Source organism: Salvelinus namaycush, chromosome 36 (assembly GCF_016432855.1).
Source record: "Salvelinus namaycush isolate Seneca chromosome 36, SaNama_1.0, whole genome shotgun sequence".
Classification (NCBI taxonomy): Eukaryota; Metazoa; Chordata; class Actinopteri; order Salmoniformes; family Salmonidae; genus Salvelinus; species Salvelinus namaycush.
The window spans coordinates 8,190,842-8,251,789 of record NC_052342.1 but is presented as its reverse complement, the minus strand read 5'-3'; the positions used below and the strand labels follow the sequence as shown (position 1 = coordinate 8,251,789).

Here is a 60,948-nt window from a genome sequence, read left to right as displayed (position 1 = left end):
CTGACTTGATACCCTCCCCAAGCCCAAATATTAAAAATGATGCTATTAAAAAAAGTGTGCAGCGCATCAACTCTTCGTTTAACGGATTACAGTTTGAATCGGACAGCAGCCAATCAAAATGTGCATGGCAGTGCAGAGGAACGTCGGCGGGTGAATTGAGATGGAGCCCTTGGAAAGATGATACCCCAAATTATTATTTTCGGATATAAAGATGACGCTGTATCAACAAAAAAACGGATTGCAACTTGCAAAACATGCGGGAAGAAAATTACAGATGGAGGCGCAACAATTTCCAACTTTATTCGACATTTGAAGCTGCACAAAGAACGGTAAGTCGTGACTAATATAGCCGACAGCTATCCATCACACGAGGTTGTGTGTTTATGAGTGAGAGTTTATTTTTGCTGGCTTGTGATGTCTGGAGCCTGTATTGTTATGTGCGCTCCTCACTGCTTGCCTAGATTAGACTTGCAGATTGACTCGCCACCACGCTGTTTGGAGCTGGAAAAGATCAAATGAGCACATTTGTGGCAGAGTGCCTCCTAGAATGGTTGTGTACTCTTCCTAACCTGCTGATTATGGCGAGTGCTTGAACCTCTGATTGTGTTTATGCGTCACACAAATCCCACCATTCCCCTCTCTGCTGTCCTCCGCAGTTTTGAGCTTTCTACATTGATAATGAATGAAGAACGGCGGCTTATTTCATCTGAGGCAACTTATTCAGATACAGTTTCAGATAGAAATGCAATATATAGATCTGAACTCAATTCTCTATTCTACACGGCAAAGGCTGTTGTAGGTGATGTATTTCTATGCAACCACCCCACACGACCCGACCCAGCCTAACACGCCTCTCCCGCTGTCACAGAGAGAGAGAAGGGGGGGGTCTTTCTCATGGCTACCCATGTATTTCCATGGAAATATAACGTTTATTTGGAAAGTAATAAATATATAGATATTTTTTAAAGCATTCATGATTTGCGTAAATGTAATATACTAACTATTACTCTTGTTAAAAATATGAAATGCTATTACATTTGGTGAGGAGCACATTATGACTTGTTTAGGACTCGAAACTCAAAGTTTAGGACTTGACACTTGACGGTCTTGACTTGAGTCTTGACTCTGACTTGCCTGTCTTGACTTGGGAATTGACTTGGGACTTGAGTGCTAAGACTTGAGACTTACTTGTGACTTGTAAAACAAGGACTTGGTCCCACCTCTGCTTCACAGCTATTTTCAGGTCTCTCCAGAGTTGTTAGATTGGGTTCAAGTACGGGCTCAGGCTTGTCCACTCAAGGACATTCAGAGACTTGTTCCGAAGCCATTCCTGCGTTGTCTTAGATGTGTGCTTAGGGTCGCTGTCCTGTTGGAAGGTGACCCTTTACCCCAGTCTGAGGTCCTGAGCGCTCTGGAGCAGGTTTTCATCAAGGTTCACTCTTTTCTTTGCTCCATTCATCTTTTCATTGATTCTGACTAGTCTCCCAGTCCCTGCTGCTGAAAAACATCCCCACATTATGATGCTGCCACCACCATGGCTCATTTTAGGGATGGTGCCAGGTTTCCTCCAAACGTTACGCATTCAGGCCAAAGAGTTCAGTCTTGGTTTTATCAGACCAGTGAATCTTGTTTCTCATGGTGTGAGAGTCTTTAGGTGCCTTTTGGCAAACTCCAAGCAGGCTGTCATGTGCCTTTTACTGAGGAGTGGCTTCTGTCTGGCCAATCTACCATAAAGGCCCAATTAGTGGAGTGCTGCAGAGATGGTTGTCCTTCTGGAAGGTTCTCCCATCTCCACAGAGGAACTCTCAAACTTTTTCAGAGTGACCATTGGGTTCTTGGTCACCTCCCCGACCAAGGACCTTTTCCACAGATTGCTCAGTTTGGCCGTGCGGCCAACTCTAGGAAGAGTCTTGGTGACAAACTTCTTCCATTTAAGAATGATGGAGGCCACTGTGTTCTTGGGGACCTTCAATGCTGCAGAAATGTTTTGGTACCCTTCCCCAGATCTGTGCCTCGACACAATCCTGTCTCGGAGAGCTACAAACTATTCCTTCGACCTCATGGCTTGGTTTTTGATCTGACATGCACTGTTAACTGTGGGACCTTATATAGACAGTTGTGTGCCTTTCCAAATCATGTCCAATCAATTGAATTTACCACAGGTGGCCCATCAAGTTGTAGAAACATCTCAAGGATGATCAATGGAAACAGGATGCACCTGAGCTCAATTTCGAGTCTCATAGCAACGGGTCTGAATACATAATAATGTAAATACATTTCAATCAATCAATCAAGTATATTTTATATAGCCCTTCGTACATCAGCTAATATCTCGAAGTGCTGTACAGAAACCCAGCCTAAAACCCCAAACAGCTAGTAATGCAGGTGTAGAAGCACGGTGGCTAGGAAAAACTCCCTAGAAAGGCCAAAACCTAGGAAGAAACCTAGAGAGGAACCAGGCTATGAGGGGTGGCCAGTCCTCTTCTGGCTGTGCCGGGTGGAGATTATAACAGAACTATGCCAAGATGTTCAAAAATGTTCATAAGTGACAAGCATGGTCAAATAATAATCATGAATAATTTTCAGTTGGCTTTTCATAGCCGATCATTAAGAGTTGAAAAACAACAGGTCTGGGACAGGTGGCGGTTCCATAACCGCAGGCAGAACAGTTGAAACTGGAATAGCAGCAAGGCCAGGCGGACTGGGGACAGCAAGGAGTCACCACGCCCGGTAGTCCCGACGTATGGTCCTAGGGCTCAGGTCCTCCGAGAGAAAGAAAGAGAGAAGGAGAAAATTAGAGAGAGCCAAGATTTTCAAAATGTTCATAAATGACAAGCATGGTCAAATAATAATCAGGAATAAATCTCAGTTGGCTTTTCATAGCCGATCATTAAGAGTTGAAAACAGCAGGTCTGGGACAGGTAGGGGTTCCGTAACCGCAGGCAGAACAGTTGAAACTGGAATAGCAGCAAGGCCAGGCGGACTGGGGACAGCAAGGAGTCATCATGCCCGGTAGTCCTGACGTATGGTCCTAGGGCTCAGGTTCTCCGAGAGAGAGAGAGAACGAGAGAATTAGAGAGAGCATACTTAAATTCACACAGGACACTGGATAAGACAGGAGAAGTACTCCAGGTATAACCAACTGACCCTAGCCCCCGACACATAAACTACTGCAGCATAAATACTGGAGGCTGAGACAGGAGCGGTCAGGAGACACTGTGGCCCCATCCGAAGATACCCCCGGACAGGGCCAAACAGGAAGGATATAACCCCACCCACTTTGCCAAAGCACAGCCCCCGCACCACTAGAGGGATATCTTCAACCACCAACTTACAATCCTGAGACAAGGCCGAGTATAGCCCACAAAGATCTCCACCACAGCACAAACCAAGGGGGGGCGCCAACCCAGACAGGAAGATCACGTCAGTAACTCAACCCACTCAAGTGACGCACCCCTCCTAGGGACGGCATGAAAGAGCACCAGTAAGCCAGTGACTCAGCCCCTGTAATAGGGTTAGAGGCAGAGAATCCCAGTGGAGAGAGGGGAACCGGCCAGGCAGAGACAGCAAGGGCGGTTCGTTGCTCCAGAGCCTTTCCGTTCACCTTCACACTCCTGGGCCAGACTACACTCAATCATATGACCTACTGAAGAGATAAGTCTTCAGTAAAGACTTAAAGGTTGAGACCGAGTCTGCGTCTCTCACATGGGTAGGCAGACTGTTCCATAAAAATGGAGATCTATAGGAGAAAGCCCTGCCTCCCGCTGTTTGCTTAGAAATTCTAGGGACAATTAGGAGGCCTGCGTCTTGTGACCGTAGCGTACGTATTGGTATGTACGGCAGGACCAACTCGGAAAGATAGGTAGGAGCAAGCCCATGTAACGCTTTATAGGTTAACAGTAAAACCTTGAAATCAGCCCTTGCCTTAACAGGAAGCCAGTGTAGGGAAGCTAGCACTGGAGTAATATGATCAAATTTCTTGGTTCTAGTCAGGATTCTAGCAGCCGTATTTAGCACTAACTGAAGTTTATTTAGTGCTTTATCCGGGTAGCCGGAAAGTAGAACATTGCAGTAGTCTAACCTAGAAGTAACAAATGCATGGATTAATTTTTCTGCATCATTTTTGGACAGAAAATTTCTGATTTTTGCAATGTTACGTAGATGGAAAAAAGCTGTCCTTGAAACAGTCTTGATATGTTCGTCAAAAGAGAGATCAGGGTCAAGAGTAACGCCGAGGTCCTTCACAGTTTTATTTGAGACGACTTTACAACCATCAAGATGAATTGTCAGATTTAACAGAAGATCTCTTTGTTTCTTGGGACCTAGAACAAGCATCTCTGTTTTGTCCGAGTTTAAAAGTAGAAAGTTTTCTGTTTTTGGTTTTTAATAAATGTGCAAAACTTTTGAAAAACCTGTTTTCACTTTGTAATTATGGAGTATTGTGTGTAGATTGATGAGGAAAATGTTTTATTTCCTCCATTGTAGAATAAGGCTGTAACGTAACAAAATGTGGAAAAAGTCAAGGGGTCTGAATACTTTCCGAAGGCACTGTATATGGCAAAAGTGGATGGTGTTCAGAGATGGAGGGGTTGAGTAGAGCTGAAGGATGGGACTAAAAACAAACAAAGATAACTATTCTAACATATACGCTGTCCGTAAAATGTATATAGGCTTCTACTTCCAGCTTATACTATGTGCTGTCCATTAGTTTACTCCAATTAGGGGAGGGATGGTAGGATTAGGGGAAAATAATAAAGGAAAATATATTTTAAAATATGTAAATTTACAAAAAAATATATCAGGGGGGTGGTTAGAAATGACGCAGACAATTACACTGATGAAAGCCACAATCTATTCCCTTAAAAAAAAAATATATACAGTACCAGTACCAAAAGTTTGGACACACCTACTCATTCAAGGGTTTTTCTTTATTTTTACTATTTTCTACATTGTAGAATAATAGTGAAGACATCAACACTATGAAATAACATGTGTAATCATGTAGTAACCAAAGAAGTGTTAAACAAATTAAACTATATTTTTTTATATATTTTTTTAGATTCTTTAAAGTAGTTACCCTTTGCCTTGATGACAGCTTTGCACACTCTTGGCATTCTCTCAACCAGCTTCACCTGGAATGCTTTTCCAACAGTCTTGAAGGAGTTCCCACATGTGCTGAGCACTTGTTGGCTGCTTTTCCTTCACTCTGCGGTCCAACTCATCCCAAACCATCCCAATTGGGTTGAGGTCGGGTGATTGTGGAAGCCAGGTCATCTGATGCAGCACTCCATCACTCTCCTTGGTCAAATAGCCCTACACAGCCTGGAGGTGTGTTCGGTCATTGTCCTGTTGAAAAACAAATGATAGTCCCATTAAGCGCAAACCAGATGGGATGGTGTATCGCTGCAGAATGCTGTGGTAGGCTTGCTGGTTAAGTGTGCCTTGAATTCTAAATATATCACCAACAGTGTCACCAGCAAAGCACCCCCACACCACGCAGTCTCTTCTGAACAGTTGATGTTGAGATGTGTATGTTAGTTGATCTCTGTAAAGCATTTATTTGGGCTGCAATTTCTGAGGATGGTAACTCCAATGAATTTATCCTCTGCAGCAGAGGTAACTCTGAGTCTTCCTTTCCTGTGGCGGTCCTCATGAGAGCCAGTTTCATCATAGCGCTTGATGCTTTTTGCGACTGCACATGAAGAAACTTTGAAAGTTCTTGATATTTACCGGATTGACTGACTGTCATGTCTTAAAGTAATGATGGACTGTTGTTTCTCTTTGCTTATTTGAGCGGTTCTTGCCATGGTATGGACTTGGTCTTTTACCAAATAGGGCTACCTTTTGTATACCACCCCTACCTTGTCACAACCCAACTGATTGGCTCAAACGCATTAAGAAGGAAAGAAATTCCACAAATTAACTTTTAACAAGGCACACTTGTTCATTGAAATGCATTCCAGGTGACTACCTCATGAAGCTGGTTGAGAGAATGCCAAGAGTGTGCAAAGCTGTCATCATGTCATGTGTTTCTATGTTGGTGCTCTTGGCATGGTTCCCAATTAGAGGCAGCTGATGTTCGTTGTCTCTAATTGGGGATCATACTTAAGGGTTCCCTTTTCCTACCTGCTTTGTGGGATATTGTTTTGAGTTAGTGCATATAGCACCACTGATGTCACGGTTCATTGTTTGTGTCTTGTTTCTTGTTTCGCTTTATTAAAAGATGTGGAACTTTAATCACGCTGCGCCTTGGTCATTAATCCACACGTCTTACAGAATATCCCACCAACCAAGGACCAAGCAGCGTGCTACAATGGGAAAAATAAGTTGGACCTGGGAAGAAATCATGGAAGGACAGGAGACCCTTCCTTGGCAGGAGTCGCAGAGGACGCAAGAAGGACGGCGACGACTCCAGGGACCGCGGCCACAGAAACCCCAAGATTTTTTTTTGTTGGGGGGTGGGCACATGGAGCTGACAACTGAGCAGAGGGAAGAGCCAGAGACAACCTGGGAGGAGATAGAGAGGTGGCCGGTCGACTCAAGGAGAGTACCAGAGCCCTCCTGGGATTCGATGGAACAGTGTGAGGAGGGATACTGGAGAATGGAGTTGGCTAGGAGTATGCGGCAACGTAGGCGTTTGGAGGAGCGTGTCATCAGTCCGGTGAAATCTGGGCCGGCTCCACGCATCTGGCCTCCAGTGCACCTCCCCAGTACGGTACGTATGTCTCCTCCACGCACTCGCCCTGAAGAGCGTGTCACCAGTCCGGGGCAACCTGTGCCGGCCCGACGCATCAGGCCTCCAGTGCGCCTCCCCAGTCCGGTACGTCCTGTGTCTCTTCCTCGCACTCGCCCTGAAGTGCGTGTCCCCAGTCCGGTACGTCCTGTGCCTGTTCCTCGCACTCGCCCTGAAGAGCGTGTCACCAGTCCGGTGCAACCTGTGCCGGCCCCACGCATCAGGCCTCCAGTGCGCCTCCCCAGTCCTGTACGTCCTGTGCCTGTTCCTGGCACTCGCCCTGAAGAGCGTGTCACCAGTCCGGTGCAACCTGTGCCGGTTGCACGCATCATGCCTCCAGTGCGCCTCCCCAGTCCGTTACGTCCTGTGCCTGCTCCCCACACTCGTCCTGAAGTGCGAGTCACCAGTCCGGTGCCCCCTGTACCGGCTCCACGCACTAGGCCTCCAGTGCGCATTCACAGTCCAGAGCTTCCGGCGACGGTCCCCAGTCCAGAGCTTCCGGCGACGGTCCCCTGTCCGGAGCTCCGGCGACGGTCCCCAGTCCAGAGCTTCCGGCGACGGTCCACAGTCCGGAACCTCCTGCGGCGGTCCACAGTCCGGAACCTCCTACGATGGTCCACAGTCCGGAACCTCCTGCGACGGTCCACAGTCCGGAAACTCCTGCGACGGTCCACAGTCCGGAACCTCCTGCGACGGTTCACAGTTCGGAACCTCCTGCGACGGTCCACAGTCCGGAACCTCCTGCGACGGTCCACAGTCCGGAACCTCCTGCGACGGTCCACAGTCCGGAACCTCCTGCGACGGTCAATGGTCCGGAACCTCCAGCGAGGGTTCACAGTTCGGAACCTCCTGCGACGGTCCACAGTCCGGAACCTCCTGCGACAGTTAATGGTCCGGAACCTCCAGCGAGGGTCAACGGTCCGGAGCTTCCAGGCAAGGCGTCCAGTCTAGCTCCAGGGCAGGAGCCTTCCTCTGCGCCGATGCCCAGTCCAGGTACGGCGTCCAGTCCAGCTCCAGGGCAGGAGCCTTTCTCTGCGCCGGTGGCCAGTCCAGGCACGGCGTCCAACCCAGCTCCATGGCCGAAGCCCTCCTTTGCGCCGGTGCCCAGTCCAGGCACGGCGTTCAGTCCTGCTCCATGGCGGGAGGCTTCTTCTGCACTGGTGCCCAGTCCAGGTACGGCTCCAACCCAGCTCCATGGCCGGAGCCTTCTTCAGCGCCGGTTTCCAGTCCAGGCACAGCGTTCAGCCCGGCGCCATGGCCAGATCCGGGGTCTGGGCGGGGGTTACGACCTGCACCGGAGCCGCCACCGACACTAATCACCCCCCCTACCCTCCCCATTTGGGTTCAGGTTTTGCGGCTGAAGTCCGCATCTTTGGGGGGGGGGGGGGGGGGGCTGTCACACCCTGACCATAGAGAGCCCTTGGTTCTCTGTGGTGTAGTAGGTCAGGGCGTGACTAGGGGGTGTTCTAGGTTATATGTTTCTATGTTGATGCTCTTGGTATGGTTCCCAATTAGAGGCAGCTGATGTTTGTTGTCTCTAACTGGGGATCATACTTAAGGGTTCCCTGTTCTCACCTGCTTTGTGGGATATTGTTTTGAGGTAGTGCATGTAGCACCACTGATGTCACGGTTCGTTGTTTGTTTCTTGTTTTGTTTGAAAGTTTCGCTTTATTAAAAGATGTGGAACTTTAATCACCCTGCGCCTTGGTCCGTCTCTCCACACGTCCGTGACACATCAATACAAAGGGTGGCTACTTTAACACTTCTAAAACCAAAGTTGCGCCCCTGGAGAATTTATAAGTGTTCCCCCACAGTTTCAATTAGAAGAACCCCTAAAGCCCTCAAACTCAACTTTGGACCTTGAAGCCAGTACCACTGCATTTTTTCATTGTTCCCCTCTAATCACGGACTGATTTAGACCTGGAACACCAGGTAGGTGCAATTAACTATTCGGTAGAACAGAAAACCAGCAGGCTCCGGGACCTCATGGCGTAAGAGTTGAATACCCCTGCCTTAAAGGATCCTCCAGGAATCTTTTAATTTTTTAGATTGAATAGAAAATGCGATGGAAACTCAATAAACTTGTCTTTTTTATTCAGTACATGGGAAAAATAATAACCGCAAAAGGTATTTTTATGTGCACTTTGTCATCACACACAGCCTTTAATCTGAGACAAGTCAATTTGATGGAAACATCCTGGTGAGAAAATGCTCATATTGGTTTTAATGCAGATTTTAGAATATTCGCATGAAAATCTGTCCAATTGGGTGGAAACCTGGCTAGTGACACTGTTTCCCTCCTTCCTGCATTTCAGTCAGTATAATTTCCGCACGATCCTCAAAGACAGTACAGTATGGTTTAGAAACTTTGCGCTGTCACGATGTAAATATATCCAGTTATGATTTTATTTGGAACATTTCGCGCTATTTCATACAAAAAAAACACACCTCGATGGGCGCACCTCTGATTGGAGGCCTGTGAACTCTGCGTGGCCCTCCCTTCCTCCAGTCTGGTTTTCTGGAAATCCCCGAAACGCACGCTTTTCACTGGAAAACATATTGCTTTCTAGCTGCTACAGAGTTGCTGTTTCTTTGACATCTTTGCATTGACAGAGAACCGAGGTGCGGCAAGAAAATATTCATCACCGGGAGGCGAGGTATACAATTACATTATTTAAGACAGCGTAGGATAATATTTTTTAGTGAATAAAAGTTTGCACGTCGTCAATCGCCTCCGGGATTCCGACGAAGCCAGCCAAGCTCACTGTTGAGCTAGCTAGGTAACGTTAAATTTAGCAAGTTGGTGGCTAAAGTTTGCATCTTGTATTGGTGTATAAATATGTAACTACTACATATTGTAGGTAGTTATGACATGGAATTTAGATGTTCACGAGTCGCTTACTTTTTCGACTGTTTTGAGTGGCTACTGTAACGCTAACGTTTAACTTACCTAACTAACGTTAACTAATTTAGGGCAACATGCTAGACCGACACTTGACTTGTACAATATTTTATTTAACTTGTTAGTCCCTCGTAAAATATTTAAGACGACTAGGTAGCAGGCTGTTGATTCACTTATGCAACTTTTAATTCAGAATTGAATGTTATTCGTTCAGCAACCAACTTGCTATCTAGGTGATGCAATGTTGCAATATAAGGTTAGCTAGCTAACGTTAGCTATACAACGTCAAATTTGTTTTTGAAACCCCAACTAGTCAACATTTTGTAAAGCCAGCACTAGTCGAGGAGGGTAGGGTTAGCTTGTTAAATATGCCAAAACGTCGATTAACTTTGAGTTAGATTTTAGAGGAATTATTTATTGATGGAACATAGGGTAGTTATCTAGGCACTTGATAAACAAAATTAGCCAAATACCGTGACACCATTTCTCACCTAGCTAACTACTAGCCTACACAACTCATAATGAAATACTGTATCTTATATAATTGCCAACCTTGTCAAAGTCATTACCAGAGCAGTCTGACCCAATTCTTGTCTATGTGAACCAGACCCTCCCGCTGCATTCTATGTTCTGATTTCTCCTCCACATCTTCTGGGCTGCATTCCAGCTGCACATGTCTGCTTTCCTTTCAAAGCCACTGGTCGCCCTTTCACCACACTTTCCCCATGGTCCCCCTTTTGTCATCCCATTGACTAATTGTTTTGAAGACATAGCTACAACAATTAGTATTATTTGGTTTAATCACGTGGGTGTTCTCTCTCCTAGATCGGATCGCCTTTCTTCATCTCCTGCCTAGAGTCCCTGTGTCCAGTCCTCTCCTCCCATCGGTCCAGTGAGCAGTCGAGAGAATGAACGGATACAGGATGGAAGAGCAGGAGTTGAGCTTCCCCATGAGCCAGGGGTCCTTCCAGCAGCTTTGGGAGACCAAGTAAGTTTTGAACAACCTTTAGAACCCACAGACATATATCATTATGTTTAGGACTACCAATGTAGCTACTTCTAGACTTAAGACTGGACAGAGATGGTTGCGTGTGAGTGGAAGCCCAGAGACTTCATATAATGTATTACAGTACCTCTTCTACTTTTAGCTAATACTTACTTGTACTGTGATTTGTATCTCCTTTCTTTAGCATGATTACTCAGGGGTCCAATATTCCACCGTTTGGGACTGGAAACTGGTCTGACCTGGATGTCTCGGTAAGTTTGTCTACATCCTGATATAAAGGAAATATTTTTATGATACCACACCTTTTAGAATGGACTTGACGCTTTCTCCCCCTTAGTAGTGCAGTGATTGTTTGGCTTTGACTAGATCTTTTTGGTTGTGCTTTTGTCAGACAATTTGATATCCATACATGGTTAGCCTGGACACTCATCTTTTTAAGTATTCAGACAGAAATCCAAAAAGCAACTGCTAACTTCATAAATGGCATGCGTATACATCCCTTACAGCTCGCTCCCGTACTTCCCGAGGCCACCTTCCACGAGGACTTTGACGAGGGGCTGTTTGAGCTGCCTGAGCCTCTGGCCGTGGAGCCCTCGATGTCGCCCCTGGACATCGTGCCTCCCCCCGCCGCCACCGTCCCCTCCACCATCGACTACCCGGGGGAGCACGGCTTCCAGCTGCGCTTCCACAAGTCTGGCACCGCCAAGTCTGTCACCTCCACCGTGAGTGTCATGCATATGGCTTACTGCACATGCCTAAATACACAGGCGTTAAAAGCACTAATATTGTATGCTACAAGTAGGCTACTTGTAAGCCGTAAGCAAAGTCTTGAGCTGTCAAGTGACTACTAGTAGGCCTTACTGAGGTATTGGAGCCACATTTCACTTCCCCCCCAAGTCATGCTTTTTTAGAATTACTTTTCTTTTTGTTTGTTTTCTATGTTGCTGTTGATCTCCTGTAACCCACCTAAAGCATAAGAGAATGTGTTTTCAATGTAATTTTCATTTGACCCTCAAGATGAACAGGACCTGTTTCCTGTTACAGCTGAGTCTTAACCCTTTACACTAGTACCCATATATCGATGGAAAATTCTGGCACTAATAAACACCTAAAATGGAGTGCTGTGGCTGTACAGTAACGGCGCTGTATGGGTTTTGACTGACAGACGTTCTGAACTTGAGCACCGCATGCGACAAGACGTTGCCCCCATCCCTCCCACTAATTGGTCATTTTTTTTTGTCTGAGGGAAATTTTGTAAATTAAGAGGACTCGATGTATTTTGAAAGCTGAGACGTTGAGGATTATTATAAATGACCCTTTGATGTCATACAAGCAAGTAAAACACCTGCGAGTCCAAATGTGCACTTCACATTTACGTGTCATAAAACTCCGGTCATATACAGTGTCAACATTTATGATCACCGTTTGATATAGTTACAAGATGACATGGCGTCATACCCTGGGTTGTTCTGAAGTTGGTCTATTTTGAATTAAATTCACAGCGGAACACGCTGAAATTACGATCTGTTTCTACGAATGTCCTTGTGAAAGCTTAACATATTTTAACTTTTCTTCTGTAGGAAACGTTTCAATGTAGCCCAATCCATTTAGAGCAGTTCCCTCGAGTGTAAAGGATTAAACAGCACTGCAATAGGAATGAGACACAACCTACCCTTAGAAGCCCAGGCTCACTGTACATTCACTGATATATATTCTCCTTCAATTTGATGAACATAACTTTTAGAATTACTATTAAATGTTTTATGCTGCCTTTTCGCCTGGATGAAGAAATATTTTATGAATGGCTTTATCACAACGATAATTAATATTAAGATTATGTAAAACCTGTTTAAATTAATGGTCTCCAATCAATTACAGTAAATTGTGTTTACCATACCTCAGACGGAGACAAGTTATTCCATTCATTCTGATTCTCCGTGGTTGCATTCAAGTGGAATCCAGTTCGTGACAATTTGCTAAAACTCAAGGTTTTGGTTAAAGTATTTGGATTAAAACAGCCAATAGCACAATGGTTTCCACTGGGACTCACATGCCAGCGTGCTATGATAGGTCTATTAGTCTTGTGGTTAGGCTACTCTGCCTTCAAATGAACGCCCCCTGCAACTCATTCATTGGAACCATCGACTTAGATATCACATCATTGTTGGCCGGGGTAGGCCGTCGTTGTAAATAAGAATTTGTTCTTAACTGACTTGCCTTGTTAAATAAAAAATATAATTTTTATTAATTTGATCTGTCCCATTTTTGCGCCTGTGAGAGCACGGACAGTGCCATTGAGGCCATCTCCATTTTTAAAGTAGTACATTTTCTTCTACTTCTATTTGGCAAACTAACTGAAAGACTGCACACTGCCACCTAGAGTGTGTTGTTAGGACGGGTATAAAGCCAAGGTTGGCGGTTTACTGCCACCTGCCGTTATGGAATGTTTCCTCACAAGTATAAATAATTCAGTTGCTATCACTCCTGGTGACCTGGATGGAATTATATGATCCTTCCTTAACCCATAGGACAGGGGTCAACTAGATTCAGCTGCGGGCTAATATATATATATATATATATATTTTTCCCTCTTCAGCAGATGGTCGGTGGGCTGTAACATTGTTAAATTAATTTGTAGGCTGAAAATTGACTGCAAGAAGCCCAAACTAGATATTTGACTAAAACATAATTATTTCAAACCTTGCTTACATTTGTATACGATCACGTGTCTCTTATGCATGGGAATATAGTTTTTTGGCTCAAAGCTTGGGGGTCAAATAAAACCATTTGACCCGCGGCCTGCCAGTTGGGGAAACCTGCCATAGGAAGTCCCACCCAGTTGTCTGTTGAAATGCTGAAAATCCTCAATGGTACTGCCCATGCTAAAATGGGCTTTTGGCACTCAAGTCCTCTCTATGATTGTAACAGAGGAGTTGCAGGCTGGTTGCAATAAAGCATGGGTCTGACATGACCGGGCATGTTACAAACAAGGGTTAAAATGCATTTTTTCCGTAAAGGTATTTATGATTTATTTAGAATATAATTGTAAAGCAATATATTGTTCCTATTAATTCCTACGGGTGTTTTTCCACACTTGTATTTGTATGAACTTTGATAGTGACTACCTGTGAGAAGTAATTAAGCAAGTGTCAATTTCTTTTCTTCATAAATTCAATTCACATCTTTTATTCTTTCACAAAGTTAAATTCCTCTGGGACAAAATACTGATTGCTCAATGTTTCCCTCCCTCCCCAGTATTCTGTGCAGCTGATCAAGCTGTACTGCCAGCGGGCTAAGACCTGCCCGGTGGAGGTGCTGACGATCAAGGAGCCCCCGCCAGGAGCCATCCTCCGTGCCACTGCCATCTACAAGAAGTCAGAGCACGTGTCCGAAGTGGTCAGCCGCTGCCCCCACCACCAGAGCACGTCTGACAGCTATGAAGGTGTGTGTTTTAGTCTTGAGGTAAAAATTCTAAAGTGAGTTAGTAAGTCATTTGCCCATGTTGAGAGTTAAGCAGACTGATACAATTTCTCACTAGGTTCATTAGGTTGTAATGAATGAACATGCAGTATTCAGCTGGAATCTGGTAGAGTCACCTGATTTGTCTAACTGTATGATGAACCTTATTTTGCCCAAACCGATTGTGAACCCAAATGTGTAACTGATTCTAGTTTGAGATCAATACATTGAAAGATCGTTTTGGGTTAGGTGTAGGGGCAGATTTAGGCCATGTCATCTTGTTTTCAGGAGATTGTATTATCTGTTTAATTAATTTTGTCTTTCACAATAGCTAATGTAAGTAATTAGAACAATTCCCATCCCCTACAATGGGCTAAAATATAGACTAATTAGTGTGCTTATCTCAGCAAGAACACTAGTGTTATTCCCCATACTTTTATTATTTCACTTCTTACCAATTCTTCTGGTGTAATTAGGCTATTTGAAATCTGATATGTCAACTTGTCTTTGATTATAAAAAAATTGAGGGCTATGCGTTTATGGACCGTGTTGAGTATAGGCTAAATCATAAAATGAGAATAGGCTCTCTTGAAATGCCCCTTGCCTCAAATATTCTGTTTTGTCATTTTAGTATTGTGCAGAAATGGTAGGCATGTATTAACAGATATTGCCTTTTTAGAGTAAGATGGCAAGGTTTTGCAAATCAGTCTCAACCACCTGAAGATGGGTGTTCATTTTGATTTGTCTTGAATGTGGGATAATTTGTACAAATCAAATGTCATATGAGCATATTCAAACTCCCAGTATTTGGGAAACGTAGATCAGGGGTGGCCAACCATCTTGGTGAGCTACCTCTAGGTCCTATTTTAAAGGGATAGTTCACCCAAACGGATTACATATTTACGTTATGGACGCACGGTATATCGATGAACATATCGGAATCGGCCAATATAGCTAAAAATGTCAACCTTGGTATCGGCCGGTCTAGTTTAACGTCAATATGCAAAACTGATGTCAAAGCTGACGTGCATACCTATATAACGAAGGTACATGACGTAATTACGCCACCTAAAATTTTGCGCTGTACGTGCAACATAGCATTCCTAAACTAGCCCACAATGTCTGCTGTGTGGATCGAGCAATCAAGTCAAGCAGTCATTTGAAAGGGTAACAAAATTTCAGCGAGACAACTCAAATGTGAAATCCATTAATGCCAAGATAATGGAATTCATTGCCCTTGACAATCAACCAATCTCTGTCGCGGGTGGTCGAGCACCGGTTAACATTACCAAGTGAGCTATTTTTCACGTTGCCCTACTGGAGTTACACAGTAATAGCGTCACTGCTATTAGCTTCACGACATGCATACTATGGAACGCCGTTTGGGTCTTTACGTGTCAAAAAAGGTACAGTAGCACTGTCAAAGCTGTACAAAACACTGGCCACAAATGATGCAAACACCGGCCACGAATGATGTGTTTACAATACTGTGTTGGTAATAAAGCATAATTTGTTCGACCGCAACTTCTGGGGTAGCTATCTTTTAGCTTGGTACCTAGCTAGCACCAATACAACCAGCCTGAAACAATGACGAGTAAAAACTGCAGTCATTTTCATTATACTTACTTACAAGGATTCCTAAATCATTGGTATTAGCTAGGTAGCCACTTGTTGTTCGCCTATTGAAATTGAACTTCAGTTCATGAAAATAAATAGCTAGCAAGCTACTTAACCCTGTTGCCCAAAGCTAATGTTATAAGCAGCCAGCTATTTTCATCTGGCTATTGAGGCTCGACCCGACCGGACCGGATTATGTGTTGTGAAGCTAGCCACAATAAGGATTAGGCACAATAGTGGAATTTGCGGTTAGCCTTCAATAGCCTTCAATGTCATTGACAGTGATGTAAATTAATACAAATAGTAGAATTATGCCATACTTGTATTTTGAAGGTTAACCGCAAAGTCCACTATTGTGGCTAATCCTTATTGTGGCTAGCTTCACATAGATGGGTCCGACCACCATTAATCAAATAAGAACTGTCTTATAAATTAGGGTTATTTTAGATGACACCTAGCTATATAGTTAGCTAACTATAGCTACTGAAACAGATTGTCGTTTTGCTATGTTTTTGGGAAAGAACATTGTTTGCATCCATGAGCTAGCAAGCTTATTTTTTTATGACCAACATTGTAGGTGCGTGAGACAACTTCACCAGCATCATAGCATACGTATCGATGAATCGTTGTGACATGAAATACGAGTGATAGTGTAATCAATGTGTAATAACTATGTAAAAAATGTATCAACGCCTTACATTATTGTGACGTGCAGTCACGTTCAGGTCCTGATTGGTCAACAAGGTTATTTGACACGTTAAATAGTATATTTTTTTCACTTACTTGCTGTTTCGTTGTTAATTTGTTCAGTCGTTTCATTCTCAACCAGAATTTCTATTAACAACGAAACAGCACAGCAAGTAAGTGAAAGAAATAGGTTTTGATTATGTTTTACTGGTAATGGGGACATGCATAAATGCCAACAAAATACATTTTTTGATGTGTGTGTAACCTTAACTAGTCAAGTCAGTTAAGAACAAATGCTTATTTACAATGACGGCCTACCCCAGGCTAAACTCGGACGATGCTGGGCCAATTGTGTGCCGCACTATGGGACTCCCAATCACGGCCGGATGTGATACAGCCTGGATTTGAACCAGGGACTGTAGTGACGCTTCTTGCACTGAGATGCAGTGCCTTAGACCGCTGCGTCATTGTGTGTGTTAACTATTTAACTGCACTAGAATGCTTAAAAGGCCTCTAAAATGTTATATATCTGTTATTGGCATCGTTTTTTTTTTTGCAAGGAAAATATTGGGTATCGGTCCCCTAAGACACGCTGGCGCCAATGATATTCACAATAGGAAATCTCATTGCAAGCTGTCTCCTAAAGTTGGCAGCCCTGCAAGGCATAACTTCCCCCTCGTGTAAAAGATGGTCCCAGGAAGTTCTGAGAGGACTCTTTACCCCCCTCACTTCCTGTTTACTTCCTGTTTCCTGTCAGGTGTGACCCACCGCAGTCACCTGATCAGGGTGGAGGGGAGCCAGCGGGCTCAGTACCTGGAGGATGGCAACACCAAGCGTCAGAGCGTGCTGCTGCCTTATGAGCCTCCTCAGGTATACCCCCCTTCCTCTGGTCTCCTGTATTAGTTTTAATATAAAAGATGAATCGTCAGTTTTCTTGACACTTTCATCAGTCTATAATTAATTGCACTTAAACATACATGCATATTTTCATCTTCACTTTGTATAGCTAGGCTCTGAGGCAACTACTGTTCTCCTGAACTTCATGTGCAACTCCAGTTGCATGGGTGGTATGAACCGACGGCCCATCCTCACCATCCTGACGCTGGAGACCCAGGAGTAAGTGTCTCTCCTTACCCCTTCTCACTGTGTTTGTTCATACTGGAAAATCTTTGTCTGAGTCTCGTCCTTATTTGTGTGCGTATATATGTCAAGCGCTCCCTTTTCTGTGGGAGTAAAAGTCTGAATTCGCTTTACATCTGTGATAATGTGTTTGGGTCCCCTCGTTTGTTCCCCCTAACTCTCACTTCTCTACCCCTCTCCTCGCTCTAGTGGTCAGGTTTTGGGTCGTCGTTGTTTTGAGGTCCGAGTCTGTGCCTGCCCCGGCCGGGACCGCAAGACCGAGGAAGAGAACGCTAACAAAGCTCTGAACGGGACCAAGAACACCAACGGCACCAAGAGAAGTACGACTGGGGCCATGTTCCAACAATATTAACTGGCCTCCTTTCCTTGTCTCCTATGTCACTGTTGACCTTGTCTCCTTTCCCCTCAGAGTCCCAACAGGCCCTGCCGCCTCCGGGAACCAGTAAGAAGATCAAGAGCGGCTCCAGCACTGAGGATGAAGACAAGGACAATGTATTCTTGTTGCAGGTAGGGGGGACCTCACACACGCAGGCCAACACACTTTTGGGTGGGAGAATTTGTATATCTCTATTTTTCATGGTTGTGATAAGGTGTGACGTGACTACCATTAATGTGATGACTGCTATTCATTGAATAATTACCTTCTACGTTGAATTATTACTCAATTAAATTAATCATGTAACAATTGATTAATTAGTCATTTGGGCCCCCAGGGGAGAAGTTTATTTGATGAGTTACCGTTTCCCGAAATAACTCAAGAATATATTGATATCATACCAGTCATCAATCAATCACTTCCTCATATCAGTCTCATTCTGAACTCTAGCCTAAGTGATGAATCAGTGACACACACATTGGCTTAATTATTTATTAACTAACTAAATAATCACACAGAATTACATAAACACACGCAGTATAGCTTATATTGATTACTAACGTAATGCAATGAAAAGTCCCTAGTGGACTAACCCGACATGACGGCTTGTTACACATCGGAAAGGGGGTGGGGAAAGAGAGCGGGAGAGACAGAGTGGACTTAATTATACATACATGTGGAAGCTATGCTCATGGGAATATGAATACTTTGCACATGAACGACCGCTCATTCAAAAAGAATTGCAATGTATACATCTACACGTGGAGGTCTTTGTCGTCTCTGTTGAACTCGATCCGTCTATGGGAAGTGGTTCGATGTAAGTCTCTGGTTGTGTAAGTCTCTGGTTGTCCACCAGAGGTCACAATGTCCTTAGTTGTAGGCATCTTTGTCTGGGAGTGTTCGTTAGGATAGATACCTCAGAGGTACCTATGATGGTGAGGAATTTGTCCTTCCCTCTCGTCTTGGTCAGTTGTCCTAGACTACATTACATGCAGAGCTGCAGGCTGTGCATGTCTTAGTCTAATCTTTACCTTCGTCAATTGTCGAGAGTTTCAGAGGGTCTTACTATTTTATGGTCTTGTAGTTTTAACCATTTCCAGTAGAGGTCGACCGATTAATCGGAATGGCCAATTAATTAGGGCCGATTTCAAGTTTTCATAACAATCGGAAATCGGTATTTTTGGACACTGATTTGGCCGATTAATATTATTATTATTTATTTTTTTCACCTTTATTTAATCTTTATTTAACTAAGCAAGTCAGTTAAGAACACATTCCTATTTTCAATGACGGCCTAGGAACGGTGGGTTAACTGCCTCGTTCAGGGGCAGAACGACAGATTTTTACCTTGTCAGCTCGGGGGATTCAATCTCGCAACCTTAGTTAACTAATAATAATCACTAGTTAACTACACATGGTTGATGATATTACTAGTTTATCTAGCGTGTCCTGCGTTGCATATATTCGATGCGGTGCGTATCGTTGCTCCAATGTGTACCTAACCATAAACATCTATGCCTTTCTTAAAATCAATACACAGAAGTATATATTTTTAAAACTGCATATTTTGCTAAAAGAAATCCAGGTTAGCAGGCAATATTAACCAGGTGAAATTGTCACTTCTCTTGCGTTCATTGCACGCAGAGTCAGTGTATATGCAACAGTTTGGGCCGCCTAATTTGCCAGAATTTTACGTAATTATGACATAACATTGAAGGTTGTGCAATGTAACAGGAATATTTAGACTTATGAATGCCACCCATTAGATAAAATACGGAACGGTTCCGTATTTCACTGAAAGAATAAACGTCTTGTTTTCGAGATGATAATTTCCGGATTCGGTCATATTAATGACCTAAGGCTCATATTTCTGTGTGTTATCATGTTATAACTAAGTCTATGATTTGATAGAGCAGTCTGACTGAGCGATGGTAGGCAGCAGCAGGCTCGTAAGCATTCATTCAAACAGCACTTTCGTGTGTTTGCCAGCAGCTGTTTATGACTTCAAGCCTATCAACTCCCAAGATTAGGCTGGTGTAACCGATGTGAAATGGCTAGCTAGTTAGCAGGGTGCGCGCTAATAGCGTTTCAAACGTCACTCGCTCTGAGACTTGGAGTGGTTGTTCCCCTTGCTCTGCATGGGTAACACTGCTTCGAGGGTGGCTGTTGTCGTTGTGTTCCTGGTTCGAGCCCAGGTAGGAGCGAGGAGAGGGACGGAAGCTATACTGTTACACTGGCAATACTAAAGTGCCTATAAGAACATCCAATAGTCAAAGGTTAATGAAATACAAATGGTATGGAGAGAAATAGTCCTATAATAACTACAACCTAAAACTTCTTACCTGGGAATATTGAAGACTCTTGTTAAAAGGAACCACCAGCTTTCATATGTTCTGAGCAAGGAACTTAAACGTTAGCTTTCTTACATGGCACATATTGCACTTTTACTTTCTTCACCAATTTGTTTTTGCATTATTTAAACCAAATTTAACATGTTTCATTATTTATTTGAGGCTAAATTGATTTTATTGATGTATTATATTAAGGTAAAATAAGTGTTCATTCAGTATTGTTGTAATTGTCATTATTAAAATAAAAAATTGGCCGATTTAATCGTATCGGCTTTTTTTGGTCCACCAATAATCGGTATCAGCGTTGAAAAATCATAATCGGTCGACCTCTAATTTCCAGCCGTGTAGCCACCACTCCACGCTGTCTGGTCTAATATGTTAATTCTTCAGCGAGTCCTTTTTAAGGACACTGGTCTGAAAGGTGGTTCCATCTTGTTGACACCGACTGTGCTCGCGTGGTTACTGACTTGGACAAGGTTTATATGAAAAGCCATTATCTCATTTAGAAGGCTAAAATCACATTTCTGATTTCAAAAGTATTCTTATACTTAAAATAAATTATACAACATTTAGATGCAAACCTGATCACTAGGTGTACACTTACAGAATTATAGTTCTTGTTATAGTCTTACTAATTATTTTAATGACATCACAAAATATACATACATTTTCCATATTACATCTGTCACAATTCCCAACATTTGGAGATTGAAATATATTGTCCCAATGTTCATTGCCAAAACATCAAACAAAGTCTCTCTGTTGTAGCTAAGGGATTTTTAACTTCTCCATACTGCAGTGCAAGAGAAAGTTTACGACCGGTCGTTACGTCATAAAACCCGGCCAACTCCCCCTCTGGTAGAGAGGGGGTTTGGGCTATCTGTCATCCTGTAATCCTCACCAAGGAGAGAGTCATGACAGGTGCCCATTTTTAAAAACTCTTTCTCTCAGGTTCGTGGAAGACAGCGCTATGAGTGGCTCAAGAAGATCAACGACAGTCTGGAGCTGGTGGACCGCATTCCTCCCGCTGAGCAGGAGAAATACAAGAAGAAAGGGTAAGCTACCAACAGCAGACATTTTGATGACGGGAACTTCTCCCTAAAATGCCCCTGTCCCACTTGTGTATTAATCCCTCATTTCCTCCATCTATCCTCTTAATTCTAAAACTGTCTCACCTTCGATGTTTGTCCTGTATTTTCTTTCTCAGTTTTGCAAAGAGCCGCAAGCAAGAAGCGTTGGCTCCAAAGAGCGGAAAACGGATGCTTACAAAGGAGGAGAGGAGCGACTCGGACTAAGGCCAGGACACCTCAGCCCTTCCCTACTGTCTATTCCAGATCAACATTAAATTGTGACTCCAAAGTAAATGCCCAATACCAAACCCTAGGCAATACATGTAGTCACTTCTTACAAGTCTGAAAGGATAGGTATTAGCAAGATGGTAATAGCTCCACCTAGGCAGCCATACTCAACAGGCTGACCGCGGTCTGAAACCCGGACCAGAACGTTGTCAATACGGACTTCGGGTCCCGCCCCAAAAATTATAATATCCTTTGGTATCATATGAACACACAAGGCATGGCAAAATGTGTAGAATTGTGGGAAATGAGCTTTAACACTACAAAAAATGTCTATGCCAACAAGAGGGGTGTGAATAGTTTGGGGTTACATGGGTTGCAAGGTGAGGTTCGTTACTACACTGATAAATGACAATATCCATCCGGACCTTTACCATCTAGGAAATTTGTGTTACCAGACCTTCTCATAGTACTTGAGTACAATTGTAGAATTTTAACCATATTTCAGATGCCAGTCACTTACGGTACAATACAAAGTGCATAAATGTAGGATCTAGGGTTTGGATTGGGTAAATAGGCTGACCACCACCATGCCAGTCACTTTCGGTACAACACAAAGTGCCTAAGTGTAGGACCTAGGGTTTGGATTCGGTAAATAGGCTGACCACCACCACCATGCCAGTCACTTTCGGTACAACACAAAGTGCCTAAGTGTAGGACCTAGGGTTTGGATTCGGTAAATAGGCTGACCACCACCACCATGCCAGTCACTTACGGTACAATACAAAGTGCCTAAGTGTAGGCCCCCCCCACTGCCTTAACCATCTGGTGTGACTTCCTCCTCACCTGCCCCAAAAGAGCACTTTAGCTTGTGCTTTTATGATTTGGACCAATTAAAACTAGTCATATCTTGACCTGCCAAGAAACTATGCTTTGTTACCAGTTAATTGGCCAGTTAGTATTTTTGATACCTGCTAAACATAACCACTGCCTTCATTCCTCCCCCTGAACCCTTGACCTGGTTCCCTGTTAATCATGGTCCTATTGAGGCATTGGTCTTTTTTTTCCCCCCATTTTTGTACTGCTGATCTAGAAACTATTTTTGTAAGTTCTTTTAGGAACTGTTAAACGATTTTGTCTTCTCAGAATGTTTTTTTTCTTTGTTTTTAATAAATGTTTTTTCTTTTCTTTTTTTACTAATTACAGCGTTTTGTCCAATGTCTTTTCTCTCCTATGCAGAGTTCTGATACTGTGCTTATCATATACTTGATTAAGCACAATTTATATTGGTTTACTTTATGGTTTTCTGATGGAAACTCTTTTTGCTGGTGTCATTTGGTGCTGAGACATGATGCTCTATTTTGTTTAGGGAAAAAGGAAACATTTCAGGGATCTTAAAAAAATTAAAATAAAAGCAATTTCCTAAATAGTACTGTAATCCTCAGTCTTTTGTGTTGAGTTTTATTTTATTTTTTTAACAAGGTAACATGGGTGAGTGACGAGAGACCCATTTACATCTCGGAACCAGAACCAAATCTTGCTTGTCCTGGCTAGCTACTCTATTAGTTAAGGCTCTGTAACAAGACTATTTTTATACCATCATATGGACCCGAACTGTGCTGGGCCCAAATATATTATTTTTCACATTGCTTCCATCATGGTTCCAGCAACTATGGTGGATGTGTAACCAGGCCAGCACAGTACTGCTCGGCTTGGCTTGATCACAAAGGCAAATTTCAAGCGTCATTTGTACTGTCGTAAACTAGCTTTGCATTTCAGATGTACTTGACCCTTGTCCATTCCTTGTATCTACTGCTGTGTGTACACATCAGCCAAGCATACATTGTCCATGCTTTGCATGTCTGGAGGAATAATGCAAAACCAAGTATCTGTCTTGCATCCATGAAACTAATACGTCTTTGTACTTCCATTTTATTTGCTTATTGGAGCCATTCTTAAATGGGAGGGATATACACTGTGGCAAGACCCCCCTCCTGCCTCCAGAACCGCCTGAATTCTTCAGGTCATGACATTTTTGCTCAATTGGTATTAAGAGACCTAACATGTCCAAGGAACACATTCCCCACACCAGTACACCACTGCCACCAGCCTGTACCATTGACACCAGGCAGGATGGGGCCATGGACTCATGCTTACTCCAAATCATGACTACCATCAGCATGATGGAACAGGAACCGAGATTTGTCGGACCAGGCAACGTTTTTCCACTCCTCAATTGTCCAGTGTTGGTGATCGCGTGCCCACTGGAGCCGTTTCTTGGTTTTAGCTCACAAGAGTGGAACCCGGTGTGGTCGTCAACTGCAATAGCCCATTTGTGACAAGGACTGACGACTTGTGTGTTCTGAGGTGCTGTTCTGCACACCCGTGTTGAACTGCGCAGTTATTTTCCTGTTTGCGGCCCGCCTGTTAGCTTGCACGATGCTTTCCATTCTCCTTCGACCTCTCAACGAGCTGTCGCACCAAAGCCCAGGAGGCCGGCTATTTCTGAGATACTACAACCGGCACACCAGGCACCGACGATCATACCACGCTCAAAGTCGCTTAGGTCACTCGTTTTGCCCATTTTAACGTTCAATCGAACACTAACTGAATGCCTGTCTGCCTGCTTCATATAGCAAGTCATGACTATGTGACACTGCCTGTAGGAGCGAACCATTTTTGTGAACGGGGCGGTGTACCAAATAAACTGGCAACCGAGTGTAGTTTTCACCGGTATTCTATCTAGATCAGTTTTTCTTAATCCTGGTCTTTGGTACCCAAAGGTGTGCAAATAATTTTTTGCCTGTTGCTCTACACACCTAATTCCACTAATTGGACCTTTGATTAGTGTAATCGGGTGTGAAGTGCTAGTGCGAAAAAATGTGCTGGACCAGCATTAAGAAACACTGATCTAGATTATTGACATCTGTATTGGAGTGGTTGTTGATTCGAGAGAAGCTGTGGTGATGGCACCATAGCTTGTTGTGACACGATCATAGGCGTATTCATTACCGATTCTGTTGTAAAAAATGTTTATTTAACGGAACGCGGAGGGACCTACCTGAATTTATTCAATAGAAACTCTTGTTTTATTTGCAAATGTTCTGCTTGGCAACTTGTTTGGACTAATGATTACATCCCATGTTGGAACAGTAGTTTAACCTGACCAGTTATAGCCATAGACAATAACTAGGGCACAACGTTTTTCCAGGTTAGGTCTCTGGAAAAACTCCTGGCCCTAATCCCATGTAATTTGTTTCTCTTGAGCTCTTCATATGTTTTTCGATAATACTCCCTGTGAGTCTTCTCCCTCCACCCTCCCATTCTGAATGCAGTCTGTTTACCCATATTTAAATTCCCATTTCCCTTAAATGACCTAACCTAACCATCACAATAGGTGAATTTATGTTCGGGAGGAGTGAGGAAGAAGGTTCCTGCACATTTCAGTAGGTCAAACGCTGCGCCCGCAGTTGGTTTGATTTTGTTCCTCTTGATAGGGTTTGTGATACTGAATTAAATCTGTATGTTGGATACTTTTTGTGGATTTCAACAACTACTTGTCTGATTAAATGTATTCAAGTGTGAATATCCAAATAGGTACCCAGAACGAAGAAGTCTAAATCCCATCAGTTGAAGAATGGACAGGATTCAACATCTGTTATTATGGGGTGAGCTCAAGTCCTGCTTTTGACAAATGCATTAATTCTCATGTGTAAATTAACGTTTTAAAGGTGAACCTTGTAGGGTGTAAAGAAACAAGCAGTACGTCAATTGTAGATAAGAGTACTATCTATGAAACAAATATTGTATTTGGCAGCTTAAACCACAAAGAATGCTGCAAGAATGAGAGAATTGCTAAATTATTTTCTATTTCAAGTGACATTTATAAGGGATAATCTGTTTGGGAATAATGTATCCAAAACTTCCTTGAGTAGCTCTCCGTCATATGAAAATATAATTTAAAGACATCCCATAAATAAAACAAAGCCAATGTGTTGTGTTGATTTGTGTTGTGTTGTGTTGATGTGAAATACCAGTGGCGTGAGTTTACTAACCTTTCTAATCATAAACCCGTATTCATAAAGCGTCTATGATCTAAAAGGCAAAAATGATCATCGATCAGCACTCCTATTTTGAGATGTTTTATGAATACATGCCTGAATGATAGGAGCTAAAATAAATAACATTTTAACATGTTATTCAACCATACATCAGTATCAACCATACATCATTAAGTTGGCTGAATAGGGTCGTTGATCAGCATACTGAAGAGGAAAATGCCTGTTAGCTGACTGATCTTGAGTTTTCGCTCTCCCTCCTCCCAGCTGTGTTGGTGGTGTGCTGTTTAGCTGAGCGGCAGTACTTCCTCCAGTCCAACTCATCCACCTGGGAACAGGCCAGACTCCACTGCCAGGTAGAACACAAAGATATAGAGTAGAGGTCGACCGATTTATGATTTTTCAACACCGATACCGATTATTGGAGGACCAAAAAAAGCAGATACCGATTTTATATATATATATTTGTAATAATGACAATTACAACAATACTGAATGAACAATGAACACTTTTATTTGAACTTAATATAATACATAAATAAAATCTATTTAGTCTCAAATAAATAATGAAACATGTTCAATTTAAATAATGCAAAAACACAGTTTGGGTAAGAAAGTAAAAGTGCAATATGTGCCGTGTAAAAAAAGCTAATGTTTAAGTTCCTTGCTCAGAACATGAGAACATATGAAAGCTGGTGGTTCAATATTCCCAGTTCTTCAATATTCCCAGTTAAGAAGTTTTAGGTTGTAGTTATATGAATTATGATGTCGACTATTTCTCTCTATACCATTTGTATTTCATATACCTTTGACTATTGGATGTTCTTATCGGCACTTTAGTATTGCCAGCCTAATCTCGGGAGTTGATAGGCTTGAAGTCATAAACAGCTCTGTGCTTCAAGCATTGTTGTTTGAATGAATGCTTACGAGCCTGCTGCTGCTGCCTACCAACGCTCAGTCAGACTGCTCAAATATTAAATCAGACACAGAAATACGAGCCTTTGTTCATTAATATGGTCAAATCCGGAAATTATCATTTAGAAAACAAAACCTTTATTCTTTCAGTGAAATATGGAACCGTTACGTATTTTATCGAACGGGTGGCAACCCTAAGTCTAAATATTGCTGTTACATTGCACAACCTTCAATGTTATGTCATAATTAGGTCAAATTCTGGCAAATTAATTACGGTCTTCACACAGTTCGCAACGAGCCAGGCGGCCCAAACTGTTGCATATACCCTGACTCTGCTTGCACTGAACACAAGAGAAGTGACACAATTTCCCTAGTTTATGTTGCCTGCTAACATGAATTTCTTTTAACTAAATATGCAGGTTTAAAAAAAGATACTTTGTGTATTGATTTTAAGAAAGGCATTGATGTTTATGGTTAGGTACATTTGTGCAACGATTGTGCTTTTTTCACGAATGCGCTTGTTAAATCATCACCTGTTTGGCGAAGTAGGCTGTGATTCGATGACAAATTAACAGGCACCGCATTGATTATTTGCAACGCAGGACAAGCTAATTAACCTAGTAATATCATCCATGTGTAGTTAACTAGTGATTATGTGAAGATTGATTGTTTTTTATAAGTTAAGTTTAATGCTAGCTAGCAACTTACCTTGGCTCCTTGCAGCCACAAGGTCCTTTTGACGCTGCACTCACGTAACAGGTGGTCAGCCTGCCATGCAGTTTCCTTGTGGATTGCAATGTAATCGGCCATAATCGACGTCCAAAAAGGCTGATTACCGATTATGAAAACGTGAAATCGGCCATGCCTCGGTCAACCTCTAATAGAGAGTTTTTCTCCCAGGAGACACTTTTCCTGGACACACAGACCTGTTGGAATATAACAATTATAAAACAGCAGTGGCCTATTTTGGTCCTGGGGGCTCCCTAAGTGTGTGCAGGTTTTTCTCCAACCTAGCTTTAAAACGCCTGGTTAAACCAGTGACTAGGTTGAGGACAATGATTAGATGATGATATCAAATATTAGTGCTGGACTGGAACAAAAGCCTGCACCCGTTCTGGCCCTCCAGGACCCAGTAATAGCCACCCCTGATATAACTCATAATAACTTTGTCATGTTAGGTGTGCTATAAAGAGCTGGTGAGCCTCACCCCTGACAACACCCGGCAACTTGTCCAGAACCTAAACTCTAGTTACTGGATCGGGCTCCGCAAGACCCTCAGCAATGACTCCTACCCCTGGTCCCACTGGTCCAACGGAGACCCCATCACCTTCCAGAACTGGTACCCTGGCCACCCCGTACCCTCCAAGCCCAAGGCCCATGTGATGAACGTCATTAACTACTGCTCCAGCCTCCCCAATGAATGTGGGTGTTGTAGCACCAATGAGAGCAAGCCTACCAATGTTACCCCGGCACCTACTGCTACCGGTAGCTACAATGATACTGGCTACAGTAATGATACAGATGACCCTTTCCCAGAGGATGAAAACATGACAACGTTATCAACGATGGAAGCCATGGCAAAGATGAAATCAATAGAGACAACAGAGAGGACAACAATGGCAACAGAGGTGACAACGATGACATCTGACATGACTATGGGACCAACGTTCTTTACGGGAGTTACTGGTGGCATCAATGGGACGACTGAGACTGACACAGATGAGAACCCGTGCATAGCCCTATACAGTTTTGGACTTTGGTTTGATCAAATCTGCTCAAAGCCTACCCCCTATATCTGCTATGAAGGTATAATTTAATTAATTTGTTTTCTTTAAAAAAAAAATGAATTTAGTGTTATGTTTGCTTTCTGGGAAGTAGATTGAGATGCTGATATTGGGGGGTGTAATACGTACTGGTAATCATATTGATATGTTTTCTATTTGACTCGCACCCTTTTCCCCGTCACCTTCTCTTTCCCCCTCACCTAACACACCCCGATCAACAACCGCATCTCACCTGTGTATGTAGACCGTTTCTACGGGAATGCCACCATGACCAACAAGACCCTACACAACGGGACTCTGCACTGGACCCGCGGGCCTGGTGACATCAGCGGCTACAGGGTGGAGGTCAACTCCTCTGACTACAACCTGACCCTAAACCACAGCAACTTGAACCGGACTGACTTGACCTACAACCTTTCCAACCTCACCGCCGGCACCCAGTACAAAGTCCAGGTGTTCCCCATTAAGTGTGGAAGGGACCTCAACCCACAGAACGTCTCCTTCTACACCAGTGAGTATGGGGAATAGCACTAGTATCAAATGTCACTGTTGAATAGGGCCACTACAACTGTTGTTACTGCGACTGCTACAACCACTATTACTGATACTACTGCTACTGTACAACTACAACTAAAACTTGTAGTCGTGTAGATGCTAGATAGATAGAAATTACATGTACAGTGCCTTCAGAAAGTATTCATACCCCTTGACTAATTTCACATTTTGTTGTTACATACAGCCTGAATTCTAAATGGTTGAAAAAAATATATATTTAATCCTCCACCCACAATATCCCATAATGACAAAGTGAAAACATGTTTTTAGACATTTTTGCACATTTATTGAAAATGAAATACAGAAATATCTTATTTACATAAGTATTCACACCCCTGAGTTAATACTTTGTAGAAGCATCTTTGGCGGTGATTAAAGCATTGACCAGTCTTGTGTAGGTCTGTATCAGCTTTGCACATCTGGATTTGGGGATTTTCTCCCATTCTTCCTTGTAGATTTTCTCAAGATCTTAGATGGGGAGTGGCGGTGAACAGCAATCTTCAAGTCTTTCTACAGATTTTCAATGGGATTCAAGTCTGGGCATTGGCTGGGCCACTCAAGGACTTTCCCATTCTTGTTCTGGAGCCATTCCCACATTGCTTTGGCTGTATGCTTGGGGTCATTGCAATGTTGGAATGTAAATCGTTGCCCCCAGCCTAGGGTTGTTTGCACTCTGAAGCAGGTTCTCATCAAGGATTTGTCTGTATTTGGCACCATTCATTGTTCCCTCTATCCTTACCAGTCTCCCAGGCCCTGCTGCTGAAAAGCACCCTCATAGCATGACGTTGCCACCACCATGCTTCACTGTAGGGATGGTGTTAGAATGGTTTTCTCCAGACATAGCGCTTTACATTCAGGCCAAATAGTTACATTTAGACTCATCAGACCACAGAATATTTTGCCTTAGGCTCGGAGTCTTTCAAGTGTCTTTTTGCAAACTCCATGCATGCTGTCATGTGCCTTTTATCTAAGGCAGAGGTGGGCAACTCCAGTCCTTGAGGGCCTGATTGGTGTCACACTTTTTCTCCATCCCTAGCAAACACAGCTGATTAATCAAATTGCATTCTAAACTGAAGATCATAATTTGGTGATTATTGGAGTCAGGTGTGTTAGCTGGGGTTGGGGCAAAACTGTGACACCAATCAGGCCCTCGAGGACTGGAACTGCCCACCTCTGATCTAAGGAGTAGCTTCTGTTCTTGCCACCCAACCATAAAGCCCAGATTGGTGAAGTACTGTAGAGACTGTTGTCCTTCTGGCAGGGTCTCCCATCTCAGCCAAGGAACTCTGTAGTTCTGTCAGAGTGGTCATTGGGTTCTTGGTCACCTCCATGACCAAGGTCCTTCTTGCCCGGTTGCTCAGTTTGGTTGGACAGCCAGCTCTAGGCAGAGTCTGGGTACTTCCATATTTTTTCAATTTCCCAATGATGGAGACCATGTGCTCTTGGAAACTTTCAACACTCTAGAAATTGTTTTATGCTCTTCCCCAGATACAGTGCATTCGTACACCTTGACTTTTTCCAAATTTTGTTACGTTACATCCTTAAATAGTTTTTTCCCCTCATCAATCTACATACAATACCCCATAATGACAAAGCAAAACATTTTTTTGTTTTTGTATAAAAAAAAACCTGATATCACATTTAAATAAGTATTTAGATCCTTTACTCAGTACTTTGTTGAATCTCCTTTGGCAGTGATTACAGCCTTGAGTCTTCTTGGGTGTGACACTACTAGCTTGGCACACCTGTATTTGGGGAGTTTCTCCCATTCTTCTCTGCAGATCCTCTCAAGCTCTGTCAGGTTGGACGGGGAGCGTTGCTGCACTATTTTCTGCTCTCTCCAGAGATGTTCGATTGGATTCAAGTCCAGGCTCTGGCTAAGCCACTCAAGGACATTGAGAGACTTGTCCCGAAGCCACTCCTGCGTTGTCTTGACTGTGTGCTTAGGGTCGTTGTCCTGTTGGAAGGTGAACCTTCGATCCAGTCTGAGGTCCTGAGCGCTCTGGAGCAGGTTTTCATCAAGGATCTCTGTACGCTCCGTTAATCTTTGCCTAGTCTCCTAGTCCCTGTTGCTGAAAAACATCCCCACAGCCTGGTGCTGCCACCACCAGGCTTCACCGTAAGGATGGTGCTAGGTTTCCACCAGACGTGACGCCTGGCATTCTGTCCAAAAAATTCAATCTTGGTTTCATCAGACCAGAGAAACTTGTTTCTCATGGTCTGAACGTTCTTTTGGTGCCTTTTGGCAAACTCCAAGTGGGCTGTCATGTGCCTTTAACTGAGGAGTGGCTTCCATCTGGCCACTCTGCCATAAAGGCCTGACGGGTGGAGTGCTGTGGAGATGTTTGTCTTTCTGGAAGGTTCTCCCATCTCCACAGAAGAACATTAGAGCTCTGTCCATCGGGTTCTTGGTCATCTCCCTGACCAAGGCCCTTTGTCATTATGGGGTGTTGTGTGTAGATTGATGATGATTTTTATTTTATTTTATCCATTTTAGAATAAGGCTGTAAGGTAACAAAATGTGGAAAAAGGGAAGGGGTCTAAATACTTTCTGAATGCACTGTATATGCCTCATCACAATTCTTTCTCGGAGATCTACGGACAGTTCCTTGGACTTCATGGTATAGTTACTACTCTGACATGCACTGTCAACTGTGGGACCTTATATACACTCACCGGCGAGTTTGAGGCACACCCATGTAGAACCGGGTTGTTCCCCCACTTGGCTTCCAGAACAGCCTGAATTCTTTAGGGCATGGATTCTACAAGGTGTCAGAAATGTTCCACAGGGATTTTGGTCCATTCTGACGCAATGGCATTCCGCAGTTGCTGCAGGTTGGATGGCAGTACATTCATGCTGCGAACAGTCCATCTCATCTGAAAGATCCTCTATTGGGTTTGGTCAGCAACAATGTTCAGATACACTGTGGCGTTCAATCGTTGCTCAATTTGTATCAAGGGACCTAACCTGTCCCAGAAAAAACATTCCCCACACCAGTACACCACCGCCACCAGCCTGTACCTTTGACACCAGGCAGGATGGGTCCATGGACTCATCCTGCTTACGCCAAATCCTGAGTCTGCCATCAGCATGACGTAACAGGAACTGGGATTCGTCGCACCAGGCAATATTTTTCACTCTTCAATTGTCCAGTGTTGGTGATCGTGTGCCCACTGGAGCCACTTCTTCTTGTTTTTAGCTGATAGGAGTGGAACCCGGTGTGGTCGTCTGCTGCAATAGGCCACCCGTGACAAGGATAGATGAATTGTGAACTGTTATTTGTCTGTTTGTGGCCTGCCTGTTAGCTTGCATGATTCTCGCCATTCTCCTTCGACCTCTCATCAACAAGCTGTTTGCCCCCGTAGGACTGCCGCTGACTGGATGTTTTTTCTTTGTCGCACCATTCTCGGTAAACCTTAGACAATGTCTTGCGTGAAAAGCCCAGGAGGGCGGCCGTTTCTGAGATACTAGATCCGGGGTGCCTGGCACCGAAGATCATACCACGCTCAAAGTCGCTTAGGGCACTTGTTTTGCCCATTCTAACGTTCAATCGAACAGTAACTGAATGCCTCTGCCTGCTTTATATAGCAAGCCACGGCCACATAACTCACTGTCTGTAGGAGCGATTCATTTTTGTGAACGGGGTGGTGTGCCTAATAAACTGGCCCGATGAGTGTATACAGGTGTTACTTTCTAAATCATGTCCAAGCATTTGAACTGGCCACAGGGGGAATCCAATAAAGTTGTAGTGATATCTCGAGGATAAGCAAAGGAAATTGGATGCACCTAAACTCAATTTGGAGAGTCATAGCAAAGTATTGTGTATACTAATGTAAATTAGATGTCTGTATTTAATTTAATACATTTGCTAACATTTCTAAAAACATGTTTTCACTTTGTCATTATGGGGCATTCTGTGTAGATGGGTGAGAAAAATCCATTTAGTACATTTTGAGTTCCGGCTGTAACAACAAAATGTGGATTAAGTCTAGGGGTATGAATACATTCTAATGGCACTATATGCGTAGATGGTTATTATAATGGTATAACAATGTTAAGACATCGATATCAGTGAAGATGATGATAATGCTGACTACTGATCATGCATTCTCTCTCAGAGCCCGATGTGATCAAAAACCTCAACGTCACCAAGGTCTCAGAAACAAACATCTCCCTGTCCTGGTCCGCTCCTGAGGGCAACCGTGACTTCTACTACATTCAGGTGAGGGGTCAACCTCATCTGAAAATGACCACACACACAGAGAGCGCCGTGGTCAAAGGCCTGATACCGGGGGGGAACTACATATTTGAGGTCAACGCCAAAGTGGAGGACGAGTCCATCGAGGGAGACCCACTGAACATCTCCTCCTACACCAGTAAGTTAGAGCGCTGTTGTTTGTTGTTTTTCCTTTGCAAATGTTTGACTGGTTTTCCTAGTGGAACGTTTCTGTAGACGTTTCTGTAAACAGTAAATAAGACTTGCCACTTTAATTTCATTCCATTGAGAAAGTAAATCCGACATGTAATTATAATTTAAAGGTTAGGATGCAACTGACCCCAAATCAGTTTCATGGATTCATATTTGTACATTACCAGTGCAATTTACACACACACTGATCTCTTTTCTCCCCTTCAGAGCCAGGAAAGGTGTCAAACTTAAACGCGTCTGATCCTACTACTGACTCTGTCCACCTCCAATGGGAGCCGCCTGCAGGGAATATCTCTGGGTTCAGAGTGGACGTCTTGCATGAAGAAAACGTCAATAACAAGTTTGTAGGCTACCATAGAACAGTAACAAGTACTGTATGTAGGCTGCCATCAAGTATGTAGGCTATCATAGTTCATGTAGCCCAAACCAAACACATGCCATTTGACTATTTACTGCTAATGTTTTTATAAATCAAAAGACCCAGATGTTTTTTCCCCCTGTGGGATCATGGGAACCTTGGGAACAATCAGGAAATTGCCACTTTCAAAACAACTGGAATTATTTATTTTTCCAAGTTCCCAGTTGTCTTGAAAGCACCAAATGCATTGAAAATGACCTGGGAATTCACATAGAAATGTAATGAATAGAACACACTCCATTCTCCAGCTATATGGAACATAGAACAGTCTCTGATCTACAAGACAAGAGTGCGTGAACAGTATTGACGCAAGGCCATTGCTTGTTTATTTATAGAACGCTGATCAACATAAACGTGATCGATACAAGTATAAGGGTGCCGAAGTTGCCGCCAGGCGCCAAGCTCTGGATGAGCGTGGTAGCACTGGTGCCTGACGCATTTGTGAAAGGAGAGCCCAGCACCGTGATGGCCTTCACCAGTGAGTTTGGACAGATGATAATGGTGTTGGGAGAAGTTGCCCCTAGACAACTAATGGTTGAGGTTAGGATTTGGGAAGGGGCAGTTGATCCGAGATCTGTATTAAGGGGACATTTTACCCAGGATAATGAGGCATTAGTTGATTGGATGTTTGAGTGGTTGTTTGGGTGGTTGATTTGTTGATGGGTTGCTTGATTGGTATGTTGGATAGTATCTTTGTGAATGATGTATAATAACTGTATATTATCGTAGGAATAGCCTAATACTTTCTTGCTACCATTATTATGCACTCAATATGTTACTGTAATGTATTTTCCCTTGTCTCACATTAATCTCCACCCCCCTCCTCTCTTCCCTCTCACCCCCATAGGTCCAGGTGACGTTGCTGACTTAGAGTTGGTCCCTGCTGCGTACACCATCAAGGTGACCTGGACAGCTCCCGAGGGCAACTACGAGACTTTCAGCGTTCAGCTCAATCTAACCGCCTTGGAACAGGAAGTCGAAAAAAAGGAGCAAAACGCCAGTCCTCTCTCCTTCACGGGACTGAAGGCAGGAGCCGAATATACAGTGACAGTCACCACTCTGAATGGGTATCTCAAGAGCCAACCAAGGAACAGAAGAGTTTTCACTCGTGAGTTGTTAGTTTAACTCCCTTTCTCTCTCTCTCTCTTTGAATAGATGAACACAGTCAGGTCCAAAAGGATTGGCACCGTTGATAAAGATGAGCAAAAATGACTGTACAAATACTGAGCTATAATGTATGCTCAACATTTTGGGGAAATTATATTATTTCATACTATTTTTTGTTTTGTTTTACAAGTAATATATATTTTTTCTTTAAAAGATGTGGGTCAAAATTATTGCCACCTGTTTTCAATACCTCGCCTTGTGAGGATAATGGCACTGAGCCTTTTTCTAAAATGTTTTATGAGATTGGAGAACACGGGAGGGATCTTAAACCATTCCTCCATACAGAAACCTTCCAGATCCTTGATATCCTTCGTATGTGCCAAGGGACTGCCCTCTTCAATTAAAACCACAGGTTTTCAATGGGGTTCAAGTCCAGAGACTGAGATGGTCATTGCAAAACGTTGATTTTGTGGTCAATTAACAATTTCTTTGTGGATTTTAATGTGTGCATGGGGTTATTGTCTTGCTGAAAGAACCACCCGAGGCCAGGTTTCTGCCTCCTGGCAGAGGCAACCACATGTTTGGCTAAATGTCCTAGAACTGGGTAAAGCTAATGCCATTGACCTTAACAAGGCCCCTAGGACCAGTGGAAGCAAAATAGCCCCATAACATCAAAGATCCACCCCCATATTACAGTAGGAATGTTTTTTTTCTTCTGCATATGCATCTTTCTTTCATGGCGAAACCGACCACTGGTGTGCGTGGCCAAAGACCTCTATTTTCATGTCATCCAACAAATGTAAACGCTTGGAGTTTGTTAAATGCCATTGGTACTTGGATTGGAACTGGTGCTATGGTCAGATGACATGAAAATAGAGTTCCCTCGACCATGCACACAGTGGTGAGTTTTGCGTCGAAAGAAAGATGCATGTGCAAAAACGAACCCTATTCCTATTTTAAAATGTGGCCGTGGATCTCTGATGTTATGGAGATATTTTGCTTCCACTGGCCTTGGGGCCCTTGTTAGCAGACACTCCTATACAGGACCTAAGTGTATATATACTGGTAGAATAAAAAAGCCAAGGGGATAGAAATTTTGACTTTTTAATGTTGACGTCTAGTCAATATTTTTCTCACCCATAGTTCCTGTCCCACCGGAACCAGCCAAAATCGACTCCTTCACTGAGAGTAATATCACCCTGTCATGGGGAGCCCCCAAGGCATCCCAAGGCGTAGAACTGACGTACCTGGTCAAATACACCACTCAATTCTGGAATTTGACAAAGACTGAGACTGTGAAGAATGCCACCACCTATATATTTCATGGGTTGCATGCTGGGACCAACTACGACTTCGAAGTACGAGTGAAGGCGGGAACTCAGGAAAGCAGTCCGGTCACAGTATCACAGATGACAAGTAAATGATTTACCATGTCAGACATATTTACATTTTCTGAAACAATATCTTGTTTACAAATTTAATAATAATAGTGACTATGTTTGTCTTTGTTTTTTGTTAATCATCACTCCCTTACATCTCAACTCCCTACATCTCTATATTGCCCTTTCTCTCTCCTCTCTCTCTGTATCTCTCTGCCTGCCTGTCTGTCTCTGCCAGCTAAAAAGGAGAGGGTTCTGACTATTACCATGAAGTGTTCCTCCAGCAAACCCCTCTACTGTGAGGACAACCACACACAGTCAGAGGTCCTGTCAAAGGTGAGGTCATCATCATCAAATCCTCCAATCACATGGCATTCATCACCACACCTTTTAATCACATTACGTATGTACATTGTAGTCATTTTTAGCAGACTCTCCTATCCAGAGCCACTTGCAATGAATTGGTGGGACAACCGCATACTGTATCAGGATCATTGAAAGAACCATCTTTGATTTTTTTTAAATCAGCAACAGGGATGCTAGTAAGAGTAAATAGAAAAAAACTTACCGAAGTTCAGTGTCATATGTTTTCCCCATCACATACACAATACAAAGACTATACAGAGTAAATCAAATGGAATGTTTTCCTATAACACACCGAATACAAAACTGAGTCTGTCCATATTTTTGTTACAGTTGCGGGAGCATTTCCGCAAGGAGTTCTACAAGAAGATAGATATTGTGTTCTGGGAACTGGACTGGAGAGAGGCATAATATCTCACACAAGCTTGACCAAATACTACTACTTTAATACACATTTAAGTGAATTTGTCACAACACTTTTGGTCCCCTAAAATGGGGGTACTATATACAAAATGTGCTGTAATTTCTGAACGGTTCACCCGATATAAATGAAAATACACTCAAATTAAAGATGAAAGTCTCACAACCTCGTAGTCACTGTATCATTTCAAATCCAAAGTGCTGGATTACAGAGCCAAAACAAAAAATGTACTGTCCCAATACTTTGGGCGCTCACTGTATGTGTGTTGAATTCCTTGTCCTTGTTTTCAAGATGTCATGTTTTCTTTGCAAATACATTTTAGTAACATATTGTCTCTTACCAATTGTCAAATTAATCAATGAAAATGTACTTCATCTGACTGTGGTGTGGATAAAACTACATTATGTAATCAACTTAGCTTTTCTAGTGTAAAACAAGTATTTTCTAGTAAGTCTCTGTGCATCTCAATCAAGAAGGCACCTGATGTTGAAGATGATTGGTTTTTTGATTCAAACATTTTTGCTTGTTTGACGCTATACTGTTTTTTGTTTTTTACAACTTGGTCGACCATGTTACGTGGGGCAGTGGATAACTATTGGACTATTTGTAGCAATTAGCAATCGATAACTACTGTATTGAGCGACGATGCAATGCCCCAAACGTGTAATTAATTGGTGCACTAACCGAAAATGTAGCAATGTAGCATTTTGCTCCATTCCAGTAGTTAAAAAACACAAGTGAAAACTAAGTGCTTAGTGAGCGGAAACGATGCCTGTGGCTGTCCAACATTTCCATTCTCTGAAAGCAACCACGAAGCACAGCAGTTGTTCAAAGTAACTAGATAGCTAGGGAGCTAAATGGCTTCTCATATCTGTGAAAACCAAGGCTATCTAATGAGTTATCTTGTTGACCTCAGAATTGAAGCAAGATATGGGTACTACTAGCTAGTTAAAGGGACATTCCACTCCAAAATCTAACGTCAGATTGTGTTTTAGACCTATGTCAAGATCCACATCCCATACCATCAATTCCAAATGAATGGAATTGGACATTTCCGAATGTAACAGTATAACTTTAAACCGTCCCCTCGCCCCGACACGGGCGCGAACCAGGGACCTTCTGCACACATCAACAACAGTCACCCACGAAGCGTCGTTACCCATCGCTCCACAAAGGCCGCGGCCCTTGCAGAGCAAGGGGAAACCCTACTTAAGTCTCAGAGCAAGTGACGTAACTGATTGAAATGCTAGTAGCGCGTACCCGCTAACTAGCTAGCCATTTCACATCCGTTACACGAACAATCTCTCTTTGAAGATGTTGCAACTCCCCTGTTGCGAGAAGTCCTCCACTATAGCCTGCAAAAGCATATCCTTTCACCGGTAATTATGACACTCTTTTGTTTGGAGGATGAGCAATGATGAAAGACGTGTTTTATCATCACAATTCCCTAAAACTAGAAACATTATGAGCCAGTTTCCTGGACACAGCGTAAGCCTTTTCCTAGTCTAAAAAACATTCTCAATGAGACTTGGAGTAGTTGTTCCCCTTGCTCTGCAAGGGCCGTGACTTTTGTGGAGCGATGGGTAACGATGCTTCGAGGGTGGCTGTTGTCGATGTGTTCCTGGTTCGAGCCCAGGTAGGGGCGAGGAGAGGGACGGAAGCTATACTGTTACACTGGCAATACTAAAGTGCCTATAAGAACACCCAATAGTCAAAGGTTAATGAAATACAAATGGTATGGAGAGAAATAGTCCTATAATTCCTATAATCACTACAACCTAAAACTTCTTACCTGGGAATATTGAAGACTCATGTTAAAAGGAACCACCAGCTTTCATATGTTCTCATGTTCTGAGCAAGGAAATTAAACGTTAGCTTTTTTACATGGCACATATTGCACTTTTACTTTCTTCTCCAACACTTTGTTTTTGCATTATTTAAACCAAATTGAACATGTTTCATTATTTATTTGAGGCTAAATTGATTTTATTGATGTATTATGTTAAGTTAAAATAAGTGTTCATTCAGTATTGTTGTAATTGTCATTATTACAACAACAAAAAAATCAAAATCGTCCGATGAATCGGTATCGGCTTTTTTTGGTACTCCAATAATCAGTATCGGCGTTGAAAAATCATAATCGGTCGACGTCTAGTAGATATACAATCCAAAAACATCCCCATGACACTAAACACTAGACAGTACACAAACAATATAGCCTAGAGACACTTTCCTACCACAATGTAGGCCCTAGTCCATAGGGTAGAGTGGGCATAGGCGGAAATCCCAGGGGGGACGGAGGGGACACGACCCCCCCATCCTGGGAAAAATATGATTTGTCCCCCCCAATATATCACTGTAAACATAACTATGTAATGTCAATAATATTAATACTACGCAATGAAAGCACTTGTGCTGATTATAGACACTTTATATCGCGTTTTTAAGTTTCACAAGATTGCGACCCCCCCCGCCCTTTGCCCCACAATGATTTGATCCACTGCCAGTTCTTTAGCTTGCAAGGTAATAGAGGGTTCGTGTCTACTGTCCTAAAGGCACTCAGTGTACGTAACTGACGTGAGGTAATCCAGTCAATCGCGCCATAGCAATGTATATATTTTTTAATGTTGCAGGGTTCACACACTAGCTGAATTTGCAGAGCTAGCGCGCAAACTAAAGCAAACATTAACTATCAAGCTAGCTAGTACCTATTCCATTTATGTGGCGTCGTCAAAGATGGAATATTTGCTATCGTCAGTTTATTCCAAGATTAGCATGCAGTTGTAGTGCTTCAAAGTCCCTGTGATAAGGTTAGCGATAAACTGAAGTCCAAACTGAACAGAACTACACTCTCTTATACCATTGTCTTAAATATATTTAATGGTCTCGTTGCAAAAGCAAAATTGTCGCTAGTGAATATTTTTTTTTTTTTTTCACCTTTAACCAGGTAGCAAAGATTATAGCAAACACCACAGAAACGGAATTGGTGCTCGCTAGCTTTGCAAATTCAGCTATTGTTGGAAGCCTGCCAATATGAAAAAAAACTATGTTAAAATTTCAAAACGTTGCAGCATGTGTTGTGTAAATGTGTGTGTGTGCAGCTAGACCGGCCAGCCAGCCAGCCAGGTAGAAAAATGTCAGAAAAAAGTAAAAAGACAGACAGAGTATTTTTCAGTACACCAAAACGCAAAGTAAGAACTCTAGTAGCCTAATATCTCAAAGACCAGTTGATAAAATGTTCATAAGAAATAAGTGAAATGCTAATGGAAATGTTTCACAATGATGTCATTAGGCAGAGCAGGCAACAGATGGCACACAGACAGCAGAGCTGGGGACAGATATGCAGGGACAGACTGGCAGGGACAGGGAGTCTCAGGTAAGTTTGTTGAGTCTTTGTTTGGCAACATTATGAAAGGTTCTCAATTTTTTTGATTTGTAAAATAGGGACATAATTGGAAAATGCCATGGATACCCCCACTCTCAACTTAAACTGGTGACTGAACCAAGATTTGTTTAAGGCAATGGTATTGCGGTTGTGATTGATTGTGTAGTTTTGGGTACCGGTAGTTAGGAGTACAGCAAACACCTTATTTATTTTCTAGGAGACAGACTGTGAGTCCGTGAGGGTGGTGAAAGGGAAAGAGCCAAGGAGAGAGACTTCAGAGGACAGTGTCACAGCCACGGCAGGACCAGGTGTCACCCTTGTTGCCAGCAGCACCAGTATAGGGGACAGTGGCACAGCATCGTCCAGTTACCTCAGTGATGACACAAAACCATATCAGCCACACCCACAATTTATAGAACCGCAAACTCTTGCAAACAGAGTGTTGACATTTCAAGAGAGAGGAACACTGCACTGATAAGGAACACTGCTATAACTATTATTATTAGTAGTATTATAATGATTTAAACAAGTTGGGACAACCCTTCAGTTAACTACTGTACCTAACAATTATCCAGTAGTAGTGATTATGGTCCCTCAATATACATTTAACATATTACAACATAGTCTATGTGTTACAGCACTACTTTTGGTGTCCCCCTCAGGAATTGCTCCTGAGAAAATTTCATGTAATTGTCCCCTCCAAGGTTGACATCAGATTTTCGCCCCTGAGAGTGGGATAATTTGAGCCTTTTTTTTTTTTACATTCAGCATCATTCCATTAATGGAATTATACTATTCTTTCTAACAAAGATATCTACATATACTTCAGGATGTTGTGTATCCCTGGATATACTCGGAATTCATGTAAACATTGCAGTTTTGAAAACATAGCTTGCTCCTGGGAATGGGGTAAATTGAGCCGCAGGACATACAAATGTATATACTGAATGAAATATTACTACTACCTTTTTAAAACCACGTCTATCTTTATTTCCCAAACACTATTTGGGCCAGTCATTTTGTCATTTAAGCTTATTTTAAAACAGGCTTAACACCTAACAAACACTTTATAGTTTTTAACACATATCCCAGCGATAATGCCTTGCATTACGCCTGGGAAGAAAACACTTTAATTTGCTCATCTTGCCATAGGCTCTATTAGCCCACACAGCCTTAAGGATGCACTTTCATTCTATGTTTAGGACCTCATATTGAAGCTTATATAGACCCCAACGCACCTATAGAACAATCTTAAAGCTGCCATATGTAACTTTTTGGGCAACCCGACCAAATTTACATAGAAATGTGAGTGATAGATGAACATAGAACTGTGAGTTATAGATCTGTCATTCTCATTAAAAGCAAGTTTAAGAAGCGATGGATCTGTTCTATGGTGTTATTTCTATGCTTCCCGTTCTTTCGGTTTGGTATACCAGCTTCAAACAGCTGAACATGCAATATTTTGGGTTATGGAAAATATATTTCACAGCGGTTTAGAAGGTACAATGATTCTCTACATTATACTTGCTTGTTAGGGGAACTATTATAATTTGAGTAACTAGGAATTGGTGGAGCGATTTCAGCATAGTGCATCATTGAAATTATCTACATTGGTTTAGAATTTTAATTTTCATTGTATTTTTACCTAACTTGCTTACGACTTTTCCATGTGGTTTCTTCCTTCACGGATGATGACCTCTTCCTAAATATTTAGTAAAATTATACATTTTGTGTATGGTTTCCCAGAAACAAGGGTGGCTCAACTTACCCCACTCTCCCCTAATCAACCCCTAGTCCCTACCTCTAGAGCAGTGTTTCCCAAACTCGGTCCTGGGCCCCCCTTTGGGTGTTTGTCTTGGTGTTTGCCTAAGCACTACACAGCTGATTCAAATAAACAATTCATAATCAAGCTTTGATTATTTGAATCAGCTCTGTAGTGCTAGGGCAAAAAACAAAATGTGCACCCAGGTGGGGCCCCAAGACCCAGTTTGGGAAACCCTGCTTTAGACAGTAGACACTTTTGGCTAATACATATGAAAAAGACGGCAGTGCTTTAAAAATACTTTTTCATAACCGAATTTGTTCAATAGGGTTTGTCAAATGGTAATAAAAACACTCTGGTGCATATATTTGTCTGGAGACCAAATAGGCAAGAAGAAGGACAACTTGTTATTTCTCAAAGTTTGTATGAAAGAGACAAAAAGTCATCACTGTATTTGCGTTTCATGACGATTGAGCTCAGTCAGAACTTGTGGCTAGCATGAGTCCATTTCATGACAGCGGTCAGTGATGGTGAGTGGGAATAACAAGTCAGTGACTTGAACGACAGCGCTGCAGCGTGTGGGTCGCGGAGTGATCTTCAAGAAAACTGCAGAAAAAAATATCCGGTAAACCGCGAAGCACACGGGCATCTACCTCTCGCGCAGCTGCCAAACTGAGCAAGCAGAGAGCGCACTAAACCGACAGCGCAGTTGCACTTGGCCAAATCAATTCCGGTAATTAATGAAATAATTATGCATTTTACGTCGCGACCCACTTTGTATCGCGACCCTTACTTTAAGAAACGCTGAGTAGACAATTGCATGGGCAGTGGCGGTTCTAGACCATTTCAACTGGGGGGGCCAAGCTGGGGCCAGTTGTACTGTTAGAGGGGCCAGTTACATTAGACGTTATTGTTGTCATCGTTTTTTTCACTGCATTGCAGGCATTAGCAGGCAAAAGACCATGTTCATAATCATCATCGTTGCCACTGTCTAATAACAAAGATAGCAAAAATTAGTTATGTAAAAATTATTTCATACTCCACATTTAGGGGGGCCACAAGGGGGTCATGGGTAATGTGTCATCTCTTTCTCACTCACTCCCATCCCCCCTTGCCCCTGATATACTACTACCTTCTCTCCCTTCTTTCCTCTCCTCTCCCCCTTCCCTCCCTGCCTCCACTCTCCTTTCTCCCCCATACCCATAACCCTCTACCCCAGATTCCCCTATTGGACTTGGTGATCCTGCCTTGGGTGGGAAGCTGATGGCAGGAATGCATGTTGACCACAGTCCCCGGAGATGCTTCCAACACGACCACGGGCGCCTGGCCATTCCCAGCAGCCCGGCCCAGCTGGGTGCACTGGTCAAGGGCATGGCTAAGGACCAGCACCGGCAGGAGCAGGCCCTCCACAACCTCCGCAAGACCATGGAGGACAAGGTGCGGCAGCTGGACGAGAAGGAGCTGAGGTGGGGGAAGAGGGAAAGAGAGTAAGTTGCTAGCTGGCAAAGGACCGTGGCAAATCTCTCTGATTATTCTCTCTTCTCACGCTTAATTTCTCTCATTTTCTACCTCCCCGCTCTCCTTTTCTCTTCTCCCTCTCCTCCCCCTCCCATCCCCCCACTTAGAGGCAGTGGGCGTGTGAGCGCCAGGCCCTAAAAGCCATGAGGCCAGGGTGTGGGCCCAGGAGGAGAAGCTCCTGGCCCAGCGTGTGGAGATGGCTGCCCTGCGTGACGAGGTGGACAAGTACAAACGCCCCACCTCCTCTTCCAGGCCTCCCTCCACCACCTTCACTCAACCCCCACCTCAACCCCACAGCTCTGGTGGACGAAAATACACGGAGTATACCAAACATTAGGAACACCTTCCTAATATTGAGTTGTACCCACTTTTGCCCTCAGAACAGCCTCAATTTGTCGGAGCATGGACTCTACAAGGTGTCGAAAGCGCTTCACAGGGATGCTGGCCCATGTTGACTGGATGTCCTTTGGGTGGTGGGCCATTCTTGATACACACGGGAAACTGATGAGCGTGAAAAACCCAGCAGTTCTTGACACAAACCGGTGTGCCTGGCACCTACTACCATACCCTGTTCAAAGGCACTTAAGTATTGTATCTTGTCCATTCACCCTCTGAATGGCACACATACACAATCCATGTCTCAATTGTCTCAAGGCTGAAAACGCTTATTATACGTCTCCTCCGCTTCATCTACACTGATTGAAGGGGATTTAACAAGTGACATCAATAAGGGATCATAACTTTCACCTTGATTCATCTGGTCAGTCTGTCATGGAAAGAGCAGATGTTCTTAATGTTTTGTACACTCAGTGTATATGTCCTACATAATAAATGTTATTGGCCTTTATAAGTCATATATTTATCCTTTAATGAGGCATTGAGTTGTGATGAATCACATTGCTGATAGTCAACCTGCTGTGTGCCTGCTGCAGCACAAAACTGCCACTAGGTGTCACCGTATTTATTTGCCTAGATTCACTTATAAAGGATGGCAAAAAACATTTGTTGTGGTTGAAGTCAATCCAGTTTTCCATTCAGGAATCATAAAGTCCATATAGAAAACAATGGGGAATTTTCGATGCATGAAGTAAATTTCAGTTCACCACCTGAATTGCCTGAATTGAAAACTGAATTGACCCCATCCTGATTGTTACATCAATTGAGCACTTATTTTTGATACCCCGTTTCTCTCTCTTGTTTTCCATCCAGAACCCTCCCTTCATCATCCAGGCCTTCCGCTTCAGGGTGTCAGAGTCCACCGTGTCCCACGTCTGGAGCACCTGGATGGAGCTGCTGCAGAGACGGATGAGACAGGGAGAGGGTTGAAAAGGGAGTATGCGGAGGGGAGAGTAGGGAGGGTAACTTCTTGGTGGAAGGAGGGGGGCGGGGGCATAGAGAGGTAGAGGTGTGGAGAGAGTGGGAGACAGAGTGAGACCAAAAATAAATACAAAATACAAAGAAAGTTTGAATGAAACCTAGGTAACATCAGATTACATACTGTACTTGCCCCATAGCATGAACTTGACTCTTATCAGTAAATAATCATTACAATGTCAGTAGAATCATGAGATAATGCTGGTTTTAGGTTGTATTGTGTAGTCCACCAAAACAAAGCCATTGTTTTGACTACTCAGGATCTCAGACTTAACGAACCACGTGATTGTTAGAGATAACTGTTATCGGTAAGAGTTTTATATTTCCTTTGCTTTTCACCTATACTGTTATTGTGACCTATAAGCCTTGAGCACCCTCGTTCCCTCTCCCCACCAGATCCCCAGCCAGCGTTACATCACTTCTTTCCAGCCCCGCCTAGCCAACGGCCGCCAGCTCTAGTTCCTCGAGGGTGCCGACACCCTCTCCGACGTCCACTCCAGCCGCCGCAAGCGAGGGGACACACCCAACCCCTCCTACCAGGCCCTACCACTACCTCTGCAGCGAACACGTTTGCTGTCTGATGGACAAGATGATAGCGTTCCGTTACCTGAGGGCGGTTCACCCTATCCGGATCAGGGGTGCAGCTAGACAGGGCCTGGGAGGTGTGCTGCTGCCTGGCCTGCCTTCTTCACTGCCCTCAGGGAATCAAATAGGTCCAGGACCAAGGGCCTCTGTTACAACTATCTCTGCGAGCAGGCCCAGACCAACTACCTCCACGAGGAGGCCCAAGCTAACCACCTACATGTGAGGAGGCCCAGACTTCAACTAAAAGTTGCGTGGGCCTCCTGAAAGATGTTTGAGTTATTTTTATTGTTTATCTTTTCTGAATTGTGTACAATGAATTGTTTATTACTACTGTTAAGACAAAATAGAATTGACTTAATAACAAGAACCTTGTTCCAAAGTTCATAATAAAACATTTTGGGGGACAAAGACAATGTTGTTTTTTTCATTCCTTTACAATTTCCTAATGCCGACATAAATTAATACAATATTATTGATGAACAATTTAATTGTCAACAGTCTTCTAACAGGTAGATTTAAACAAACCTGATTTTATACAACTAATTGTATAATTAATTCTTAAAATGAGTCCCTTAGAATCAGAGGAAGGGGAGGAGTGTACACTGAAAGCACTTGAGAGCTCAGAAGTTTTTGAGACTATGAGTAAAAACAATGAAAAGACAGCCAGAGTTCAAATGAGTGGAATGGAAAGTTCACTAAGAAGCCCAGAGAATGTCAGCATGACACTCAAAATCAATCTGTAGAACACAAATATACGTTATAGCAAATATACACCCCCTTAGTCTACATGTCAAACAACAGATGTATGGAGTGGGTCACAAGGTTAGAATTTGTATGAAATATATAAATTATTCACAGCAGACAGTATCTGCTGTGAAGACTGTTTTCATTGTGTGGAAACCAGGGTCTGGCCCGCAAAAACAAGGTTCCCCTCATTATCCTTACCCGAGACATCTCTCCCTGGTACCTCATAATACACAAACACCAACTCATGCTATGGAATGCAGTTTTTAGGTTTTTATCACCAAGCCATTCATAAATCAATTGTCAGCGTTGAGCCTCAAAGACTCCTCTCAGGTCACACAGACACAGATAAGCGTGTACTAATAGAACCCTATTCTAATGCATAAAACAACCATTTGATGCAACAACAGTATTATAACATCATCTTGTAATTTCTCCACCATACATGACAATGGTAATGGTTTGGCTAAGCAGAAACTGCATCTGGTTAAAATTCTCAACCAAACAAATGTTTTTTTTGTAGTGTGGATGTTAACGATGAATCCTGTACTGAGATGAATTGGAGGATTTCTGTGACTATTTGCTGGTCTTTGCAGGTAGACAGTGCTGCCAAAGAAACCGACTGGGTTTTCAAATAGCCATTATGTTGGTCACGGTTCTTCTTGTCAAAGCACTTCTATTGGCTCTAGCCAATCTCAGTATTCAGACAATTTACCCATGTATCTTTTACATAGCCTACTACACTACAGCCTAGGCTACAACCTGTATATACACTTTTAATATGACTTCCCTATCTGTCATTTACTTCACTTGTTTTCATGCATCAATAATTACAACCACAACAAAGACATTTAGTACAGTTGCTACCACAGTGCCTAAATCAAAAAGCATTGTTTAGATGTTAAACTCCTATGATAACACAATTTCAACTTGTAATTTGTTTGTATTTCTAATATTCCCTCATTAGTTCTAAAAGCTACGGCACTCGGAACAGAGCCAGTGGAGCGACAGCATCAGCGCCAAGCGGACCTCCACAGAGTCACCACCATGCTTCACATTGTCACTCACGGTGCTCATCACTATCACTGACCCGTTTTATGACTCTTCATGAGTAGGTCTCTTCATATATGAGAACACTCATTCTGTACTTTACAGGCCCACTCCACCCTAAACAAACAGATTCACATGCACTCAATCTATTTCAGATGAGTCAGTTGACAACATTATGATCTATTGACTCTTAAAGTCAAAGTACATTGAAAATATAGGAGTAGCCAGCAGGTTTTTATGACTGCGACCTGTTTGTTCTTCTTCTAGTCATTCCTATAAACCTTTCAATCCTAAACCAACATGCTTCTATGTGGCATCCTATGCTTTAGCTATCTTGTCCCTGCCCTGTCTGTCTCACATACCATCCTCTCCCCCTATCGTGTAGACTCCAGATGCAGGCTGTGTCCAGAGCGGTGGCTGTGGTGGTGGGGGCGTTGCTACTTCTTCTCTGTGCGCCTGGAGGAAAACAGGAAGTGGAGGGAGAGCTCTGAGTTATGTCAGCAGCGCAACACCAGCCTGACTGCCATAGAGGAGCACACTGAGATGGTATAAGGAGGAGAGGGAGGGATACAAAAAGAGAGTGTTTGTGTGAGAGAGCAAACGATGTAACATAGATTGAGGTATATCTTTTTGTGATAACTCAATCTGAGGAGAAGAAAGTGGGAAAGAATAAGATGAGCCAACAGGGTTGTTGGACCCGGAGCGTAGGGTCTGTGCAGACCCGAGGGGGGGCGGGAGTCTATTTGCTGTGGACTGTGAGGCCTATGGACCCTGGGTGTGTGTGAGAGAGGCGTTGGCCTGGATGCCAGGTAACAAATAACCCCAGTATCTGTCCACTTGTGTGAAACCCATTCAAGATCATAAACCACTACTAAGGACTTCACAGTGAATGAAAATAAACATACTCTACTTATATCCCTTGTCGATATTGTAGGGTTGTGTTACTGTATGCATGACAGCATTAGGTTTTTGACCTCTCCTGTGTATGTTATCATCTCTTTCAATCATTTGTCACATCTGATGTTTAACGTTCTTCCTGTTCAGCATTTGTTTATTGTTCTTCACGGTGTTGTTTTCAATGTTTGTTATTTCACCGGAGCCTGGAGGGGTGGGTGATCACACCATCATTGCTATGGGTGGGGTTGTACAGTGATACTGTAGGTGTCAGAGCACATCTACAACATCATAGAGCTGTTTGTGTACAGTATTCTAACAACCACACTTGCACTATGCAGAACTCTCACTTAGAGTTCACATATGCAGAGTGATACGCATAGAAAATGTCATGTGACCTTCATAAGCTCCCTGGACAATTATAAACTGAGTGTTATTTTTGTCAAATGCAGAACTGTCAAGAAATGTGTGCTTCTTTCACAATCAGAGTTTTAGCACGTTAAAGAGGCTGCCTCTTATTCAGGAAGAATCATTCTTAATCATGAGGTTATGATGTCAATGTAATTCAATGAAATAATATTCCCTCTTACAAGCAGTTAAATGCTGCTAATTTGATTATTTTCAAATAGATTTAAGTCAAAACTGTAACTCGACGACTCAGGAACATTCACTGTCTTCTTGGTAAGCAACTCCAGTAAAGATTTGACCTTGTGTTTTAGGTTACTGTCCTGCTAAAAGGTGAATTAATCTCCCAGTGTCTGGTGGAAAGCAGACTGAACCAGGTTTTCCTCTAGGATTTTGCCTGTGCTTAGCTCCATTCTGTTTCTTTTTCATCCTTTTTGTCCTTAACGATTACTGGCATACCCATGTTATGATGCAGCCGCAACTATGATTGAAAATATGGAGAGTGCTACTCAGTTATGTGCTGTATTGGATTTGCCCCAAACATAACACTTTGTATTCAGTGCAAAAGTTAATTGCTTTGCCACATTCTTTGCAGTATTACTTTAGTGCCTTGTTGCAAAGAGAATGCATGTTTTGGAATATTTTTTATTCTGTACAGGCTTCCTTCTTTTTACTCTGTCAATTAAGTTACTATTATGAAGAAACTACAATGTTGTTGATCCATCCTCAGTTTTCACCTATCACAGCAATTCAACTCTGTAACTGTTTTAAAGTAATCATTGGCCTCATGGTGAAATCCCTGAGCTGTTTCCTTCCTCTCTGGCAACTGCGATAGGAAGGACACCTGTATCTTTGTAGTGACTGGGTGTATTGATACACCATCCAAAGTTTAATAACTTCACCATGCTCAAAGGGATATTCAATGTCTGCTTGTTTTTTACCCATCTACCAATAGGTGCCCTTCTTTGCTAGGCATTGCAAAACCTCCCTGGTCTTTGTGGTTAAATCTGTTGGAAATTCACTGCTCGACTGAGGGACCTGACAGATAATTGTATGTGTGGGGTAGAGAGATGAGGTAGTAATTCAAAAAACATAATTATTGCACACAGAGTCCATGCAACGTATTATGTGAGTTGTTAAGCAAATTCTTACTCCTGAACTTATTTAGGCTTGCCATAACAAAGGGGTTGAATACATATTGACTCAAGCTTTTCATATTTTATTAATTTGTAAACATTTCTAAAAACATAATTCCATTTTGACATTGTATTGTATTGTGTGTAGGCCAGTGACAAATCGAAATTTAATCCATTTAAAATTCCGGCTATAACACAACAAAATGTGGAAAAAGTCAAGGGGTGTGAATACTTTCTGTAGGCACTGTATACATATTATGAAAGTGCATAAATATATGAAGACATAAGGTATAGATACTGTATATAGGTAAATAGATACACTGCAATATATAGATATATTGTAGTAAGATTTCCTCAGTATACATTTCCCATCTTCCATTTAGCTAGCTGTTTCAGTATTATAATGCAATTTATATACAGTATTTTGATTTTTTCTTTTACGTATTAAAACAGGGGGGCTTTTCAGACATGTACTGTTTAAATCTAGCTTGTCAAATTCATTTGTTTTATTTTAGGGTATGAAGTTTCCTATTTGCTTCTTCCCATACAGCTCCTAGGATCCATACAGAAGTTTCTAAGCCAACTGTTGTAGAAACAGGGCAAACCCAAGCTCAACCCAAGGCTTTGCAGGTCAAAGTGTCAACTGCTCAAACTCTTCTCCAATGGTTTTCTCTTATTCTTGGTACTTCATTGATCAATGAAGCTTATTGATTAACCAGAGTCCACTCCACACACCTGGTTTTCCAAGTCCAAATAAGCCAGTGATTGAAAGGCAAAGGAAAACCAGGGCTGTAGTCAGCTTATGTTGGGGAGAATCTCTTAACCAAAGACCCATGATGTCTTCAAAGTGTAGAGACCTTGTGTGGCGAGATGATGGTGATGAGTGCGCGTCCGTCCAGTGGGGCAAACACCGGGTACAGCTTCTCCTTGAACTTGCCTGTGAATGTATAGATGTGGGTCTTGGTCTCTGCGTTGTAGAAGGAGATCTGTCCTTCCTCGTAGTCTAGATAGATCCCCATCCGGCGGGCCACCAGACCCAGGGGCAGGGGCGTCTCAGGCTTGGTACAGGCGTAGAACTGGTGCATGCTGCGCCACAGGGTCCAGTAGCCTGTCTGGGGGCTCATGGGGAAGCGGCCCTGGCGTTTGGCACTCGCCGTGGTCAGGCCAACCCGCCAGTAGCCGTTGTTGGCTATGTCGACTTCCCAGTAGTGCCGTCCGGAGGCGTATCCCTCCCAGCCCAGCACGCCAGGCCAGGCGTCGAAGCGCTGGGGACTGAAGGGCAGATTGGACTCAGATATGCCCTCCTGGACCTTGCGGTGGTCATCTGAGAGCTGGAGCCACAGGTGGTTGGTCATGGGGTCAAAGGTCACATCGGCTACAGGGAGGAGAGAGTTGACAACTTTTTGAAATGTGCTACACATGTTTTACTTTCACCATTTTAAATAACATTCTGTCATCCATTTTCCACTCTTCGTCTTTTCTATCCTAGTAGTACCAATATTTTGTTGTAGTTTAAGGTTTGGGCAAAATGTATGAAAATGCTTTAAATGTATACTTTTATTCATTCTTCTTTTCTGTGATTCTTTTTTAATGTATTAATAGTTCATATTAAAGCACGTGTCCAAATAGACGGATAGTTACCTGATGCACTGATCATCCAGTTCCACACTGAGTTAGGGATGTATCTTGGAGTGCCTGCCTTCCAGGTGCGCTGCTTTGCTGACAGCCACAGCGGAGAAATGCCACCCTGAAAATAGGAACACAGACAAAGTGTATGAATGTAGGTAAAGAATTGTCTTTAATAGTTTCATTTCCACCATATTACTGTGAGCTGAAATGGTACACAGCGTATTTGGAAAGTATTCAGACCCCTTCCCTTTTCCCACATTTTGTTACGTTACAGCCTTATTCTTAAATTGATTAAATACATTTTTCCCCACGTTAATCTACACACAATAACCCATAATGACAAAGCGAAAACAGTTTTTTTGCTAATTAAAAAAGTATTCAGACCTTTTTGCTATGAGACTTAAAATTGAGCTCCAGTGCATCCTGTTTCCATTGATCATCCTTCAGATGTTTCTACAACTTTACCTGTGGTAGATTTAATTGATTGGACATGATTTGGAAAGGCACACGCGTGTCTATATAAGACCCACAGTTGACAGTGCAAATGTCAGAGCAAAAACCAAGCCATGAGGTCGAAGGAATTGTCCGTAGAGCTCTGAGACAGGATTGTGTCGAGGCACAGATCTGGGGAAAGGTACCAAAACATTTCTGCAGCATTGAAGGTCCCCAAGAACACAGTGGCCTCCATCATTCTTAAATGGAAGAAATTTGAAACCACAAAGACTCTTCCTAGACCTGGCCGCCCGGCCAAACTGAGCAATCAGGGAAGAAGGGCCTTGGTCAGGGATGTGACCAAGAACCCGGTGGTCACTCTGACAGAGCTCCAGAGTTCCTCTGTAGAGATGGGAGAACCTTCCAGAAGGACAATCATCTCTGCAGCACTCCACCAATCAGGCCTTTATGGTACAGTGGCCAGACGGAAGCCACTCTTCAGTAAAATGCACATGACAGCCCGATTGGAGTTTGCCAAAAGGCACCAAAAGGACTCAGACCATGAGAAACAAGATTCTTTGGTCTGATGAAACCAAGATTGCACTCTTTGGCCTGAATGCCAAGTGTCACTTCTGGAGGAAACCGGGCACCATCTCTATGGTGAAGCATGGTGGTGGCAGCATCATGTTGTGGGGATGTTTTTCAGCTTGCAGGGACTTGAAGACTAATCAGGATCGAGGGAAAGATGAACGGAGCAAAGTACAGAGAGATCCTTGATGAAAACCTGCTCCAGAGCGCTAAGGGCCTCAGACTGGGGCGAAGGTTCACCTTCCAACAGGACAACAACCATAAGCACACAGCTAAGACAATGCAGGAGTGGCTTCGTGACAAGTTTCTGAATGTCCTTGAGTGGCCGGGCCAGAGCCCGGACTTGAACCCGATCGAACATCTCTGGAGAGACCTGAAAATAGCTGTGTAGCGAGCTGACAAAGCTTGAGAGGATCTGCAGAGAAGAATGGGAGAAACTCCCCAAATCAGGTGTGCCTCGAGTCTGAAGGCACTGTATGCATATTTGATTATGTAGACTATATAACTGTATAGCTGATTCTCAATCTACGTTTAAGAGGAAATATTGCTAATTTACAATGGATTCAGGCAAGTGAACGACTTCAGAAAAGAAGAAGTTGTACATAACATTCTGAGTTGTTTTATGAGAAGAGCTCTAATAAACTACTTCTCTAACTTAGTGTTGACCACTTTTACAGATTTTTTCCTTCATTTTTTGGGAGGTGTGTATGTTTTTGTGTTTGCTTGTGTGTTTTTGTGTGTGTGTGTGTGTGTGTGTGTGTCATCTCACCTTGCAGTCCTCCTTGAGCAGTGACCAAGTAATGAACTCCAGTAAGGGCAGGAGGTTGATCAGTCTCTTCTTCCTCAGACCCAGCAGACGCAGAACATTGCCTAGCTCATTGCTCTGCACCCCACAACTCTGTGTAGACAGACACATAGCCAGACAGACATTAATACCAAGTCATCTCTATCAGTCCTATCACACTTTTTAGCCCTTATGCTAAATGGTATCTATTTGGTAGCAAATCTGCAGATAGCAGTTAACCAATGCTGTTTGAATGCTAAGTTATACAAATTGCTATCAGTTTGGAACACCGTTTTCCCCCCATTTCCATCCATATCCTTGACCTTGACCTTGACCCGTCACCCCTGACCTCTCACCTCTGAGGCGCTCTGCAGCTCCTTGGCCCACTCCATGATCCTCTGCTGCACTTCCTCATCGGGGTCCTCCTCGCCATCCTTGTTTTCTTCTTCCTCCTCCTCCTCACATCTCTCCTGCACCCAGGGCCTAGCCTTCGCCAGCTGAGGAGGCACAGAGGAATACAGTTGAAGGTTTTCAGTCAAATTCAAAGTCATTTATTTATGAATAAATTGACTTAAAATAGCTAGTTATGGTGTCTTGCGTCTCTTATTCTCTCTCTCTCCCTCTCTCCATCCCCTTCCGGAGGATTTGAGCCCTAGGACCATGCCTCAGGACCTGGCCTGATGACTCCTGGCTTCCTCTAGTCCACCTGGTTGTGCTGCTACTCCAATTTCAACTGTTCTGCCTGCGACTATGCAACCCTGACCTGTTCACTGGACATGCTACCTTGTCCCGGGCCTGCTGTTTATGACTCTCTCTCTCTGCTGTCTCGATCTTTAAATGACCCTGCTCATCAGCTATGAACGTTTGAACATCTTGAAGAACAATCTGACCTTAATGGCCATGTACTATCTCCACCCGGCACAGCCAGAAGAGGACTGGCCAGCCCTCAGAGCCTGGTTCCTCTAGGTTTCTTCCTAGGTTCCTGCCTTTCTAGGGAGTGTTTCCTAGCCACCGTGCTTCTACATCTGCATTGCTTGCTGTTTGGGGTTTTAGGCTGGGTTTCCGTATAGCACTTTGTGACATCCGCTGATGTAAAAAGGGCTTTATAAATAAATTTGATTAATTGATAGTTATGATACTTCAAGCGAACATTTGATAGAGTACACACAAAAAAAAGTCAGTATTCGTTTTTTTCTCGCCTTGTCGACGCTGTTGAGCTCATTGGCCCACAGCACAATGAGTTTCCTGCTCTCTTCCAGACTGTGTTCTGTTTTCAGTTCCACAGGGGTCTCTCCTTTACTGGTGCCCTTCCCCGCATCACTGCCACTCTGCAACAAGACAACACAGCAACCAGGTCAATACCATACTGTACATTCTCAATAGTGTGTATAGCTATCTCATCTCAATCATCTTAAAGGCAAAGCAATGGTGTAGAAATTCTGTGGTCTCCATTGACAAAGTACAGCTTGGGATTGTGTGTGTAATATGTGTTTGATTCACACACAAAAAAATCCTGCAAAAAGGCAAAAACAACTACGCATTAAATAAATTACTAGATCAAATAAATTCAAAATGGGATCAAATGAATTCAAAATGGGATGGTTGAGAGTGTTTTTTGTTTACGTAACCCTGTTACTGCCTTGGAGGCCAGAAGCCAGGTCAGCACTCCCTACCATATCTCCAACCCCACCTGGCCCCCTTGCATTTCAACACATTTTCATATCATATGCTATCTGGGAGGCCTGCGCTGACCCCCCCCCCCCCCCTCCTCAAAGTTTCCTAGTGACTGACACCAGCCCCTCTAAGCCGGGCCTACTATTTTTCCTTCGCCGCACATTTTGCATGAATACAAATAAGAGACAAAATAACACTCACTAATACTATCATACTAACATTGGACATACATTTGTACCTCTAAACTTTCTCAGTTACAGCTTTTGTTCCCTCCTCCCTTGTTCTTTCTATAGATATATATCCCCCCCCCCCCTTCCCTCTCTCTCTCTCCCTTTCAGGGTCCTACTGTACCTTGCAGACTTGGGCCACCTGCTCCTTCCAGTGGTTGATGAAGCGGACACATTCCTGTAGACTGCGCAGGTTCTTCATGCCATTCTGATGAGGGTGTTGCTACAAGAGACACACACACACACATACAGTATGAACAGGTAGGCAGGTAAAGGTAGAAAAACAGTACAAAGGAACATATACAGGTAGAAGAGTAGACAATTTAACAGGAAGTGTTTGGGATGGACTGGATGCTGATGTGATGCTGTGAGTGGATGGAGGTGTGTGTGCGTGCATGTGTGTAGCCTACCGATGAGCGATGTGTGGAGGGGGCACTGCTCTTGCGGGGGCTGGTAGGGGCTGAGCTGTGGGCCTGGAGGTCCTCTTCAGGAAGATTCCAGCGCACCGCCCCAATGGATTGACTCTGGGTAGAGCTCTCCAACTTCAGCTGGGAGTTAAGCTCTGGAGATGAAATAGTGATACAATTAGATTAGAGTGGAAGAGGGGTGGGGGGCACACATACATTTTAGAGTCAGATTTAACTAAGCGTATACATTTAACTTTACGTCAGATTTAATTAAATCAAATGAGTTATTGCTTAAAGGCCCAGTGCAGTCAAAAATGTGATTTCCTGTGTTTTATATATATTTCCACACGATGAAGTTGGAATAATACTGTGAAATTGGGAAGATTGTGATAATGTCCTTGTAGTGTAAGAGCTGTTTGAAAAGACCGCCTGAAATTTCAGCCTGTTGTGGTGGGATAAGCTGCGGGCTGATTTTTTCTTGAGTGAAAGATCAGGGGGCTGGAACATAATTGCAAATAATTTGTAGATTGCAAACTGACCACAAGAAGCCCAAACAGATAGAATATTTGACTAAAACATAATAATTTCAAACCTTGCTTTCATTTGTATATGATCACATATTTACAGTGCCTTCGGAAAAGTATTCAGACCCCTTGACTTTTTACATATTTTGTTACGTTACAACCTTAATCTAAAATTTAATACATTTAAAAAGTCAACAACAAAAATGTTTTTACCCTTTGCTATAAGACCCGAAATTGAGCTTAGGTGCATCCTGTTTCCATTGATCATCCTTGAGATGTATCTACAACTTGATTGGAGTCCACTTATGGTAAATTCAATTGATTGGACATGATTTGGAAAGGCACACACCTGTCTATATAAGGTCCCACCGTTGACAGTGCATGTCAGATCAAAAACTAAGCCATGAGGTCGAAGGACTCAGGATTGTGTCGAGGTACAGATCTGGGGAAGGGTACCAAAATATTTCTGCAGCATTGACAGTCCCCAAGAACACAGGGGCCTCCATCATTCTTAAATGAAATAAGTTTGTAACCACCAAGACTCTTCCTAAAGCTGGCTGCCCGGCCAAACTGAGCAATCGGGGGAGAAGGGCCTTGGCCAGGGAGTTGACCAAGTACCCGCTGGTCCTCTGTGGAGATAAAGGCACCTAAAGACTCTCAGACCATGACAAACAAGATTCTCTGATCTGATGAAACCAAGATTAAACTATTTGGCCTGAATGCTAAGCGTCACATCTTTACGAAACCTGGCACCATCCCTACACTGAAGCATGGTGGTGGGAGCATCATGCTGTGGGGATGTTTTTCAGCGGCAAGGACTGGGAGACTAGTCAGGATCGAGGGAAAGATGAAAAGAGCAATGTACAGAGAGATCCTTGATGAAAACTTCCAGAGCACTCACAACCTCAGACTGGGGCAAACGTTCACCTTCCAACAAGACAACGACCCTAAGCACACAGCCAAGACAATGCAGGAGTGGCCCAGCCAGAGCCTGGACTTAAACCTGATCGAACATGTCTGGAGAGACCTGAAAATAGCTGTGCAGCAAATCTCCAACCTGACGGAGCATGAGAGGATCGGCAGAGAAGAATGGGAGAAACTCCCCAAATACAGGTGTGCCAAGCTTGTAGCGTCATACCCAAGAAGACTCAAGGCTGTAATCTCTGCAAAAGGTGCTTCAACAAAGTACTGAGTAAAGGGTCTGAATACTTGTGTAAACGTGATATATAATTAGCAAAAATTCTAAAAACCTGTTTTTGCTTTGTCATTATGGGGTATTGTGTGCAAATTGATGAGGGGGAAAAAAATATTGAATCCATTTTAGAATAAGGCTGTAATCTAACAAAATGTGGAAAAAGTCAAGGGGTCTGAATACTTTCCGAAGGCTTTGTATACATGTATAAGACAATAATGTATAACATATCTCATATTATAATATATACATATAATACTGTTAATAGGGAACAATACTTACTAGACACCTTCAGAATGCTCTTCATCTTGAAAGTTTCCATCCTTAGTCCTGTATGGACAAGGTAGACTCCTTACAAAATATTCCATTTGACAATAGAGGCAATAAGGCCACTGAGGATATTACTATGTATTCACATGTTGAATTTTACAAAATGGCACCACCTAATTAAAAACTGAAAGTCCACTAGCAAGCTTTGAATATACAATACAATGGTATGAAATATCTACACAGAATCGAAACGCACATCTAAGACCAATGCCAGATGCTGTTGTTGAAGCTATGAAAATGACTTCAATAGAGAAGTATAATCTACATCATAATGAAAACTACAGCAATGGCTATGTCATTACATTAGACGAAATGATAAAGAATGAAACATTTGAGATAAAAATCCCCAAATTCAAAATTCTACCCTATGCGTGTAGGTCGGGCTGGTGCGCGGTCTTGGTGGTCGTAAGACTGGACAGCAAACCCTGATCATCTACTGTTTTTGTTACATGCTGAGGTGGTTTGATCTTTGGACCTTTTATGGTGCTTGGCAAAGCGAGAAGGAGGGGGAGGATCTTTCTGCAAGTATAATCAGTCTACCTTCCCAGAAATCCATATTGGCTTTACCATGAGGAGAGCGCGTGAGACTAGTCTAGCGATAAGGGTTCACACGTTGATTACATAAAGTGACAGAATTACCATCTTTGGCTCCGTTTACACAAGCATACCAATTCTGATCTTTTTTCCACTAATTGGTCTTTTGACCAATCAGATCAGCTCTGAAAACAGGAGTGAAAGTAGATTTCTTACCTTACGGGACACCCAAGCTCGAGCACACATTTTTTTTTTATAGCCAAGATGTCCAGTGGAGGCTGCTGAGGGGAGGGCGCCTCATAATAATGGCTGGAACGGAGCAAAAGGAATGGCATCAAACACATGTAAACCATGTGTTTGATGTATTTGATACCATTCCACTGATTCCGCTCCATCCTTTACCACGAGCCCACCCTCCCCAATTAAGGTGCCACCAACCTCCTGTGGTTTAAACATAGAATTACATAGGCCTACACAATCCCTATTCAGATCATATACGATCTCTGTGTGCCTAGTAGCCTAGGCCTAGTAAAGATTTGTCATATCATTTTAATCATGCATTACCTTTTAATGTGGCATAAACACAGCCTGTCATGATGTTAACATCCGATTGTCAAACATTCACTTCAAAAAGCTGCTCCTGTAGGCTACCCGCGCACATTCATCCTCTCACTAAATAATTCCAGCATCCAAACCACAACAGTGCACTGTGCACTTGCAGTTTGATGAATGGAAAGAGACATCTGTTACAAAACACATACGTGTATTGTAATGACATTCTGTAATTGCCATTAGGCCTACACTTGTAGACTAAATTGATACGTCCACTGTTGTCTCGGTCTCGGCAACTAATCTCCGCCTTGGCAAAATGTAAGTGTTCTCGTCGAAGAACTACGCAATTTGGAGCATATACCACCACCCGGTTTCAAGTCAATTTGCTCATTTTTCATGTGGCTGACATGCGGTAATGTTAAATAATGCTGTAATAGCCTATAGTTCTTTTGGCATGTTGTGTTAATTGTGATAGGCTCACGTTTTAAGGTACTGGGCGTACCCCCGCCGGGACTTGTTTGTATCAGACCATACCTGCTTTCTTTCACCTGTCTGAAAAAATATGTGATGTACAAAGATCTGATGTGATTGGTCAAAAGACCAATTAGTGGAAAAACATTAGAACAGGGCCGCATGCAGGGCCGGTCCTGGCCGTTCTGCTGCCGGTGTACGTGGAAATCAAGTCCAGACAGATTTACAGAATCATTTGATCGTTTGTTTTAGTACTGTCCATGTGTAGCTTGTTTTTGGTCGCAGGTTCAGGAATTGCTGAAGATGTGCAACATTTACCTGGAGCTAACTCTGCAAATAGCACTGCTGGGTGATTTGAAAAGTCATAGACAATCGATCAATAATATAATAATACTTTTAGAAAAACATTTGTATCTTTAATTGACAATCTGTAGAAACGATAAGAATAGAAAGGTTCAAACTTTTGTGAAACAGCACCATTGAAAAATACATGGCAAGTAGAACTGGATGGTGTTCAGAGAAAGATGGGAGGGGTTGAGTGGAGCTGAAGGGTGGCACGTAAAACAACAAGATAACTAATGTAAAATATACTGTGTCCGTAAAATGTACATAGGTTCAGAACTTTTGTGAAACAGCGCAGTTAAAAATATATGGCAAATAGAAATCAAAACTGGATGGTGTTCAGAGATAGATGGGTGGGGTTGAGGGGAGCTGAAGGATGGGACTAAAAACAAACAAATAATAACTATTGTAAAATACACTGTGTCCATGAAATGTATATAGTATGTAGAAGCTGGAAGTAGAAGCCTAAGTGTTGCTGTCCATTAGTTTACACCAATTAGGGGAGGCGTGATAGGGTTAGGGGAAAATAATAAAGGAAAATATACAAAAATATATTCAAAAAATATATACAGGGGGGATTGGAAATTATGCAGACAATTACATTGATGGAAGCCACAATCTATCTGCAATATTAAAGCTGATCTACCCCCTAAAATACATCCAAAAGGCCTAGGCGTCGGTCCGTGCTTACTGAGGTATAGCCTACACTGTCGCCTGAAATGTAATTTTAGGAATGCCCATCTAAAACACCAAAACGTTTACATACACCTTAGCCAAATACATTTCAACTCCCTTTTTCACAATTCCTAACATTTAATCATAGTAAAATTTACCTGGCTTAGGTCAGTTAGGATCACCACTTTACTTTAAGAATGTGAAATGTCAGAATAATAGTAGAGAGAATGATTTATTTCAGCTTTTCTTTCTTTCATTACATTCCCAGTGGGTCAGAAGTTTACATACACTCAATTAGTATTTGGTAGCATTGCCTTTAAATTGTTTAGCTTGGGTCAAACGTTTCGGGTACCCTTCCACAAGCTTCCCACAATAAGTTGGGTGAATTTTGGCCCATTCCTCCTGACAGAGCTGGTGTAACTGAGTTGTTGTTGTCCTTAAGCCATTTTGCCACAACTTTGGAAGTATTCTTGGGGTCATTGTCCATTTGGAAGACCCATTTGCGACCAAGCTTTAACTTCCTGACTGATGTCTTGAGATGTTGCTTCAATATACCCACATCATTTTCCTCCCTCATGAACCCATCTATTTTGTGAAGTGCACCAGTCCCTCCTGCAGCAAAGCACCCCCACAACATGATGCCACCCACGTGCTTCACGGTTGAGATGGTGTTCTTCGGCTTGTAAGCCTCCCCCTTTTACCTCCAAACATAACGATGGTCATTATGGCCAAACAGTT

At 42.9% G+C, this 60,948-nt stretch overlaps 2 protein-coding genes and 1 long non-coding RNA gene across 4 annotated transcripts; 1 reads left to right on the top strand and 2 right to left on the bottom strand.

Annotated features, from left to right (window-relative positions):
* Window positions 1-9,241: 9,241 nt before the first annotated feature.
* LOC120030359 (cellular tumor antigen p53-like) lies at window positions 9,242-23,004 on the top strand. Of its 2 annotated transcripts, none has more exons than XM_038975741.1 (11): window positions 9,242-9,390; window positions 10,461-10,623; window positions 10,826-10,892; window positions 11,148-11,363; window positions 13,897-14,083; window positions 17,162-17,274; window positions 17,411-17,520; window positions 17,734-17,864; window positions 17,954-18,051; window positions 21,223-21,326; window positions 21,479-23,004. In XM_038975741.1, the coding sequence occupies exons 2-11, from the start codon at window positions 10,544-10,546 to the stop codon at window positions 21,564-21,566; spliced, it is 1,194 nt and encodes a 397-aa protein (XP_038831669.1). In that variant the 5' UTR covers window positions 9,242-9,390; window positions 10,461-10,543; the 3' UTR covers window positions 21,567-23,004. The 2 variants fall into 2 exon arrangements, with proteins under 2 accessions (XP_038831669.1, XP_038831670.1); XM_038975742.1 differs by lacking the exon at window positions 9,242-9,390 and adding an exon at window positions 9,398-9,513.
* A 27,073-nt stretch (window positions 23,005-50,077) lies between these two features.
* On the bottom strand, window positions 50,078-53,857 carry LOC120030707 (butyrophilin subfamily 1 member A1-like). Its single transcript, XM_038976157.1, has 4 exons — window positions 53,639-53,857; window positions 53,268-53,396; window positions 51,491-51,596; window positions 50,078-51,224 (listed from the first exon to the last, which is right to left on the bottom strand). The coding sequence occupies exons 1-4, from the start codon at window positions 53,831-53,833 to the stop codon at window positions 50,692-50,694; spliced, it is 963 nt and encodes a 320-aa protein (XP_038832085.1). The 5' UTR covers window positions 53,834-53,857; the 3' UTR covers window positions 50,078-50,691.
* A 635-nt stretch (window positions 53,858-54,492) lies between these two features.
* On the bottom strand, window positions 54,493-55,739 carry LOC120030410. Its single transcript, XR_005473649.1, has 3 exons — window positions 55,594-55,739; window positions 55,308-55,406; window positions 54,493-54,610 (listed from the first exon to the last, which is right to left on the bottom strand). It is a non-coding gene; the product is annotated as an uncharacterized LOC120030410 (long non-coding RNA).
* Window positions 55,740-60,948: the final 5,209 nt, after the last annotated feature.

Coding starts and splice junctions, on each gene's coding strand:
- LOC120030359 (XM_038975741.1), top strand. CDS start 10,544: ATGAACGGATACAGGATGGAAGAGCAGGAGTTGAGCTTCCCCATGAGC. Junction 10,624..10,825: donor CAGCAGCTTTGGGAGACCAA/GTAAGTTTTGAA, acceptor TCCTTTCTTTAG/CATGATTACTCAGGGGTCCA. Junction 17,521..17,733: donor CTGACGCTGGAGACCCAGGA/GTAAGTGTCTCT, acceptor TCCTCGCTCTAG/TGGTCAGGTTTTGGGTCGTC.
- LOC120030707 (XM_038976157.1), bottom strand. CDS start 53,833: ATGACTTTGAATTTGACTGAAAACCTTCAACTGTATTCCTCTGTGCCT. Junction 53,397..53,638: donor AGCTGCAGAGCGCCTCAGAG/GTGAGAGGTCAG, acceptor CTGTCTACACAG/AGTTGTGGGGTGCAGAGCAA. Junction 51,225..51,490: donor CTGGATGATCAGTGCATCAG/GTAACTATCCGT, acceptor TCCTCCCTGTAG/CCGATGTGACCTTTGACCCC.